At 44.9% G+C, this 67,692-nt stretch overlaps 5 protein-coding genes across 7 annotated transcripts; 2 read left to right on the top strand and 3 right to left on the bottom strand.

Annotated features, from left to right (window-relative positions):
* Positions 1-3,558: 3,558 nt before the first annotated feature.
* On the top strand, positions 3,559-5,923 carry LOC124679220. Of its 3 annotated transcripts, XM_047215016.1 has the most exons (4): positions 3,559-3,816; positions 3,897-4,108; positions 4,371-4,500; positions 5,100-5,602. In XM_047215016.1, exons 2-4 carry the CDS (start codon positions 3,983-3,985, stop codon positions 5,156-5,158), a joined length of 315 nt encoding a protein of 104 aa, XP_047070972.1. In that variant the 5' UTR covers positions 3,559-3,816; positions 3,897-3,982; the 3' UTR covers positions 5,159-5,602. The 3 variants fall into 3 exon arrangements, 1 of the variants encoding a protein (XP_047070972.1); XR_006994863.1 differs by lacking the exons at positions 3,559-3,816; positions 3,897-4,108 and adding an exon at positions 5,810-5,923 and having other exon boundaries at positions 4,381-4,593; positions 5,100-5,236; XR_006994864.1 differs by lacking the exons at positions 3,559-3,816; positions 3,897-4,108 and adding an exon at positions 5,810-5,923 and having other exon boundaries at positions 4,381-4,593; positions 5,100-5,519.
* A 12,146-nt stretch (positions 5,924-18,069) lies between these two features.
* On the bottom strand, positions 18,070-18,695 carry LOC124672814. The gene has a single exon (XM_047208984.1). It carries the CDS (start codon positions 18,693-18,695, stop codon positions 18,237-18,239), a length of 459 nt encoding a protein of 152 aa, XP_047064940.1. The 3' UTR covers positions 18,070-18,236.
* Positions 18,696-30,161: 11,466 nt separating this feature from the next.
* Positions 30,162-30,722, top strand: LOC124672813. Its single transcript, XM_047208983.1, has 2 exons — positions 30,162-30,445; positions 30,551-30,722. The coding sequence occupies exons 1-2, from the start codon at positions 30,162-30,164 to the stop codon at positions 30,720-30,722; spliced, it is 456 nt and encodes a 151-aa protein (XP_047064939.1).
* Positions 30,723-31,187: 465 nt separating this feature from the next.
* Positions 31,188-35,014, bottom strand: LOC124672812. Its single transcript, XM_047208982.1, has 2 exons — positions 34,652-35,014; positions 31,188-31,623 (listed from the first exon to the last, which is right to left on the bottom strand). The coding sequence occupies exons 1-2, from the start codon at positions 35,012-35,014 to the stop codon at positions 31,336-31,338; spliced, it is 651 nt and encodes a 216-aa protein (XP_047064938.1). The 3' UTR covers positions 31,188-31,335.
* A 1,547-nt stretch (positions 35,015-36,561) lies between these two features.
* On the bottom strand, positions 36,562-40,955 carry LOC124674506 (transcription factor MYB124-like). The gene is made up of 12 exons (XM_047210551.1): positions 40,857-40,955; positions 40,428-40,474; positions 40,286-40,342; positions 40,039-40,111; positions 39,372-39,427; positions 39,085-39,264; positions 38,825-39,003; positions 38,586-38,725; positions 38,348-38,490; positions 38,132-38,268; positions 37,161-38,047; positions 36,562-37,047 (listed from the first exon to the last, which is right to left on the bottom strand). The coding sequence occupies exons 1-12, from the start codon at positions 40,953-40,955 to the stop codon at positions 36,943-36,945; spliced, it is 2,103 nt and encodes a 700-aa protein (XP_047066507.1). The 3' UTR covers positions 36,562-36,942.
* Positions 40,956-67,692: the final 26,737 nt, after the last annotated feature.

The raw sequence follows: 67,692 nt of genomic DNA, 5'->3' as shown, positions 1-67,692 counted from the left end.
ACCATATATTCGGACACCTCGTCTGAATCATGGGTGGATCGGCTCTTTGAGCCGATTCACGGGATAACCTCGAGAGCCGATCGAGGCTCGTATTTAACGTTTACGTGTGTGCCCCGCAGGAAACTAAGCGAGGCATCATCCACACCTTCCCGACCAGGTATAGGTCAGGTGGCACGCCCTGTGATAAACATCGGTGCGTGCGACCAGAAGGCTTTGCGGGCCGTCGCTCAGAGGGACTAGGGCCAGCCGCAGCCCTAGTTGTTCCCGGCTCTACGGTGTTGCCCGTCTCTGCCCGCCAGTGGGTTTCTGACGTCAACAGCTGTCAACCAGTAGAATCCTGCCCGGAAAACCTTGGCTGCGATGGCTCGACTACTCGCGTGGTGGCCGCATATTCCTTCGTGCACATCCTTCAGAATTACTCTTCCTTCTTCGGGTGTTACACACCTTTGCAGAATACCTGAAATACTTCGCTTGTACAGTTCTCCTTTGATCACCGTGAAAGCTTTAGACCGTCGAATTACTCGCCTTGCTTCAACTGGATCGTCGGGTATTTCTTTCCTGAGGATGTATGATACATATGCTTGCATCCAAGGAACTCCGTACCATCATCACAAGCTCTTGTTCATCTTCATCCTCCGTGGTTTCGCGAGGGGTGTCGAAGTTTTTTCTTTTTTCTCGCACTTTTTTTGGTTTTGTAGATCTCTCCGATATTTCTTCCCAAAACACTCCCGGCGGGACCGGGAGGCACTCGCGACCCGATGTTTGCGAGGACGTCGGCTTCATCGTTGCTCAATCTATCGATGTGGTTTACTTCGCATCCATCGAATAGCTTCTCGAGTTCATTGTACACCTCCTTGTATGCTACCATGCTATCATTGATCGCATCACATTGGTTCATAACTTGCCGGGTCACCAATTGTGAGTCGCCAAAGATTTTTAGTCGAGTTGCACCGCATGCTTTCGCCATCTTCATCCCGTGTATGAGGGCTTCATATTCTCGCTTCATTGTTAGATGCGTTAGGGAACGTCATCCGAAGGATATACTTCAATTTGTCGCCTTCAGGTGATATAAGTATGACTCCTGCGCCAGCTCCTTCTACTCTCTTGGACCCGTCAAAATTCATGGTCCAGGTTCTCGACAGGTCTGGGGGTCCTGTGTTTTGCAGCTCCATCCACTCTGCAATGAAGTCCGGCAGAACTTGCGACTTGATTGCTTTTCTTTTTTCATACGTGATGTCCCGAGGGGAAAGTTCTATCCCCCAAAGGGAGACACGACCCGTAGCTTCTGGATTGTTCAGTATATTTGACAAAGGAGCCTCATTGACCACTATGATCGGGTGTGCCGAAAAATAGTGGCGCAATTTTCGTGCTGTTGTGAACACTCCGTATGCTAGCTTCTGGTACTGAGGGTACCTTTGTTTTGACGGCGATAAAACTTCGCTGACGAAGTAAACTGGCCTCTGTACTCCGTGGAGTTTTCCTTCTTCTTCTCTTTCGACAACCAGCGCCGTGCTCACCACTTGGGGCGTGGCTGCGATATATAACAGGAGAGGTTCCTTTTCCTTTGGTGCCACCAAGATTGGTGGTGTCGAGATTTTGCGCTTCAAATCTTCGAAAGCTCTGTCGGCTTCTTCGTTCCACTGGAATTTGTCTCCTTGTTTTATCAAAGCGTAGAATGGTAACGCTTTTTCTCCTAGCCTGGCGACGAATCTGCTCAAAGCTGCGACTCGCCCCGTTAGCTGTTGTATCTCTTTCAACTTTGTTGGCTTTCTCATTGTTACAATAGCTTGTATTTTATCGGGATTTGCTTCAATCCCTCTTGCTGAGACTAGAAAACCCAAGAGTTCTCCTGCTGGAACACCAAAGGAACACTTCGTCGGATTCAACTTCAGGCAGAATTTGTTGAGGTTGTCGAACGTTTCCTTGAGGTCCTCTATCAGTGTTGTCCCTTCTTTTGATGTTATGACGACGTCGTCGATATATACTTGCACGTATTTCCCAATCTGTGTCGCCAAGCACTTCTGCATCATCCTCTGATATGTTGCTCCCGCGTTTTTTAGACCAAAGGGCATTGTTCTGTAACAAAACACGCCATAAGGTGTAATGAACGCAGTCTTTACTTCATCTTCTTCTTTCAACCTGATCTGGTTATAACCAGAATACGCGTCCGGGAAGGAAAGACGTTCGCATCCAGCCGTGGAGTCGATAATTTGATCGATCCTCGGGAGGGGGAAGTGATCCTTTGGACAATGTTTGTTGAGACACGTAAAGTCGACGCACATGCGAAGGACCTTAGTGTTTTTCTTTGGCACCATCACGGGATTTGCTACCCATGTGGCTTCTGTGAATATCTCTTTGATAAAACCAGCTTCTTGTAGTCGATTGATTTCTGACAACATAGCTTTGCGGTTTGGTTCTGAAAAACGCCGCAAAGGTTGTTTGATTGGTCTCGCTGATGGATCCAAATTTGGGTGGTGCTCGGCAAGTTCCCTGGGTACTCCTGGCATGTCAGCTGGACACCATGCGAAGATTTTCCAGCTCTCACGGAGGAACTCGACGAGCGCGCTTTCCTATGCGATATCCATGTTGTTTGCAATGGATGTCGTCTTTTTCGGGTCCGTCGGGTGAATCTGCACCTCCTTAGAATTTTTCTCTGTATTGAAAGTTGATTCTTTATTTGGCCTTCCAACGTCTGGCAGTACGTCGTAATCAGTCATACTCTTCGACGCCAAATACTCAGCTTGCATCCCGAAAGTTTCTGATAACCGATGGAAATCCTTGTCGCACTTATCCGCTAAGGCGAAGCTTCCTTTGACTGTGATTGGTCCCTTGGGTCCAGGCAATCTCCACAACAGGTATGTATAGTGTGGTACTGCCATAAATCTAGCATATGCTGGTCGTCCCAACAAAGCGTGGTACTGCGATGGAAAATCTACGACTTCAAACTCCAGTTTCTCGATTCTATAATTTTCTCGGGTTCCAAACTGAACGTCGAGGTTGATCTTCCCCAATGGGTAACTTGGTTTCTCTGGTGTGATGCCGTGGAACCTTGTGTCCGTTGGCTTCAGATTTGCTAAGGATATGTTCATCTTCCTCAATGTATCCGCATACATAAGGTTTAAGCTGCTACCACCATCTATGAATACTCGAGAAACATCAAAGCCCGCAATAACGGCCGGCAGAATAAGTGCCGACTGCCCTGGTCGAGGAACTTGCTGCGGGTGATCCGCTATGGTGAAGCCGATGTCTTGCCCTGACCAATTGAGGTACTCAACTGTTGGTGGAGGCATTTTCTCTGCCATGAACACCTGTCTCGAGATTACTTTTTGAGTTCTGTTGGACGACCTTCCTTTCTGAATCATCGACACCGCTCCGTTTGAGTTAGGATCAACATAAGGTGGTGGTGGAGGTGCTGCCCCTATTCTCACTACAACACAACTGACCCTACAACAACACATAGTTTGCAACGGTGCTCGTATATGTATCTAAGATCCACCTCCCCACGCCCTTCCTTTATCCCGCCGCTCATCGGCGTCCCCATCCCAACTTCCCCGATCCCCACCCTTCCATTAGTCCACCTTAACCCTAGATAGCAGAGTTGCGGCCAGATCGAAAGCGCCGCCACAAATCAAGTCGTGGAATACAGGAATAGCCATCCATCTCCCTTCCTCCCCATCTCCCCCTCGCATCGCCCCTCTTTCTATCATATTGTTGTTGCTTCTTGGAGACCTTACGAGGAGGCGACCATGCGCTGAACGGTGCGGCGTCGCAGGTGTACAGGGCGGAGCATAGAGGACACGGCGGACCAAGGGCTTTGTACGTACAACTTCTCCTTTTCCCGATTCAGATTTCTGTCTCCTTTCCCTACCCTTCACCCGTTCACAATCTTTCTATAGCTTTTTTGCCGCATCGCATATTGTTGGTGCATGGTGACGGGTGAGATCCCGATGGGGATATTGGCTTGGTTCTGGGCAGAGTCAGGATGGTGCTGATTACGGATCTTGTCCTGGCAATGGGGCTGCCAGGGCTATTGGGATTCGGCTTCGTGCTACCGCCAAGGATGTTCCTGACAGCATCGATGCCATCCATCTCACGGACATCCTCACAGGTGCATAATTTTCTGGATCGTTCTATTAGTGTTTTGCTGTTATGCACGGGTGAATACCAAGGGTGACGAAATTATGCAGTCAAGGCAGCAATTCTCACCTCACTCATCCTCTGTTCCAAATGTAGAGTGGATCTGTTTTTCATCTCCACTGTGCTGACTAATTAATTAAGTGATTAGGAACCACACCAAATGATTAGTATGGTTATTATTTTCCACTAATAATCTGTGCATATTTGGGTTAATAACCTATTTTGTTGTGCAGTTTTCAGAATCCAGACATCTATTTCTGAAGTTTGAAAGGAAAAGTAAATGGATTTTACTTCAGCAGATTAGAAGAAATTTGTATGTGAACTTCTACTGGCCGTGCACTTTTATCTTGGATTTTTTGCCAGGTAAAGATATGTGGTGGATGTAAAACTTCACGGCTCTATCTGAAGTTGTTGGTAGAACACAAAATCTAGGTGTGCAATCAACGCTTATCGACGGTATGCCATTAGTGAGAATTGTTATCTAGACCATGTCAGTAATTAAAGTGCCTCATTCTTCCCAAACTGCACCATTATGCGTGGCTTGTAACCTTGGTGAGGATCATCTTGTTAGTTTATTGCATCATGTGCCCTCATGTTGATGACAAACAACAGTTAAGTTATGCAAATGCATGACTAAAAGAGTGATTAATTAGCACAAACAGTGTGTGGTAATTCTCATATTCTACATATTCGTGCTTATCCATGGCCAGCCTGATTTTTTTTTTGAGGGAGGGAGGGAGCCAGCCTGATTATGTAGGTGCATTGCACCTCGTTCTTATTTTTTTTTTCTGCTCTCTCTATTTAGAAAATACACAATGAGAAGTATTTGCGATGCTCATAAATGCCACCCAAAGGTCTATTTGCGTATTGTTCCTAGAAATACATGAATTGAACAGTTCCCCTTTCATTGATCTGTACTTGGGAACATACTTCTAGCATGATGTTAATTTGAGTGATTACAGGTGCAGTTAATCGAATGGGCATTATAGTTATGTTTCCTGCTGATTACCCGCAAGATTGACTAGGAAACGGTGTGAGTGGAACTCCATCTATATCTGGGTTGGATATGATGCTACTGAGGACGACACTTCGCAAAGAGGTAAATATAAACCAATCACTAGTGCTTCATGACATTTTCATTGTGTCAATCTAGTTAAATAAAGGTATCTGACATGTGTTAATTGGATTGTTCATATCTTTAACATGGCTACTTATTTTTTTTATGTATTTAGATCTTTGTGGTAATGACTTGGTACGTAGCTGGGATGGGCTATTTCAGATGCACGGGATGGCACAAATTAACTTGCATGACTTAACTTTGGTATGCTACGTACTTAGGTTTTCGAGGAAATTCCAAGCAGCATGCGGATGTGAACTTTAAGGTCTGATAAAAATAATAAACATTACGCATTTTCCTTCCATTTTACATGTACATACATCATGAAGAGCCTACAAACTGAGTCTTACTATTATTAAAATTGGCGTCTCTATTCAATTTAATCTACATGTAGATTATCGTTGCTTTGCATAGTTAATATATAGATATGTATTTTGACATTTCAGAATGGTGAGTAGTAGAGCAAGTAGGTTGTAGAATTTACTATCTCCTTTCCTACTGATTTTTGTTTTGTTTTGCCGCACAAGTTCTAAACTTGGAACTTTCTTTTTTCAGGTCCAAAACGTCAGCAAGGATTCCTACATTCAGGTTCTACATTAGAAGGCAGAAGATTAGAAGAAATATTTATGTTAGGAGTAGTTAGAATATGATATTCTGATGCAAGATTGTAAGATGTGTACTGATCTTAAGATAATTTTCATGTATGGATATGATGATTTCAATATTAAATACATTTTTTTTATGCAGTGCATTCATAATGTGCAATTCTGTGTGTTTATCATATTTATCATATATAAAATCCTCTTAATATATTTGAGGCGATTAACCCACCCAATCCAGAAATTAATATTTATTTTGAAATTAAATTATTCAGTTCACATATATTACGCACCAACGGATACAATGGTTGCTTGATATCTGTTGCCACTTTGCAACGACTATACCCGTAGGTTACCAACGCACATATATGCGTTGCATTATATCCTAGCAACCCCCAAAATCGCAACGCAAACTTAATCCGTTGGTACGGGAGCTAGCAACGCCTTATATGGGTAATTAGATACGGATCCATGCGTTGCTGTAGGGGGGTTCGTGTTGTAGTGTCTGAGCTGATGCCGATTGTCGTCTGTAATCGCGGGAGGTGGCGGTAGATGAACTTCGCTCCTGGGCTCCCGAGGATTTCTGTGTGCTGCTCGCGCGTGAGCGTTTTCTGCATATCTGAACATTGCTTGAAAATTTCGACAGTCTTTCTGCAGGTGCCCTCGATCGTCTTTTCCCGTTGCTGTCGAGGAAAAAGTGCATCTGGCACGGTCCGTTCAGCATTTCTTCGGGGGACACGAAAGGTCTTGGAAACCTTGGTCCACTATTTTGTCTGTTGCGGGAGTCGTCCCTATTATCACTTCGCTGCTCATTGCTTCTCTGATAATCATCTCTGTTGTTTCCTCCTGTGTTTGCCCGAAATCCTGCCGAAATTTGCCCTGGGGCGTCATAATTCGGATACTGCCGAGGAAATCGTCGCCTTGATTGATAATTTCGACCACGGTCCTCCTCTGGCGACCTGTGTCGTTTATTGTGGACGGCGTCTTCTCCGTCCGCCCATCTATTTGCTATCTCCATCAACGCGGATACTGTTTTTGGATTGGTCCTTCCCAAGTCCTCGACAAAATCTCCGCGCCTAATTCCTGCGACAAACGCATCTATTGCTCTCTCGTCAGATATATTTTCTGCCGAGTTTTTTATGATGTTCCACCTTTGGATATATTTTCTCATTGACTCATCTGGCTTTTGTCGACACGCCCTCAGCTCTTCTAACGACGCAGGTTTTTGCACGTGGACCTGAAGTTCTTGACGAATACGTCCTCGAAACTTTCCCAGCTGTCGATAGATCCTGGCGGAAGTTTTTTGATCCAAGATCGTGCGGCTCCACTTAAGTGCACTTGAATACTTTGCATGGCTGTTGCTCGAGTTCCTCCAGTTAACTTCACCGTCTCGAGGTAATCAATTAGCCAATCCTCTGGATCTTGCAGGCCGTCGAACTTTTTGAAGTGATCAGGCAACTTAAATCCCGACGGGACTCGAGTTTTTCGTACTCTCCTTGTGAAGCACGGCAGGCCGCACATATCCTCGTCGTTAAGCTCCGGGGATTGCCGATGATCCCTTCTGCTTTGCCTCGCTCTATCGACCCTTGCTTGTGCTCCTGTGTCTCTTGCTCCGCTTGGTCCTTCAGGAACCACCGCCGTTGCTGCTGCAGGTCGTGGACTATTTTGCCTTGCTGCTCCTTCGGGAGGCGTTGCTACAAACGCTGTCCCCATAGCTCCAACCCCTGCTAACGCCATATTGTATAATGTTTCCCTTGGATCTCCTGGGGGTGGCCTGGATGCGAGGATGTAAGCTTGTGTCGCCATATACCCAGCTTCCGGTGTCTTAGGGATAATATTTCCTCTTGTATCTATCGACATAAAGGACATGTCGAGGTTTTGAACCAAGTGCTCTCTTTTCGCTTCGGGTATGTGTTGTAACCTTGATCTTCCTCTCGTTCCGAGCCTCCCGTGGCTATCACCCGAAACTCTAGATTGTCCACTTAGATCTGCCCTTCTTCCGCCGGATGCGTAAACCGCCTCCTTTCTCCTTGTTCAACTCAGCTGTCTGTTTTTCTATTTCTCGGGCAGTTCGTGCGAGCCTATATTGATAAGCTTGCAGTTCTTGAGCTGTAGCTGTTGTCGTCATTGGCTCCGAACCATCTAGGGCTTTTGCCGCTCTATCCCAGGCTGCTTGTGGAAGTTGAACTCTGACACGTGGTGTGGGCCCGACATATTTAGTGCCCATACCTCTCCTTAGATCTGAGGGATCGACAAAAAGATTACCCAAATCGTCGAAAGTCTCTGATGTTTCCACTTGATTTTCGATAGCATAAATCTGATGATATTTTGTACTCCGATCTATGTTGGGTTTGGTGACATCACTGTTGAGATTGATGAAGACCTTGCCCACTGTGATAGATTTGTCGATGAAGTCGTAACTGTCGACATCGCTTGAGTCATCGCTTATATATGAGTCCGCAGATGACTCAAACGATGTGTTGCTGAAGATCTTGGCGAGTTTCTCTCTTGCTCTGATGCTGACGTAACGTGTTGCCGAAGTTTCTTCTTCTGACTCGGTTGATGATGCATAGCTTGAAAAATCGGAATCGACCGCCGATGATCCCGACGAGATCGGAATTTCGACACGATACGATCCTTCCTTCTCGACGCGAAAGTGAAACCTTCCGAACGTCATCTCCATGGGTTCCGCCAGATACGCATATGCATCCAAACGGGAGGGTGGGTGAGGAACAAAATCAACAAGACCAGCAGCGATCTGTTTACCTCGATCCATAGTGTTGCTTCCGGTTGATGATGTCGAAGATCTTGAACGTGCCATCGAGATCAGATCCTTACGCCTCTAATTCCCACGGACGGCGCCAATTGACAAGGGATTAACTTGTCAATGCCTATGGATTGTAGGCTAGGGTTTAGTTAGAAGTAGAGGGCAAGTAGATCTCGAAGGTTTCAGCCGAAAAGTGCTCGACGATTATGAAAACTAGGGTTTCCAGACAATGATTCGATGATCTCCTCGTCCCTCGACTCCCCCTTTATATAAGAGGTGGAGCCGAGGGTTTCGTTTCGTACAAGTTACGTAGTCCGGGACGGTTTCTAACTCATCCCGCCGGATTACAAACAACACTTCCTATTACAACTCTACTTTCCTTAATACATCTTGGGCTCTCGAACCTTCTTATTCTTCGGGTAGTGGGCCTTCATTAAACCCCGGGTACTATATTTGGCAGGCCCATTTGGGATGCCTATGTCACATACTGAGAATGATAAATGCTTCAAATAAACTGAAGCACCTAAAGTGTGAGCTCAGTGACAACCTCCTTATCATCATGATCTTGGAGTCCCTCCCTGATGAGTTCGATCAGTTCAAGATCAACTACAATTCCATGAAGGATAAGTGGACACTTGCTGAGATATCCCCTCGGATTGTCCAGGAAGAAGAAAGAATGATGAGGCAGAACAAGGATCAGGCTTTTCATGTTGGCTCCTCAAAGAGAAAGCATGACGGGTCAGGCCCTTCAAAGTCACCAAAGAAAACCTTCAAGAAGGAAATGCCAAAGTTTAAAGGAAAGGAAAAGGAAAAGGATAATGGACAGTCTTCAGAGCCTACTGATAATGTGTGTTTCTTTTGTAAGAAGGAAGACCATTACGAGGAAGGACTGTCATGAATACCTCAAGTGGATGATGAAGAAAGGTACAGATGAAATCACTTTTGTTGATGAAATGTTATATACTGATTTCTCTTGTACATCATGGTGGATTGATTCAGGTGCAACTGCTCACGTTGCTAATTCTATGCAGGGATTAAATTTGATCCAAACCGTAACAAGCGGGGCAAGACGACTTAGAGTTGCAAATGGAGTTGAAGTTGATGTTGAAGCTGTTGGGTCACTCACCTTGGAGCTCCACACCGGATTTCACCTTCATTTAAATAATGTTCTTTATGTACCTACTTTAAGTAGGAATTTGATTTCAGTTTCTTGTCTCGATGATAACATGTTTGAGTGCAAGTTTGGTAACAAACAATTTTTTTTAAATTATTGTAATAAAGATGTTGGCCTCGGTGTCAGACGAGGCAAACTATATATGTTATCTATGAATGATTATGTTTTGCATGTGAGTAATGTTTCAAATGTTGAGAAGAAATGGAAGGGTACTAGCACTTCTTCGAAATTGTGGCACTGTCGTTTAGGCCACATTTCGAGGGGGAGAATGGAAAGACTTATTAAAAATGATGTACTCCTCCCATTAGACTTCTCTGATGCGGACAAATGTGTTGATTGCATCAAAGGTAAATATGCAAAAACAATTAAGAAAGGAGCGGTAAGAGCCACGAGTGTCCTCGAACTCATACATACTGACATATGCGGACCTCTTAATGTTAAGTCTATAGATGGTTTTGATTCGTTCATCACCTTCACAGACGACTTTTCCCGTTATGGGTACATTTACCCTATACGTGATCGATCGGAAGCTATGGACAAATTTAAAGTGTTCAAAGCCGAAGTTGAGAACCAACTGAATGCAAAAATTAAAGTTGTACGATCTGATCGCGGGGGAGAGTATTACGGTAGGCATGCTCCTAATGGGCAAATTCCAGGACCTTTTGCTAAGTTCCTAGCTGAGAATGGAATTGTTGCCCATTATTCAATGCCTGGTGAACCTCAACAAAATGGTGTGGCTGAGCGCCGCAATCGCACGCTTTTGGATATGGTGCGTAGCATGCTCGATCATGCAAGTTTGCCGGTAAGCCTATGGATGGAGGCATTGAAGACGGCTGCACATATTTTAAATCTTGCTCCCACTAAGTCAGCACCGAACACACCTCACGAGATGTGGACGGGAAAGAAACCGAGCTTTAACTATTTACGTGTGTGGGGCTGTCCTGCTGAAGCTAGAATTTTCAATCCACAACTTAAGAAGTTAGACCCAAAAACGGTTAGTTGTTTCTTCGTCGGATACCCGCACAGGGGAAAGGGATATCGTTTCTATTGCCCAGGTCATACCACTAAGTATGTGGAGACCCGGCAAGTGGTATTTTTTGAGGATAATGAAGTTAATGAAATAAGGAAGATCGATCTTGAGGAAAAGCGGGTGTGTGCTCCATCCCCGATTATCCAAAAGGTCGTTCTACCAATGCAGAGGAGAATCACTTCTAATGTTGAGACTGAACCTCACAGTTCTGGTCCTCAACCTGATGGTGATCCTGAAACTAATGATAACGCAGATCCAGAAGGTGAAGAAAATCACCAGTCGGATAATGAAGAAGATCCTCACAATAATAATGCCCCTCCACCACCATCGCCTGTGAGAAGATCACATCGAGAAAGAAGAAAAGCCATCTCAGATGATTATATCACCTACATGAGTGAGGATGTAGATGATATAGGAAAGGTGGAGGATCCAACCTCATACAAGGAGGCCATTAAGAGTTTGAATTCGTCTAAGTGGCAAATCGCCATGGAAGACGAGTTGAAATCTATGAGCTCAAATGATGTTTGGGACCTAGTAGAAGTTCCTAATGACGCCAAAAGAGTAGGCTCCAAATGGATCTACAAAACTAAGTATGACCCCAAAGGGAACATCGAAAGGTTCAAAGTTAGACTTGTGGCAAAAGGTTTCACACAGAGAGAAGGAATCGATTATAATGAGACTTTCTCTCCTGTGTCATCTAAAGATTCTTTTAGGATCGTCATGGCTCTGGTAGCTCATTTCGACCTAGAATTGCATCAAATGGACGTTAAGACGGCATTTCTAAATGGCGACCTTGATGAAGACGTGTACATGACTCAGCCGGAAGGTTTTGTTGTGGAAGGAAAGGAACATTTAGCATGTCGTCTGAAGAAATCCATCTATGGCTTGAAGCAAGCTTCAAGACAAGTGGTACCTCAAGTTCGATAAGATTATTAGAACTTTTGGTTTTACTGAAAATGTTAAGGACAACTGCATTTATGTTAATTTTAAGGGCAGTAGGTTCACAATATTAGTTACGTATGTGGATGACATATTATTGGCCTGCGAGTGATAAGGATATGCTGCACGAGACCAAGAATTTTTCTGTCTTCCAATTTTGATATGAAAGATCTCGGTGAAGCTTCATATGTCCTCGGCATTGAGATTCATCGAGATAGGTCTAAAGGTGTGTTGGGACTATCACAAAAGGCATACTTTGAGCGAGTACTAAAGAAATTCAATATGCATAAGTGCTCTGGCTCACCTGCCCCAGTAGTCAAGGGCGATAAATTTGGGACATTTCAATGTCCGAGGAACCAAATTGAAACTGATCAGATGAAGTTGGTTCCTTATGCTTCAGTTGTCGGAAGCATCATGTATGCACAAGTTTGTACACGCCCTGACTTGGCTTTTGTAACCGGGATGCTTGGCAGATTCCAATCAAATCCAGGACTAGACCACTGGAAGGCCGCAAAGAAAGTCTTGCGTTATATGCAAGAAACAAAAGGGTACATGCTTACGTACTAGAAGGTCTGATAACCTACAAGTTGTTGGTTATTCAGATTCTGATCATGCCGGTTGTGTGGATAGTAAGAAATCCACGTCAGGTTATATATTCACACTTGCCGGAGGAGCTATATCGTGGAAAAGCTCCAAACAAACTATAGTTGCTTCATCTACGATGCAAGCAGAGTTTATAGCATGTTATGAGGCCACTGGGCAGGCTGTATGGCTAAAGAATTTCATTCCCGGACTTAAAGTGGTCGACAGCATTTCAAAACCACTTCTATTGTACTGCGATAATGAACCCGCAGTTTTCTATGCGAATAACAACAAGTCAAGTGATGCTGCCAAACACATTGACATTAAGTATCATGTTGTGATGCATAGGATCCAGGATCAAACAACTAAGGTTAAGCATATAAGTACGACTCGTATGCTTGCGGATCCGCTAACGAAAGGCTTACCACTCAGAATTTTCCGTGAGCATGTTGCCGGCATGGGATTACTGTAAGCCTTATGATTCTGGAATAAAGGGACCATAATAAGAACCACTCCCAATAAGTATTATGTTATCCATTTCAAGATAGGCGGGTATGCCATAAGTGTTGAGGTTCAATAGCATTTCATTGGTTGTTGTAACACCTCACTTTGGTTTATTATTCCTATGGAGAATGGGCAAATGATGTTAAACCTAACGATCAAGGGGAGAATGTTGGTTGACCTGTCAGAGTTTAAGAGACAAAAACGTTCTAGTCAAATAACGTCAGGTTTAAGAGATAAACATTGACAAAAACGTTCTAGTCAAATAACGTTAAGGAGGAGGCCCACGAACCAACGTTCGTGACCACCTCGTTCGCATCTCACGCGCCTCGATCGGGGGCACCAAAACCAACTCGATGGTTTGGTCCCCTGTCGCCTGCGCCATATAAAAGGGGGGGAGCCTGGCTGCTATCGATCACGGTCAGTTTTACGATCAGCTCGCTGCTTTCCCCACAACTCCTAAAGCCCTACCGATCTAGGGAGGCGCAGAACGACGGGAAGACCAGACTGGAACCTCGCCGTGCTGTGCCAGGGCAGTGCAGGTGGCGCCCGGAGGGGATCAGGAGGATCTCCCGATCGTCATCGACCACAAGTTCGTCATCAACACCGCCACACCAAGCCTGCCTCACGCAGGCGTCGATGGGATCGTCAGTGCCCAGTAATGCAACACATCTACTATCTCTGTTATGATCATTAGGTGTTCTAGTGTCTGCTTTTGCGATCTTGTGCTACTCATGCGTTTTTAGACCTAACAGATAGTTGTCCGGGGCATGGGAGGTCACGTGCATGTTTCTACCACTGATTCTCTGCTTTAAGATTTGTGCCACACAGTGTTACCAAGTTTCATTGAGTTTCAACATGTCACAGTCTCGTTCGACATATTGATATGTAATGAGACTGAATGAACCGGTGCATGGGAGGTGCACGGAAGAATCGCTGTGTTCACCTCAAACGTGCGTGTTTCTGTATGGGTGATGGGCTTCTCTTGAATCTTGATTCTTGATGATTCTTTTTTGTGCAAAGCAGCCGTTTACATTGCTGTGCAGATAGTGTATTTGCAATCGGTCACTTGTCTATGTACCCAAATTATTTATGTAACTGAATCTGTTGTCATGATCATGATATTCAAACCCATATTTGGTTACTGATGTATAGTTTATTTCTGATTAATCACATATAAATCGTCTGTGGTGGTTCCTTATCTAATTAATTATGTACCCATCTTTGGGATGTAGCTGTACCAGAATTCAGATCCGGTCTTTTGTATGTCTCTAGGAATACAGAAGTAAAGAAACATATCCAGTTATTTCTTTATGAGTTTATGGTATGTTAGCGGCATTATCTGGCTTTTGGTAGTAGCAGCTAAGGCTACTACTCGGAAGTCGGAACTATGAAAATGCCAACCTTTGATATCTCAACATAGCGGACGAAATCAAGAGCAACCCCGTATGCGGATCAGGAGTCCCATTCATTTTGCATGTCAGACTGTTTCTGTGATCGTCAGCAAAAGAAGAAAGGGACTGTTTCTGTGTTTCCCCGGGAAAGAAGGGAGTCTTTTCTGTGTTGGCCGTCGTCGTCAGAAACGTGTAGTTGAGCCATCATGTGCGTCGTTAGTGTAGAGGTGAGCGTGCGTAGCTAACATGAGTGGAAGTGTGGATGGAGGTGAACCAACGACCTCGTTCGTCTGGTTTCTTAAATAAAAAAACAAGGCAAAATATTAGCCATTTTTATTGATTAAGGCGAAGTTTTTAAGAAGTTTTACAAACCCAAGCTTAACCCCCGGGCCAAGCCAAAAGAAAAACTTACTCTCACGGCATTACAATACTCAACACTTTTGCCCCTGCCAAGCTCCACATTGCCACTTCTTCTTTGATTTTTGCGACAACCATGTTGCGGTGGATGCGCTATTCCGGAAGGCGCGAGTATTCCGTTCCTTCCAAATTTCCCAAGACATCAACATGGCAAGAGATGACATAGCCTTTCTTCATTGTGTATGCTTGTGGATCTCCTCAATCCGCCACTCCTTTACGGGAGCGTCTAATATGCCACATACTTGGATCAACATCATGTAGCCCAAGCCAATTCTTCACAATTGTCCACACGCAGATGGTGAAGCGACATTTGAAAAGAATGTGAGACGCAGATTCTTGTACTTGATTGCAAAGCTTGCATCGCCCACAATTTTGCCACCCTCCTTTCTCAAGCCTATCCGCCGTTATTTTGGATGAACAACCAAGCAAATAGTTTGCATTTCGGGCGAGCCCATGGCCTTCAAACTAAGGATGGCGTGGAAGAATTAGGATGACACAAGAATTGCATGTTGTATGCCGGCTTCGACGAATAGCATCCACTAATGGTGAGCTTTCATGAGATTGAATCTGGGGTATTAGGATTCATTTGCAAGAAGCTTATCAACTCCCAAAGGTTCATGAATTGCACAATGTGCTCAATGGAGAGCTCATCTTGCATTTTGATTTGAGTGACCAAATATTTGTTTTCCAAAACCTCGCTATCGGAGCATTTCCTCCTTTGCGAGCCTTTAGAAATAATGGGAGCAATATTTTTAGGCCACCTTCATCTAACAAGGAGCCTCCAAAAAATGTGCCTTCTTTCCATTCCCAGTGGTCACCTTTGTAGCTGCGGCGAAGATTTCCTTATCTTGCGTGGTGCATGGGTTCCCAAGGCCCACCCAAGGTTTTTTCTCATCATTCCATTCATGCCATAGCCATCTCATTCGAAGTGCGGATACAAAATTTGTGAAGTTGACGATCCCAAGGCCACCAAACCCTTTTGGTTTGCAAACTGTTTCCTAGCTTATTTTGCATTTCCCCTCGGTGACTTTGTCACAAGCCACCCAAAGAAAGGCTCTCCTAATGCTATCAATTTTCATGAGAACCTCCATCGGAATGTTGACCATGGTGATGAAATAGATGGCAATGCTAGTGAGGACAGACTTCACAAGGGTGGCACCTCCGTCCATGGTTACATGTTTCCTAGTCCATGGCACAAGCTTGGTGTACACCTTATCTTCGAGCGATTGGAAGTGAATTCTCTTTAACCTTGCCACCAAAAGCGGAAAGCCAAGGTTCTTCATTGGGAAGTTTGTACGGCTAGCCGGGAAAGATTGTAGAACATGCTTAAGATCAATACCCGCACATCTAATGGCCGCCACTTGGCTTTTTGTGAAATTTGTGACTAGACCGGTGACATCTCCAAATTGCTGCATGGTGGAGGATAGATAGTGGATGTCATGTTTGTTGGGCACACTGAATATGGCGGCATCATCCACATAGAGAGAGGTGTGAATCGTGGGGTCCCTCCCTCTCAACCTATGTAGGTGTCCTTGATCGGTTGCCTTGCAAAAGATGTAATGTACGGGGTCAATGGCTAGAACAAAGAGAAGCGGAGATAGCGGCCCCCCTTGCCTAAGACCTCTTCCATGCTTTATGGGATTCTCCCGCAATGCCATTTAGAAGCACTCTTGAGGATGAGGAGGTTAGAATAGCCGAAATCCAATCCCAATATTTACTTGGGAAGCCCAAGTGTTGTAGCAAGTCCATCAAGTAATCCCATCTAACTGAATCCTAAGAATTGCATGTTGTATGGCGTTCTTGACTTGTGCAACTTCCTCGCCAAATTTCTAACATAAAGGAAATTGTCGTGAAAAATTCTCCTTTTTATGAAGGCGTTTGGGTGGTACAGACAAGCACATGCATGAACGGCGCAAGCCTAATAGCCATCATCTTGGAGATTAGTTTTGCAATGGTGTGTATGAGGCTTATTGGGCGGTAATCCGTGACCTCTTCGACACCTTCTTTCTTCGAAATGAGAGCAATGTTTGCGGAATTTAGCCAATTAATGAAGGTTATTGGTATGCAAGCTTTGAGAATTGGTTGATGACCGCCATTACATTCGTTTTGATTGTGCTCCAACAAGCTTTGAAGAAAGCACCCGTATAGCCATCTAGACCCAAGGCCTTGTCACCAACGGTATTGTCCATCGTCTCTTTAACCTCTTTCTCCGTGAACACCTAACTAAGACTCGAAAGATCACATTGCGAAGATGGAATTGTTGCCCAATAAAAGTTCATGGCGGTGGCGGTGGTGGGGGAGGGGGCTTTAAACGATTTTTTTGAAGTGCCTGTGAATGATAGTCTTCTTTTCGTCATGCTCTGAGCAAGCGGAAATCCTTTTGAAGGAAGATATTCAAGAATAGCTGGAACGGTTTTCCTGCGTAGAATGTGTTTTCTTCGTCTTCGGGCATTGACACCTAGATGGACCATCCAGCAAGGTTTTTTTCTCGGTGACAGCATTTTACCGGAGGTCCCGGAAGAACCTGTTACCGCGAAATCTCGGATATCTGGGAATTTTTTCATTCGACATTATTCAAACAAAATTTGAAATTCAAAAATTTCAAGCAAAAAACGAAGAAATTTTTAGTGTAAATTAGACGTACAACTTCTGTACAATATAACAAATAAATCTTTTGCGACTACATGGAGTTGAACTCACGACCTTTCGGATTCAACAGCACACCACGGCACCACGGCACCACGCCACACCAAAGTTTATGTGTGTTACGTCATACGTCCCCTATTTGACCAAATACTAGAGTTCAAATTCAAATGTAGCTGAAATATTTTGGTTGGTATCAATTATTTTCAGGGGTAACGAGATTATCGGTTTCCGCCTAAATTTCAGAAATTCTGGCCGAGAAAAAAAAAACTGCTGTCCAGCCGGCTGAGTTACAGATACACCTCACCTACCCGGTTGTGCTGGCCTTCCCGGCCGCCGGCTGGTCGGCTGGATAATGCGTTTGTGTAGTGGAAAGTTTTGGCATTTCGTATGTTGCCTTCCGCATTGATCATTGTCTCATCGACACTGAGTTGCGACCTACAGGGTACCGATCAGCAGCTCAGGTTACGCCTCGAGGTAGGTGGCATGTCCGGTCTCAATCCGTCGCCGGAGAGGCGTGCTCAGAAATCCGTCGCGTGCACCCATGAGCGCAGGTGCTGCATTTGTACGGCAACACCAGAAGCGCTAATCTGGTACCAATAGAATCTCCTGCTGGTACCACATACAAAACCAACATGGCTAGCTAGGTGTTCTTGATCGTAAAAAATTAAAGGTTTCTTCAGTCACCAGAGGATATAACTTCATAATAATCTTATTAGTTGATGATTGACTACGCTCTACCGTCTTCAGACCATACATTATCCTGCTTCCGCTTTGATTCCTTGATACATGTAGCTCATCCATGATAGCTTAATTAGCCAGCACTGCAGTAGATGAATTGCTATATGCGGAGTATACATACCATGGTGTACACGTACGAGCATGAAGATAATCACTAGACGAACCGAATTTGCTTTGAAGAAGCTTCATAGTTAGCTAGCGCTTGAGCCCGTGACCGTGGTGCTGAACCTGGTGGTCATCGTCGTCCTCTTCCTCGGAGTAGAACTCGACGATCTCCGACAGGTCATCGGCGGCCGAGCCACCGCCGTCCAGCCACCCGTTGGTGGTCGTGGCCAGCCACAGCAGGTGCTCGAACAGCAGCGCGTCCACGGCCACCGCCACCGCGCCGCCGGGGATCCTCCGCCCCGCGGCAGCCAGAAGCCGGCGCACCGGCTCGGCCTCCAGCACCGATGGCTCCACGTGGAACACGCTCCTCGCCTTCGCCGTCGTCCCGACCTCCACCCTCACGACCGACGCCGCGGCCGCGGAGTGCAGGCGGCGGTACCCGCCCTGTCCGTGGCGAGTGGAGGCGGCGCGGAGGAAGTTGTAGCAGCCGGCGGCGGAAGGCCGCGGCGACGGAGCCTCCTCGCCGGGAAGCGTGACCTGGTGAGGCATGCCGGCAGCCGGCTGGTTTCTTGTCCTGTGGGAAGTGGCCAACCGTAGGTAACCTGGAGCTGGAGGAGGCAAAGTGTTGCTTCGCCGAGCTAGCGATCGGGGGCTGGGCTAGCTGTTGCGTCGCGTCTTGGACTTTTGGCTTCTTTTCGTTCGAGCTCCTTTTATGTTGAGAGAGGGTTTGGAACTAACGGTCGGATAGCTTTCCTATCGAAATGGGTTCGGATCATACGGAAGATGGCTTTTGCGTTTACTTCTGGTTTTCCTATTTCCTCCATAAATTGATATGATCGGCCAACTAAATACCTGCTTGATGATGTGATAGTTTTTCAACAATAAAATATGAATGATTGTGAACCATGTTTTCTGAAAAAAATAAAAGGTCATGCACTATGTCCTATTGCATTTATTTGCTACTACCCCTCAGGTCGCAATTAATTGACGCACCAAAAACATAACGATGTGCATGTGCAAGCCTCCCTCCGCGTCGATTAAATCCGACCGGAGGGAGTATTTCTTAGGCATCTAAGAACTAGTGATTTTTCAGTTGCACATTATAAAATTTAGAGTTGAAAAAACGTTTTCATGCAATTTTAGATTTACATGACTTGTATATCTTTATATCTAAGTTAAAGATTTGCTGATGCGTGATACCTCTAGGAGGACCCGTGCAGCTGTGACCGACATAGCTTTCGGCCCAAATAGAGATGTTGCAGAGTTAACCTGAATCACCAAGTGGAAATGGGACACGTACCAATTCTTAGGACGGGTACGACAATCACTGGTGTGGTCTTCATTGATTGTATATGGCAATGTGGTGTTTAAACCTCGTTTCTTTGTTGAATGTCTTGCTTGGATCTTACTCAAATTTTCCCTCGGGATGAAACCCTTCGTCTGGCCATCGGTGGTTAGTTACAACTGTAACGGCTCTTCCACATCGTCCCTTTTCAGAGAAATTTTCACGTTGTCGGTGTGTTGCCAAGGATTGCGATAGTTGTTCGCGTCCGCTGTTGTGTGCAATTGTTTTTGTTTCATTCTTCATGTTTGAACTAGCTCTTGATCTTATGTAATTGGAGAGGCTTTTTCGCGAAAAGGGGTCATCTTGATATTAGTATTTTTTCCTTCATTAGAAAGTTATGATTTTACTATATTTTTTTTCACTTGAAGCCTGAAAGAAGTTCTTTTTTAGTTGCATATTATCAACCTTACAACTGTACATGTAAAGTATATATCAGGGTCTAAAGTTGCACATTATTTTCATGAGACTCAAACCTATCTACTGTGGGCAATATTACCTAATTATATCGTCCATCACTACTTGGTCTCAATGTGGTAAGTAACGGCTCTAGTATCAAGATCTAACAATAATCTAATGGCGGACAGGTTGCGCATAGCCTAATCACTCACTCGCACGATCCTAAGTATTTTAATCTGAGATGCCGGCGCTAATGTGACTACCACCATATTCTACTTTGAAGAAACGTTGTCGCCTTATCAGTGTTATCACTACAAAACGGATTAGCTCGAATAGAATCGATTGTACTTCACGTGGTTGTTAGGTTTGGCATTTTGGAATAATCACTAGAAAGAATCACCGGAGAAGCTTCTCGGAATGGGAGAAATTAAATCGTACGTAAGAGTCCAAATTAAGTTGTTGTAAAATACCCTTTACGTATACTTCCTTAAAATGGAAAACTCACTTTATTTTACAGACTTTCATCACCGAGATATACCAAATTATAGAGATCGAAAATATACAGCGGTATGGTTTGAACTATTTAGACCAATTTGCTTGATTAATGTGCTCTTCAAAAATTTCACCAAGGTCTTTCTACTCCCTATATCCATAATAAGTGTCCAGCCTATAGTTAAAATTTGGATAATTTAAACACATGCTTGTATCCGCCGTTGCGACTCGCGAAAAGGAGAGAGAAAGCGGATCGGGCTCCCGCGGCGCTCGACTGGGCGTCTCGGGGGCGACCCAGCGCCGCCTGTCCGCTCCTCCACCGGCGTTGACCCGCGCCGCCGCTGCCGCCGGCCCTCGCCGCGGTGGCGGCGGGCCCTGTCCCCAAAGGCGGGTGGGGATCCTCTGGCTGCGGCTCGCGCGGGAGAGACCGGAAGCCGAGGCGGCGGCCTCGGGTGGGTGGAGCTTGGCCGTGATGCAGTCGGCCGCTGCGGCCGCGTGGGCGGCGTGGCGGCTCGTCCCTGGTGGCAGGCGTGCGGGCGCTGGGGCGGCGGCCCCGGGTTTCACGGCGGTGGTGGCTGTGCATCCGGACGGCGTGGCTCTGGTTGGCAGAGGCGACGGCGGGGTTCAGCGGCTGCATGGGTGGACGCCGGGGCGGCGGCCCCGGGATGGGTGGCTGCTGGCGTGGTGGCCGGCGGCGTGGCAGCCGCTGTGGCTGCGAGGGCGGCTGGACCGGGGAGCTCGCGCTGTTGCGGTCGACGGCTCGGCCTTGGACCCCTGTGTTGGCGTTCGTCGAAGCTCCCTCTCTGTGGCGGTTGGCGGCGCCCGCGGAGATCTTCTCGGAGAGCTTGGCCGGCAGTAATGGTGCGACTCGGCTCTTCAGCCCCGCGTGGTGCGGGTGGTGGCAGCAGAGTTCACGGAGCTTCTTGGTTTGGTGGCGGTGGTGGCTTGTGTGCGGCGGTGGCGCCGCTTCTGCACATGAGGTGTGTCTGCGGAGTGCGGGCTGGCAGCGTTTTCGGTCTTCGTCTCGCTGTCCGGCCGCGTGAGGTTGTGGTGGTTCGTTTGCTCCGGGCGAAAGCCTGACCGCGCGGCGTCTGCGGATGTCGCCATCCTTCTTGGGGGCGGTCGTGGAGCTCTATGACCTTCGCTGCCTCGGGTTCACATCTTCGGGTGAAAGCCTAGATCCCGTGGGATCGGACGACGGCGTCGATTCTTCGTCGTTTCCCCTCTTGAGGGCGTCGTCTTGAAGTTGGTGATCCCTTTCGCGCCCTCCGGTGGCCTCGACACACAGGGCATCTGGGTTGGCAGGATGTCAACCGGAGATGCGGGTGTTCCGGGTGGAGGCTTGAGTGGCAACGACGATGGTGGTGTCCAAGGTTTGGTTGCGGCAAGGTCATGTTAGTCGGCTCCATTCCGGCGTGTTCGAATGTCTTCGTGGTGGTCTCTCCTTGCTGTGAAGTCGAAGCCACCCTCGGGCGGTGTACGATGATCCTCGAGGGGCGATCCAGTGAAGGTCCTATTCGGCGCTTGTCTTGCGCATCTCCTCTCTGAGGCTCGTCGTCAGAAGCGGAGTTGTCGGTCTCTCCTCAATGAGCCATCTGTTTGGCATAGGCCGGCTTGAGCTTCTTAGCTTTTGTGGGTAGCCAGGGTGGCTGGGTGTGCCCTTCTTGCGGAGTGTGTGTGGTTATGGGTGTGCTCTGGCACTGTTGTTGTTGGTTTTTGCCCGATTTTCTCCTAAAAACCGGGCACCTTCTTCTTAATGAATGGATGAGGCAAAGCTTTTGCCTCCGTTTCAAAAACAAAATGGATAATTTGAACTATATGCCTGACACTTATCATGGAGGGGGGGGGGGAGTATTAGATTTGACCCAGATATTGATAAAACTATGATGTTTTGCCAAAATGATTTTATTATAGGCAAAAAAATCATGATAAAGAGTTATGTCCATTCATGAATTTTGCATGAATCTAATATTAGAAAGCAACAAGGGGTATTGTTTAAAATTGACTTTAAAACGCATATGATAAAGTTAATTGAGAATTTTTATTCAAAATTTTGGATTTAAGTGGGTCTAATTCCACTTTGTGTGGATAGATGAAACAAGTGATTACATGGTACTTTCTGTGTTAAAGTAAATAGCTTCATGGGTAATAGTTTTGGCACCCATAAGGGAGTTAGACAAGGATATATCCCCAATCCAACTTATGAGAAGTTGGATCGAGTCCTAGCTAATGTTGAATGGGAGCAGAAATTTTTGCTTGTCTCGGTGCGTTCTCTTACGCGCCCGGGGTCGAATCATACGCAGCTTCTCCTTGACTTTGGAGATCCTGCGCTCCTTTGTAATCAAAATAACTTTCATTTGAGCTATCTTGGATGCGCCAAGAAGGCTTTTTTTGATTTAGTACAGACTGAATGGAATGTTGTTCTGTCTGGAAAGAATCATGTCGAAAGATTGCAAAATAAGATGCGCCACTTTCTGGTGCTTATAAGAAGGAAAAAAGAGAGGCTTATCCTCCTTATAGATGAGCTAAATTTGAAAGCGGAAACAATTTCTCTTAATGTTGCCGAGAGGGCAGCAAAGAAATAAGCGGATAGGGATCTTGCAAAACTACAGCGTGATGAGGAGTCTAAGTGGGCTCAAAGTGCTAAAGTTAAGCATATTCAAGAAGGTGAAAATAATACAAAGTATTTCACCTTATTGCAAATGGAAAGCATCGAAAGAAGATCTTTCAGCTAGAGCAAGATGAGGGAACAATTTTAGGTCAAGAGAACCTAAAAGCCTTCATTACCGAATATTATCAGAGGTTATTTCGGGCTCCCAAACATTGTAATTTTATCTGAAGAGAAGATTTCACTCACGATATTCCACAAATATCTGAAGAAGAAAAGGTAATACTGGCATCTCCATTTACGTAAGAGGAGGTGTGGGAGGCTGTTTCTCAAATGGAGCATAATAAAGCACCGGGTCTAGATAGTTTCCTGCGGAGTTTTATTTAAAAAAAATTGGGAAGTTATTAAATTCGACTTGATGGCTTTATTCGCTCAGCTTCAGGATCGAGATTTGCCTCCATTCAAGCTGAACTTTGACGTTATTGCTCTTCTCCCGAAAAAAAGAGGATGCTAGTAGGATTGAGTAATACATGCCCATTTGTTTGGCTTAATGTTAGTTTTAAAGCTTTTATGAAAGTTGGGACTAACTGAGCAAGGGTGGTTGCTCATAAGGTCATTCAGCCTAGGCAATCTGATTTCATTCTAGGGAGAAATATACTCAACGGGTAGTGGTTCTCCATGAAACCATTCATGAAATTCATCGGAAAAATGGAAGGAGTCCTATTTAAAATAGATTTTGAAAAAAGCGTATGGTAAGATTAAATGGTCTTTTCTTCAGCAAGCATTGTGTATGAAGGGTTTTCCGTCAAAGTGGTGCGAATGGGTTGCACGCTTTGTTCAGGGAGGGAGCGTAGAATATAATCAATGATAATATTGGACATTATTTTTAAAAGCTTAAGGGGCTTCGGCATGGGGACCCGTTGTCACCTATTTTGTTCAATATCGTGGCTGATATTTTGGTTGTTCTTATAGCTATAGCTAAGGATGATAGCCATATCAGAGGGTTAGTACCTCACCTTGTGGATGGTGGGATATCGATCCTTCAGTACGCGGGTGACACTGTCTTATTTATGGAACATGACATAGAAAAGTCGTAAATATGAAGTTAATCATTTCTTTCTTCAACCAATTATCCGGTTTAAAGATAAACTATCATAAGAATGGAATATTTTTCTTTGGTAAGGCTAAAGAGGTAGAGGATGATTATTTAACAATATTTGGTTGTGAGGTAGGGTCTTTCACTTTTAAATATCTAGGCATACCCATCCATTATCGGAGGTTACTGAATAAAGAGTGGAACCCAGTTGAGGACCGCTTCAAGAGGAAGTTGGCGTCATGGCTAGGAAAGATGCTTTCCTACAGTAACTATCTTCTCCTGATTAATTATGTTCTAACAAGCATTCCGAGGATGTTCCTTTTATCTTTCTTTGAGATACCAAAAGGGTTACAGAAAAGATTGGATTTCTATAGGTCTCACTTTTTTTTGGCAAATTGCTGACTTAAATAAGAAATATAGATTAACTAAATGGAACATTATTTGTAGACTAAAAGACCAAGGGGGTCTTGGTTCAAGGTACTTGACATAAAGAATAGATGTTTACTTAGCAAATGGTTATTTAAACTTCTCTCTGAAAAAGGCGTGTGGCAGGAGCTGCTTCAAAAAAAGTACATGTGAGGTAAAACGTTCTCACAAGTGCAAGCCAAACCTACCGACTCTCCTTTTTGGAAGGGGTTATGGGGGTTAAAATGATTTATTTAATCAAGGATCTTTTATTTAGGAGACGGTAATAGTACTCAATTTTGGAAAGATGTTTGGCTGGATGATACTCCTCTTTCTGAACAATACCCATCCCTCCATAATATTACTCGATCTAAGAATGTCTTAGTAACAAATGTTATGTCTTATGCACCTCTAAATATAGGATTCACTCGTGCGCTCACAAGTGATAAATGGGAGAGTTTGATTGCTTTAGTCCGTAGACTGATGGAGGTATCTCCTAGCGATGAACCAGATAAGTTCGAATGGCACCTAACCACATCTGGGATTTTTTCAGTGAGGTCCACGTATGCTGATTTCTTGAATGGGCATACAGCTTCTGAAAAAATACATTTGGAGGATAAAGGTACTACTGAAAATTAAGATTTTCATGTGGTTCTTATATAAGAAGGTGTTGTTAATCAAGGATAACCTTGCTAAAAGACGTTGGAATGGATGCAAATATTGTTTGTTTTGTGGATATAAAGAAACAATTGATCATTTGTTTATTTCTTGTCCGTTCTCGCGTCTTGTTTGGAGTGTTGTTCATTTTACTTTTAATATCCCGTCACCTGTGCTAATGTTACTAATTTGTTTGGTAATTGGCTAAATGAGATAGATAAAATACTAAGGCACGCGTTCGAGTAGGGGTATATGTTTTAGTTTGGGCGATCTGGAATTGCCGTAATGATGTTGTTTTTAACAGGGTTGCAAAACCAAATTTCCTGCAGGTTATCCAAAGGGTTGCTTCATCAATACACATGTGGTCTTACCTCCTTCCTGCGGATCACCGGGAACCTTTGGATGTTGGGTGTAATCGTTTGATGAAGGTTGTACGGGCTATCTTCAGCCAGAGTGATTGGCTTCATACTAGACGACTACATGATGCATAGACGAGCTTTGCTACTTTTATTTCGTTGGCTGATTTTTGTATCCACATTATGTAATGTGTGATTTGTAAACCTTGATATTTGATATTCTCTTTGCAATAAAAGAAAGCCGTGTGCATCGTTCTGATGCAGAGGTTGGGGCAATGCTCCCATTTCGAGAGAAAAAAAACTCTCCTCTTTTGTGCAATAAAATTTGTGATGTTATTGCTAGAATGTTCAAAAAGCACAAAATAATAGTTTAATATATTGTTTGGTTCCACATCTTATTCATAATAGGGTGTTCATCTTGCAATATGCAAATGACACGGTAGTTCTTTTTCAAAACAATGTGGACATGGCTATTAGTGTTAAGAGCATGTGTTATATCTTTTTGAAAGCATGGCAGGTTTGAAACTTAACTTTGACCATAGTGGGATCATGATGATTATAGAAGATAGTGTAAAGATGGATTTGTATGCTGATATTTTTAACTATCACATCGGGTGCTGGCCACTGAAATATCTTGGGGCTCCTGTGAGTGGTCTAGACTAAGAATTATAGATTTAAAGTTTATTGAGGATAGAATTTTGAAACATATATATGGGTGGCAAGGAGGATCAATATCTAGATAGGTGATGCTTCTCTGAATGACATTAAGATTTTGATATATTCATGTTCATCTACAGATGCAGAGGCTGGGGCTTACCCATTTCGAAAAAAAAAATCATGTCCAGAATCCTCGTTTCATTTAATGAGTGTTTACTGAAAATTCAAAGAATATTCTTTTGGGAAAATGGACATTTTACTAGGAAATAGAATATGGTAAAATGTAAACTTAATTGTAGACCAAAACAGGCATGGGGATTGGGAATTAAAAATCTGGAAAAATAAATACAAACCTGCACTATGCAGATGGTGGTGGAAACTAGAAAACAATGGAGGTTTGTGGCACGATCTGATTCAAGCAAAATATGTTCATAACAAACTTGTAGTTTTAGTAAATCATAAGAATTTTGACTCTGCTTGTTGGTTTGACATTTTAAAATTTAATAAATTATATATGGACAATGGGAGCATGAGAGTTGGTAATGGAAGTCAAACAAGCTTTTGGTATGATGATTGGTGCACATCACAACCTCTCAAAGATTACTTTTCCAGCTTGTTTGAAATTTGTAATGAGAAAAAAATTGTGGCTAATGCTGCCATTTTGAACTTATATTATATGTAGGGCAATAAGGTCAGTTGAGAAGAACGACAAACCAAATTATGACTCTAGGTGAGGGTGGAGATAAACCTATTTGGAATCTGACAAAATCCGTATTTTTTGTAAAATCTCTATATGAGAATTTGGTGAAGAAAAATTCCAAGCATCTATGGAAGGCTAGAAATCCACATAAAATAAAAATATGGATGTGATTGATTTAGCATAATGACATTGCTACTAAGGATAATATGCAGAAAAGGGATTGACAGGGGAATTTTTAATGTAGACTTTGTGATGAGTTGGAAACAATCCATCGTCTCCTTTTTACTTGCCCTAGAACATATATGTGTGGACTGTAGCGGACAAGTTTAGTGGGGCCTTGAACAGACCTTGCAATTTTAGTCAATACTTTAGATGGATTGCAAAGTTTTCCCATGGAAAAACAAACTTCCATGATGTTGGAGTTGCAGCTTTGCACATGGCTTTATGGAAATTAAGAAATGAAACATGTTTTGAATTCAAAATAATAAAAAGATCATTTGTTATGTGTGTTTGTCTTGTAGGTGCTAGGCGGGGCTCTAGTCCGTTGGTGACGACAGTGATGTTTTAGCAGGATGCTATGACGGCGAAGGTGCTTTCCCTCCATGCTTCTACTTCAAGGAAGAGGACTCTCTAGATTGCTGATCAACAGAGTTCGTCATAGGAAGAGGACCAAGCAGATCAATACAAGTCGTGGTAATTCTTCTGTGTTGGTTCTATTTATATTAGCAGATGGTGGTTCAATAAATCTTCGTTTAGTAGGCTTGTTTGACTTGTAGCCTTGTTTTTTGGTAAAGAACTAGATGGAGCTAGTGTGCTCTAGGGTCGGTGGTGGCCTAAAAGCCTGAGCTGCAAGAAAACTTGTTGTAGCTCGTACACCAAGCTAAGGAAACAAGGTCCAAGTACCCGCCCTATATTTTGTTATCTTAATAGTGAAATCGGACCTTATGCTTCGTAAGGAGGAAAAGTCATTTTATTTTATATATCTTTTACTAATTTTATAGACATATTATAAATAAAATTATAGTCAAATTTGTAATTGTTGAGCAGCGAAAACCAATACATTGTAGGACAGAGGGAGTAATGCAAGTTCGATGAGGTGGACGGTCATCCGATTACTAAGGGTGGGCAAAAAGAGTTTCACCAGTTTCAACTTTGTTAAAAACATCCGTACTAAACTTTAAAAAAAATCGAAAAGAAATGAACTAGCTGGTCGGTTTGAACGGCTTCCGTCGGTAACATTTTTTGCACACCCCTGCCGACCACAGTCCTCCTGGTGTTCCAATGGCCGAGCGCTCGACACAACACGCACTTAGGGCATCTCCAACCGTGCGACCCAAACCACGCCCGCACGTCCGTTTGGGTCGAGCCGGACAAAAACGCGGCCCAGCGCGGGGACGCACCGCAAAACCGGACGGCCGCGGCGTCCGGAACGACGCAAACCCGGCCCAAATCTGGGCTAGGTTTGCGTGGCCGCGGATGGCACGCGGCGTCCGCTCGCGTCCGGGCGCTGGTCGCCTCGTCTCCCTGGGGCCCACCTGTCGGTGACCAGGGAGTCTATTAAATGGGGACTGGACGACTGCCTCTCCATCGGCAGATCCGTCCACTCCAGTCCCCACTCCACTCCCCGCAGCGAAACCGCCGCCATGGCCAAGCGACGGTTCGCTTCCGCCAACGACGACGAGGCGACCAGCAGCCGCCCTCGCCCGCCGGCGCTGCGGGCTGCGGGCTGCGGGAAGAAACCGAGGCGGCCTCCACATCGGAGAGGCCGCCCGCGGCGGTGCGGCATTGCCGCAGCCGCCGCCTCTCCTGCTCGAGCCGAAGCCCGAGTCCTCGGAGGAGGACCCGGACCTCCTCGCCGCGCTGATGATCTCGGCGGCGGAGGAGGAGGCGAAATGGCCGCACCTCCATGCGGCCATTCGCACCTCCGAGATGGAGGAGGCGGCCCGGCGGGAGGTCGAGGAGGCGGAGGGCTGGGAGCTCTACGCCCAGGCCCGCCGGCGCGGCGGGAGGAGGAGGAGGCGGCGCGGCGGGAGGAGGCCGGGCGCCGCGCCGGCGAGGAGCGCCGCGAGGAGCAGCGGCGGCGAGGAGGCCGGGCGCCGCGCTCGGCGGGAGAGGCGCGGCGCCTCGGAGGAGGGCGCCGCTCCGTGCGCCGCCGCGGCCTCGGGTGGCTCCGGACCCCCACTCGGCCCAGGAGGAGGCCATGTGGTCTCGTGGCCGGAGTCCCCGGCGCGGTCGAGCCACAACGGCGCCTCGCCGCCGGGGACGTCGTCCACGACGACGACGTCGCCGACGACGCACACAGGGGCTAGGCGGCGCACCGGCGGCCACCGCGCCGCCGACCAAACCCTAATAGAGGGTTTTCAGTTTATATTTAAAAGCCCATATAGGGGCTTCTTTTGTTAGTTATTTGCCCAAAATAGGGCTATGTAAAAATTTGCCCAAAATAGGGCATATGTTGAATGAAATTTCGTTTAAATTTGCCTCGTTTTTTTGTTTTCGTTTTTCTCCGATTATGCGATGCGTCCGCGCGTTGGGCGCAGCGCGCGACCCAAACGGACACGCGGACGCGGGCCGCTGTCCGCGTGTCCGGGCGGCCACCCAAACGGCTCAAAACGGACGGCCCAGCGCGTCCGTTTGGATCAGCCGGTTGGAGATGCCCTTACATGACTTGATTTGGTGGTTCAAGTTTCATCGTCTATCTAGGAGTCGTGGCAGCCTCACCTGCATCATGCATCATGCTAGTTAACTTAAGATGGCCTCAATTATCCGTACGTGGTGCATAATATTTGCTCTGCATTTGAAACCTGTTAGCCTCATCTTGCTTCGTGCAACCTAAGCCTCGATTGCGTGCAATCAACTCCTCTGCCATTTACTAGTTTATCTATACGGCGCACCTAATTTGTCCAGGATATGGAGTACAACATACCTACTGCTACTGTGCTAGCACAAAGTTCTTGTGAGCACACTCCAATAATACAGTAGATACACAATATTTTTTCATCTTGTGTATTGTATGTGATACTGATTAAACAAGATTACCATGGTACGGCGCGGCTCGTTTGTTTTTGCCACAGCAGCTGCCGACGTGCCGCGACACGTTGCGCCGAGACCGGCCCACGTCGCTCGCCGGTCCAGCGAGCCACCCGACCTCCCGCATCCCCGCACGTGCCGCCCCACGCGTCAGCCCCTGCGAACAAAGCTCCCAGCCTACCACCACCGGTCCGAGCCGATCCATGAGCGGCAGTCTCGCAAACCTCCTACGTACGCACTGCATCGTTTCTCTGCGTCACCAGGTGCAAAAGAATGTGCGGAAAGGCCTGCAAGGTCGGCGGCGCCGCGTCGCCGGCGGGGACGAGCAGCACAGCAACCTCCATCGTTGTTCTCGCGTCGCTGCTCCTCGTGGCCTCGGCCGTCGTGTTCTTGCTGTCGCCGCCGCCGCCACCGGCGGACGCAAGGGGTCTCCCTGAGCCGGTCGAGCTCGCCATCGGCGTCGCCGGCCACGAGGGCTGGCTGGACGCGCTCCGCGCCTGGGCCAAGCTGGCGTGCCTCAGGCTCCGCCCGCTCGAGCCAAGGTATAGAATTACTCAGTTTGTTCCGTGCCTTGTCAGCAGGCGATGTTGTCAAGGTACGAGAAAGAATGTGTAATCTCATGACGTGTGTTGTTTCGTGTGGCGATCAAGGTACGATCTTAGGAGCCCGGTGTCGATGAAGAAGGCGGCCAGGCAGGGCCTGGAGATGGGCAAGGAGGCGGTGGAGCACACCGCGGAGTCGGCGGCGAGGGCAGCCGAGGAGACAATCGGGAGGACCTCCGAGAAGGTCAGGAGGAAGGTCTCATCGTCTCGGCGCTCCGATGAGGAGCTGTGATCGGTGGACGCGAACGCTGAAATTTTGAAAGCATCTGTACCCCTCTGCTCCACTCTCTTTCTTCTTCTTGTACCTGTAGCCTGCATAGCAAAGAGCGGTGTCCTGTAACGTTCTGTTGTAACCTGTACGTGTATCCTGCGATTCTGTCCTGTGTACCACTGTGAATATGAAATGTTAACGAATTGCAGTTGTTGGAACCACTTTCATAGTTGCAATAACAGAGACCTGCATCCAATCTAGCTGAAATGTCAGAGCCCAAGTGATACCAGGAATGGCAATTGTACTATCGAAAAAAGCTTTCCTGAACCAAGAGTACAATAGCGAAGCACTTGTCCAACGCATATAGCAGGTTTAATCAACTTAACCGACGTCAAGCAAGTATTTCGTTTGCCGGCTTACTCAACCATAGCACATAATCTTTCCTCCCAAAGAAAAAAAAAACATAGCATAATCTTCTCACCTAAAGATCAAGAGAGGGAGAGCGGTCCTCCCCTAGGAACAGGTAACTAGAAACAATCTTTCTGGGCAAAACATCTGATGAGCCTATGGACACAGGAGGGATACATAGAATATACATGATCCATGATCCACGCATGTCGAGGATGGGCATCACTCATTCCGGGCAGATATCCTTGAAAACGGGCAGCCTGCGTCGCCCGCTGCGACCATAGAGGACCTCAGCTATGAGGTCGCCTTCTTCCTCTGTTGGCTGTGGGTGAGCAGACGCCGCCTGAGCTGAAGGTGTTGTTGCTCCAGGTGCCGGTGTCGAGAAAAGCTTGGCTCTGTTTGGTAGCATGATGGCACCATCTGGTGATCGGAAGTCAACAGGCGGTGGCCTTGTGGGGCTGAAGAACTGGTGTTTCATGTCGGGAAAACCTGGTGCGCCAGTCAGAGGACCAGCCTGTGCAACATGAAACAGGATAAGTTACTGAGTACAGCCAGGTGTGGATTCAGAAAATAAGAATAAAGGACTATAAAAGAAACATCAAACTAGCTCAAAAAAATGAATTTAGGAACCATCTTACACCACCGTTAATCTAAGTTTTTTGTTGATTTACAGTAAAGCTTAATAAACATGGCAACAATTTGATATGGCAAATCAATTTAAGGATGAAGAAAAGAATAGCATAGGAGGTAACCGGAGATAATGTATCGCATCACGCTAATTAGATACAAAGAAGCATTGACTACTCGCATACTCCAGGTGCTGCAAAAACAAATAACTGGTCTATACATAATTGAGCCTGTAACTGTAACAGAACCATAGGTATCTGCAGCTTAGTGACAGAACTAGATCTAAAAAAAGGTGTTCAAGGCATAGACAACTAAAAAAAAATTGTTAAGCTTAGCAACAGAACTAGATCCAAAACAGGGTCGATATGTCTGGGTGTGCTAGATCAACTTGCTTCCAGCAATATTTAAGTATCTGAAACAAATTGTGTCTTCTCCGCTAGCAAGGGTGAGTAGTTAAGGATATGAGAAAACAACTTTGCACTCAAGGTAATAATTGTATAACATCCTAAATTATGTCTCCACATTTAGAGGAGCAGACAACAAGTATATGATCTAACAACTCATGCATATCCAATGAATCAGAACATTTTCTACCCTAGCAACAGGAGCGAGCTTAAGGAAATAGTAAAAACAATTATGCACTGAAGCTAAGGGTAACTGAACTACTAAAACCTAACCTAGCTTAAATTATATGTAAGAGCAAACAACACTAGAATAAACAATATAGCCATGTATGACAAAGTAATGCACTTTGTAGAATTTGCAGTAGGGGGTAAGTAGTAGCTCAAATGCATTATCAAATATCATGAGATTATAAAAATAAAGTCCACGACATGAACTGGCATACTACAATAGTTGACTGAACTATGACCATACTCTACATATAGTCTGATATGCTGCGTTATGACTTGGGTAAAAAAATTATGGTTTGGTGTGATCTGCTTTCGTTTTGTACACTCAGATTGAGCCGGTTCTTTATCCCTTTGGCGCTGGTTGCTCCTTTGTTTGAAGTTCGGGTCTCATTCTGTCCGCAGCAGTACTTCGTGACTTGTTCAAGATGGCTCTTTGGTGGCTCAGCATTGTGGAGTTTGGGTCCGTGTGCCGTTGTGCAGTTGCCAGCACAGCAGAGGTTGAGCAGTTTAGGGGTGCAGGTTAATTCCTACCTTATGACCAAATCTGCCCTGGTTGCGCTGGGGTCGCTCCAGGACTTGTTGTTATTGTTCAGGCTTGCTAGCAGCTTCCGGCGTTTGTAGTTAATCTAGTGCTTTGGGCGAAAGCCCTGCCTTTCAGGGCCGGTGACGGCGACGCCTGAGGGCGCCGTTTTCCTCTTGTGGCGTCATCGAGGAGTTTCGGCACCTCCCTTGCCTAGGGTCTCATGCTCCGGGTGAAAACCTCAGATTTGGCTAGCCAAATCGGGCGACGACGGTGTCTTGAACGTCGTACCCTCCTTGGAGGCGTCGTCTTGGGAACTTGAGTACGGGCCGTAGTTCTTCCTCGTGGATCACAGCGCTGACCACATGGGAGGTGTCTTGCGATGCAGGTAGCGCGCCGGCCTCTCGAGTGGTATCGCGGTGGCTTGCGCGACGAGGATCTTCCTCGAACAGCGCGAGCATGCCTCTGGATGAGCAGTGGTGGGCTGGCCTCTGTGTTTGTTGGCGGGCTGCTGAAGACTGCACGCTTGCACGTCTGTCGAGGTTGCCGGGAGCTAGCCGCTGCGCCGACAGCGTTCCTTGGATTTGGGTCGAGGCCGGAGCAGCAATGCTCCCAGCTGAGCCGTGGTGGGCTCGCGGGATTCAGGTGGTACGCGTCTTGGCTGCGGCTGGCAGGCTCTTGGTAATTTCGACGATGCACAAGCACTGCGACTTTCATCGGCAAGGGTTCTGTCTTGCGGAGGAGCTCACTCTGCAGCGTCCTGGAGGAGCACTCGACGGATTTCGGCCTTTTTGTCGTAGTCTAGTTTGAGTGTCGGGTGTGTACTGTGGGTGTTCGGCCTTTTCTTAGGCTTGTAATGTAAACTCCTTTTTCTATCAATGAATAGAAACATAAGCTTTGCGTTTTCGTGAAAAAAATCTAGTGCTTTGCCTCTTTCTTTTAAACTTGTTCAAGTTTGTGTAATCAGCACCATTGTATCCTATCCGGATGAGGGCTTTATTAATTTAAAACTGGGAGCTTTGAGACTCCTATCTGAAACCTAACCGAGCTCTAATTTTGTGTTAGAGCAAACAACAGTATTAGAATAAAAAAATAGAGTCATGTATGACAAAGTAATTCAACTTTGTGAAATTTGCAGGAGGGAGAGTAAGTAGCAGCTCAAATGCATTATCAAATATCATGAGATTATATAAATAAAGTCCACAAGAATGAACTGCATACTAGAATAGTGGACTGAACTATGACATGGTCTAAATATAGTCCGATATGTTGCGTTATGACTTAGGATTTTAGGAACATTGATGACAAATGTAAAAGTTTTGATGGTTTGGTGTGATCTGTTTTCGTTCTGTACACTCAGACTGTTAGACAACCTTCAGTCTCAGACATAGTATGACAGTATCATTCAAGAACAAGTTACTTGGCAGCGGCCCAAGTGATTCCAGTATTTATGGACTAATTTGACCTATATAAGGAAAGATTCTGCCCCTATAACATGATCTAGATATGTGATTAAAAAGAGAAAGTATTGGAATCATCTGACCATGACAGTATCGAGATCAACAGCAGAAAATACTACAGGAGTTATGCAACCAAAGAATCAACCTAACCAGTAGGTGACCTAAAGGCTTTTACCACTAGAACAGATCATGAACCATTCTCTCTACCCCATCAGTATGATATATACTTGAGACAATGGTAACGCAAGACTGCAAACAAAGAAGTTACTACTGAAAGTTAGATCTGGGGAGCAGCATAATCACCTGGCGTTTGTGGCCATGGAGGAAGGCCTCAACCCGGAGCGCCTCATGGTCCGGCATGGGGTACACCGGGCGCGGCTGCGCCGGCGGCGAGTAGACGAGGCGGCGGCTGTCCATCTCCGGATTAGCGGAGAAGCGGCGGTAGCGGAGTAGCGAGGCGTCGAAGCCGAGCTCCAGCCCGCCGGACGAGTAGGAGGAGGCGGGGGACCCCGGGTGGCCGGCGGCGACGGCGTCGAAGGCCGGCGTGAGGTACGTCCTGAGCGAGGGCGACGAGAGGCGGCGCTGCCGCCGCCGCGTCGCCGACTCGCCCAGCCACTGGCCGCCCGGGGAGGCGGCGGCGCAGTCGAAGTCGAAGTCGAAGTCCATCGCTCGCGGCGAGATTTGGGGGCGGCGGAGGCGACGGCTCCGGGGAAGGGAAAAATCTGAAATTTTTAAAACTGATGAAAATTAGGGCACCCCACCGAGAGAGTGAGAGGAGAAAATTTCTGGGGCACGCGGCCAAGCACGGCGGGCGGTTTCGAACTCGTGATTGGCAGGCAGGAGGAATCCGATGGAAAATTCAAATTTTAAATTCTAAAATAAGGAATAAAATTCGAGAAATTAAAAGATGGAACCAAAAGCGGCGGAAATCGACAGGAAATCGCGTGGTTTAAGCCGGGTAGCACGAGGGGGAGCAGCTCAGCTCCTGCCTCCTGAGTCCTGACCTCCAGAACCAAGAACAGCCGAGGACGAACAGGCGGATCAGGATCTAGGAGATACCAAACGAATCAGCACGAAATAAGTTCAGAAATCGATCAAATCCCGGACTCCGTCGCGATCTGTCGTATCGATCCGATTTAGAAATCCGAAAAAATAAACCTCCAGAAAAGTAGCTCGATTAAAATCCCCAAAAAATCACAGCAAAGTTCAAACTCCAACACAGATGAAAGACTCGGTAGGCGATTTCACCTTGGAATCCTGCGGAAAGTGAAGACGACGGCTGTCCCGCTCGGCCGCAAGCTGGGTCACGCTCCCATTGGGTGCTCGGGGCGGCCGGGCGGGAAGTGAAGACGAACTGGGAGGATACGAACCAAAGGGGAGAAGGGGGCGACGGGCCAGGTTAAGTACACGTGGCCATAGGATTCCCGTAGTTTGGGCTTGGCAGTATGTGACGGGGATCCAGTACACTCGATGCCTGGGCTTGGGCTGCTTTGACCTAAATCAATGTTTGACTTTATTTTCTCTTATTATTTCACTATTTTTTCTGATATTGCTCTATATTTTCTACACGAAAAAAGGTTGATTCTAAATTTAAAAAATGAGTAAATTAATTTTGGCCACAATTTTGGCGACAAAATCAGGAGCCGAGAAGGTTCCTCCTCAGAAAGGATGTCTTAGCTTTGTTTAAACTTGGATGTATCCGGACCCAATTTAGTATATATAGAGATACATCTAAATTTTGATAAAGTTGAGATAACTTTTTATGGAAGGACCGAGTATACAATTTCCCAGGAAGTGTGATATAAGAAAAAAAAAATATGTTTTTCTTTCTCAAACGACTTTCAAGTTCATGTCAAAGAAAACATATAATCTGGCCTCATAAGCACAACTTACCTTTAGGTCCTGTTTGTTATACCAAGATTGTCCTTGCCAAGATTAAGAGTTTTACCTGCGAAACCCTCAAATATAAGTTCTTCCTAGAATCAGATCGGATTGGAGATAGCTACCGGGTCACATAGCTGTTTCAATAGCTACCACTTCATCTTCAGTAAAAAAAAAAATGAGTTTCTAAATGAGAAAAGGAAAAAAAATAAAAGGAAACATCAAGTACCCAACCTAATGATTATCACAACAAACAGAAGTACACAACCTGATGAAGACGCATACTATTCATTCAACCACATATATGTTCCGCAAGAAAGATAGCCATTACATCACACCACAAACCAAGCCAATATATTCCGCACCGGACATAAAAGGTTACAGGGAGTTAATTACACAAAGAATACCTTATTCTATATTTTGAATACAAGCTGTAACTCTCAGGGCACATCACCCCTTCTTTCAATTCTGTATGCTACTACAACACCGCCTCCAATGCGATATGTACAACCAACAACAAACCAAACTACCGAGACCTCGTACAAACAACTGGACGAGCTAGGTACACTTGATGCAAATAGGAGTAGCAAGAACTACCCTAGTTAAAAATTAGATCTAGGGGAGCCAAGGTATACATGCTGAGGAGCATGGCAAGGCTTGGTTTTGAACCTAAAATGCAAAATTTATTTGCATAAAAGATATATATACCCCTCTCAAAGGCTATTAAGAAGAGCCCTTTTGCAAGAAGGCTGTTGAGAAGTTTCTGGCTTCGACCCAGGTGAGGCCAACCCAAGCACCGACAGTAGAAAATTCTTCTCCTGGAAAGTTCAAGAAAATACATACGTGAGTAACTTTACCAAGTATTTACTTCAGGTATGATTTTGTGTGCAAAATATTGATAGCAATCACAAGATAGAAGTCAAATGCTTACACTGGCAGTAATTTTTGGAGTTGGCACGTTCTCTGTGTATGGATGGAAAGTTGGGACTGTATGAGCAGGAGAGGTGAATTCCATGCATGGGTGTGTGTTGCTATCTTTCGGAACCTCGCTACAGTTCTCCGAAGCTTGTTTTCTCACACATGCTTTACCTTTGATAGCCCTGTGAGCAGGGGAATTAAATTCAACACACTGAAGCCTGCTATCTTGGGCAACCTTCTCTTGTATTTCTGCATCAGCATTAGCTTGCAAATCTGTATGAGCGGGAGAGGTATATTCTGTACATTGAAGACTGTCGTCTTGAGCATCCTCACTCAAGTTTACAGATGCTTGTATTTCTGGATCTATTTTAGCTGGCAAAAGTGTATGAGCAGGAGACATGTACTCCGTACACAGAGGTAATCTACTTTCAGCAGCCTCACTCGAGTTTACAGATGCTGGTTCTGGTTCTGTTTTAGCTGGCAAAAGTGTATGAGCAGGAGACCTGTATTCAATACATTGAAGCAAGCTACCTTCGGCAGCCTCACTCAAGTTTACGGATACTGGTTTTTCTGCATCTGCTTCAGCATGCATAACTGTATCAGCAGGAGACATGTATTCCATACAATGAGGCAAGCTACCTTCGGCAGCCTCGCTCAAGTTTACGGATACTGGTTTTTCTGCATCTGCTTCAGCATGCAAAACTGTATGAGCAGGAGAAATGTATTCCATGAACTGAGACCAGCTACCTTCGGCAGCCTCACACAAGTCTACGGATGCTGGTATTTCCGCATCTGCTTTAGCTTGCAAAGCTGTCTGCTCAGGAGAACTGTATTCCATGCAATGAAGCCCCCCATCTCCCGCAGCTTCATCTGAGTTTACATAAGCTAGAATTTCTGCACCTGTTTTAGCTTCAGAAGTCAATAATCTTCTGTGATGTGGATGAAACTGCATGTAACTAAGTTCAGATTAAGAGCATAGGTTACCTGGGGAAGGTTCCATACAACTAGACAGTGTGATTCCACAGAGAATATTATCTTCTGTGCCCTGATCTACCGGATCTACTGAGCAATCATCCATTATATGATCAGGAGCCATTTCTGATGTTACTCCATTCTGCTCCCTGATTATTAGAATGATGGTGGATCAACAGCTGAGGCAATAGATTTAACCAAAAGGATGACATATTATTCATTATTTACCTGGACATCTGTTCATCTTCCTCTTCATTCTCATAGGGATCTACAATTAAATCATCGAGGTCCTCTAGGAGTGAAGCTGTTCCAGACATGCTGCTTTCTGACATGTCATTGTCATCTTTCTTAACCAAATGATGCTGTAATTTCTGAAAGGTCAAGCATAAAACAGTTTATTATAAATACTAAAATACTATAGATCTATAGTATGAAACTTCTGGCCATCAAGTTGGCGATGCCATACCTGCCAGGCTTCATCCATGCTTTGGCTCGTGTTTTCAGTTTTTACTTTTGTTGCTAGGGAAGAAAGCAAATCAGCTTGCTGAAGTAATGTAGCAAACTTTGGATCATTCTTGTTCAAGAAATTACCCTCATGCTTCACACCTGAAATTGTGCACATGGAGCAAGTTCAAACATTGACACAGCACCTGAATCACATTAAATCAGTATCTAGGATAGTAGGCTCACAACTCTGCTCCTCACCATATAATTGCTTTGCTGAGGTCCTAGTAACAGAATTTTGGGTTTCCACAATATTCACACTTTGATTGGGTGGACAAAGGTCAGCAAGGGGTTGCCGAGAATCTTGTCCTATGCTCTTCTCTTGCCCAAATGACTTCGTATTTGGTGCTATGTTCTCCTTGAAATCAAGTTTGAAAGACCTGGTTGCAGAAAAGAACAGGTAAATATGTGTAAGTTGATTCGCATTATTAACCAATAGCTTCTGCTGGTACTGTGTGTACCTCATGTTCTTAATAGGTGGCGAGGAGCTAGGTGCACCATGTGTGAGGCCACCAGTCTGTGTCAGTACCCTCTTTGCATTTGCATTGGAACATACTGCAGTATTTTCCTCGAACAGGTCATCATTATTGGCCCGCCTTTTGCATAATGTGGAAAACCTATTCTTCACTGCATTATCAGTCCTATTAGAGGCAAACGAAAAATTCACATGTCAGATATCTTGTTTCACATATCCAACATTGATTACTCTTTTCACCTTACAGCATATAACCATTTGCAAGACACTCACCTCCCGGAGACAACCTTTGCTATTTCAGTCCATTTGTTACCAAGAACCTTTTGAGTCTGCATGTTGACAAGTCCAAGATTATCATTTGGCACTACAAGAGTTCTACAGCAATAACAAACACTAATAACAGGTGGTTTCCTAATTTCTCTTATGCACCATTGCAAATGTGTCAGAACATAACTAGCGGCCTAATCAAAGGGAATGGTTATTCTATTATAGCTTTTGAGCAATGTATGATCCCTTCTAGTTGTTCGCATCAATAACAATCATATGTCCTACAATTCAAAAAACAAATCCATCATCAGCACTCATGTGTAGCTCCATGGACACACAACTATTTGCCTGTGCAGGTGTTAGTGTTCACCAAGGAAGCTAGATAAAGTGTGGTGTCTCATGGCCCAAGAAGCTCAAACAGCTGCTGCTAAATAAGCAACCAAGAGAAAAACTCTAGTATTTGTAAAGCTTCTTTTCTTCCTTTCTTGCAACCCTGTTTCTCTGAATTATGATCTCTTGACCAATATTCTATCTAGTCTAGGTCCTGAAACTCAATTTCCCTCTCTAATCCCTCCTACTCCAAGAGATGAACTTTGGCCCCAAAATATTGTAACTGTTTGATGAAGCAGTGGCACCAAGCAAGTAAAATGGTAGAAACACATCAAGTTCTCACCTCGCATAAAAGCTTGTCTTCTTCACGAGACCACCCGCCTTTCTTGCACTCAGTGTTCAAATAATTGTACCATCTGCAGCAACAGCAGGGCAAAAAAAAAACACTGGAATTAGCTCTGCTCACGATACCAAGCCAACGCTTCTGCATGTCATAAAAGATACAATTGGACAAATACTACAAACGTCATAAAACCAAACAATTTAGAACCAAAGATCCCCTTTTTTTTCCAGCAGAGAGAGGTGCATACCTCCTCCTGCACTGTCTAGCAGTCTTATCCTTGAATTGTGTCGCTATAACTGTCCAGCTACAAGAGGGAAAGAAAGAACAGGACGAGGTTAATTTTAGAAGGCGTTATTGCAAGTGAGGATAGCGAAAAAAGAAATCCGTACTTGTCAGTTCCAAGGTGCGCGATTTGAGCACGAAGCACGTCATCCTCCTACAGGGAAAAAGTCAGAAGCGTCAGAAAGATATTCAACCATTTGAGCAGAATCGCAGAGGCACACACTCGAAAACCATGTAAAAGTAGTCAAAAATAAGAAAACAAACAATAAAATAAGTTTTCGGGCTCGGAATTGCAAGCACAAGATTAGGATAAGGCAAAAAAAAATCAGAATTTGCCAAAACGCGGATTATGCCCAAACATGTAAGAAAAAACTGCCTCTTTTTCGCCAAACGGAAAAGGGGAACGAATTGCTACAGGAACGAAGGAAGTCCCCGAATCCAATCCAGCGAAATCGAGCAGGGGGAAAGCACCGACGCGGCACAAGTTTACGCAGCCGCGAGGCGCCCAGGGAACAACAGCACGGTATGGCACGCACCTCGGCGCTCCAGCTCACGATGTGGCGGTCCTTCTTGGCCGCCGACGAGGCGGCGTCGGCGGCGGCGGAGGAGGAGGTCAGATCGGGGCCGGTCGCCATGGGCCCAGATCCCGCATGTTCCGCGCAGGGATCCGGCGGTGCGGGGAGCTCGGCCGGGGGACGGGCTGGAGCCGGACCGGACAGGGTAGGGTTTGGAGTTTTGGGCGCGACTGCGCGAGCGAGCGAATTTTTGAACTGGAGGTCCGGAGAAGAAGACAGCGAGGAGGAGGGGAGAGTGGTGTGGGTGAAGATGGGAATTTTTGGTCTGTGGGGAGTGGAGCAAAGGTGGGTTTTTTAAGGATGGGCCATGGCGTGAAAGGGAAGTGTTGTTTGGGACGACGACCCCTCCTCCTCTACTACTGTGTGAGTGTGAAACTTTGCCCCAAAAGCACGTGCTGGTGCTGGGATTAATAAGGGTACAACTGTGCAAGAAGACCAATTGTACTACTGGCATCTAGTATCTCCTTGTGGCTACCATCACACTGCATATCTACTGCTAAAAATGGATTAAGTATTCACTTAGAAAATCACTAAATCTTATTTTGATTTCAACTTTTTGAACCAAAGTTTTGAAAATGAAATTTTCGATTATGCCACCTTTAGGCCCGCTTCAACTCACGCATATTGATGCATTGATCGAGATTCTGTGTGTACACATATATCGTAGACATAAAACTTGACTTATCATCTAGTGACTTAGTTCCTTGCCATGGTTACACCGACCTAAAGAACAAGGATGCGGAGCAGGTGCGCTATAGATATACACTCACAGGGCGGCATCCGCTTGTGTAGGTTAGAGGCGTACAAATTCTCTTGGGTACTATATGTAGTTTTCGTCAGGGTTTTTTCTAACTCTTAAACTTGTTTAAGATATGGCTTCTCACCTTTGGAAAAGAAAATCCAAATAGGTGCATGGTAAAGCATTAGGTCAAGGAGGCGTCTAATGAGTGCCACATAGCATTAGTCCTTGGCTAGCGTACAGTTAGTTTTCGGTTCTCTGGTGTGCTCTAAAGAACAAGGTATGCATACAAGTAAAAGAAAATTGAACTTTTGACGTAGAAAAGTTCAGTTTTAATCTTTGAAAGAAGTCTACATGACCCACTCAGGTTTGACGTTTGGGATTGAGAACCCCCTCAGCTTTAATCTTTGAAAGAAATCTTTTTTTTTTTTGAACAGGGTCGGTCCCGAAGGACCCAGAAGCTCGATTAACTAAAAGCGGTGGAGTTACAACTTACATCACAGACCACAAGAAAATCGTAAATTACAACAAAGTCTTCACATTTTGCACTAGGGACCCTAGATCTAAAACTGAGTGTGCAATCAGGTCCAGCTCCATCTCCACCGCATCGCTGCATCACTTCACAGCCAAGAACGCCATCGCCGGGGACATTACCACTTGGGACGGAGCTCCGGGAACCTACTGTGATGGAGCTATGAGGCCTCCGCTTTGGCACGACAGCCTGGAGGTAGAAGAATACCTGCAACCACCGGTCGGAAGAAATCGTCGCCGGTGACAGAGGGTGGAGGGGTCGCCCTTCGACCATCAGAGACAGCAGCCAAGACGGAGCTGTTGTGGATGCCCTCCCAAACGAAGCTTCATAGTTTCCCTGGCGCTGACCCGCCGTCGAGCAGCCAAGGATTGCAAACTGACTTCCCTCAACGTCACCATGACGAGAGGGGAGAAGTTTGAATCTTTGACCAACGAAGGTGAGCCCGCACATCAAACGAACCTGGACCTTATTGAAGGAGTTCCTGAGCTCCCTCATCACCTCCATCTGCTCCCACCATGGGAGAATCGCTGGAAAGCAGAGAAGAACCAAACAGAGCCAGGATTGGTCCGAGAAATCCAGCTCCAAACTCCAGATGCAGACTTTATTTGGAGAGATGCATGACCTCCTCTTCCCCACCTGCACCTTGGCTCGCCACCAAGTAGATACAGTGAAGAAAAAGAGATCCATGGCGTGGCAGATCTGGTCGCCTGGATCTACCAACCTACTCTCAGACTCCATATAGGTAAACTCTGGAAAGAAACTACACCTAAAACTACTACCGGCACCATCCCTTCGGCATCTCCGCGCGAATACGCCGGCAAGAGAAGCTCCGGTCCGGCCCGGGGAGCAAGAGGAAGAGACCAGAAAGAGAGAGCTTCGAGAGAGACCCGGGGGAAAGAAAGAAAGTATCCCTCCTCTCTTTCTTAATCTTTTAGCTCACTACTTCGAACTTTCAAGTCAAAGATCAGTCATGAGCAGTGGATTTTGACTTAAATTCAACAATTCGAACCTCAACTTTCTACTGTAAAGTTTGAAATACCAACTCACGGGCTTTTGGGTATGTAAATCAGAAACTTGATTTAGTAAAATCATTCAGAGGAAACAATGATTGTAAACAATATTGAGCAGAAGCAAAGATTGTAAACGTAATATTTTGTTAAAAAAACATATCAAGAAGCAAACAGCTTTTTTCCTCATCCGTTTGTAGGAATGTTCCAACAAATTGAGTTTATACTCTTTTAACCAAACACTGCTATGGTTTTATGCTTGGCTTTGATTCAACTCGCGGTAAAGCAGCCAACCGATCATATGGACTATGCTTATGTCTAGGTTTATTTTCCATGAAACAAGTTTACTTTAGGACTCTTATGGAGCGACTGTTAGGAATAATTATTCGCCAATCAACCTTCATAATCGTCCGTTGTGAATCTTTTTATTTCCTTCGTATTTTCATAAATATCAAGGATCAGATCAGATGGTTTTTAGTGCCGCCGGGGTAATTGTTTTCTTTGTCGTCTAAGAAATATGCACATTTCCACTCTAAAGCAACATATCATCCCATTCCACATATATTGTACTAGCTAAATGCCCGTGCGTTGCTACGGCACAAAGAAAAATCAAATATAATATTTGCTAATTTGTAGCCGATGTTGTGAATGTCAAGTCTTTTCACAACATTGGTATCGTGTTCGAGTCATGGGCTGATGAAGTGAATAATAAAGTGATATGTAGATACTTCAACATGTGTTCATGTCCAATTTTTTACGTTCGGTTCCTTTTGTGATTCTACTCTACTCGAGACCACTCTATTGTTGAACAATCTGCTAAATATTGATCATCTCCATTGAACTTCGTAATGTCTTGCACTATGATGTGACAAAAAGAAACATGCACTTTGTAATTTCTTTGGATGATTTTACCTATCGAAGAAACCTAATGAGAAGAATATAAATAATGAAAGCTAGCAAAATAATACAAGAGAACAAAGGCATCTGCTCTCATATATGAATAAATAACACTGAAAAAGTTAAGTTTTTTTAGGCAAATCAACAAATAATGCGCACTCATTATTATGTATGCAAGTATTTTTAAATTTTCCCGTGTTTATCTGCCCATGAATTTAGATTCACAAGGGAAGTTCAAAAAGATTAATTAACAATCAGAATTTGCTTAGGTTGTTCTTGGTTCAGCAAGCAAACTACCATGATCCCCTTGACGGTGTAATCTCAGCAATTCCAGTTTGCGTTCCAATATGCACTTCAGCTGCACTTGTCCTGGCCATAGTCGTATGACGCATCTATGCTTCATCTGATCTCCATTGCTCGAAATGGCTGTGCGGCATCGCAAGTGCAGCTGTCGTACAGACGGTTCACCGGCCGTGCGCTCGCGACGTCGGGGTAGAAGTCAGGCAGGTGTGGGCGGGCTACGTGCTCCGAGTCGCACCTCATCGTGAGTGTTCACCGTGAGTGGTAGACTCGGGAATAGTAGTCACATAGATCGTCTCCAGGACAGCCGACTGCATGCAGCGGCGACGGCAGCGGCTGAGCGCGGCACATGGCGGGGCGACGGAACACGGGGCTCGCGACAGCGATTACTTGAGTGGAAGTTGGCTTCGGGGAGGCACGCTGCCATTGAGTAGTTGATCAAACGGACGATCCAATTCACGGCGTACCCGTATTTTTGTAGGTATGAAAGGATTGATCCGCCGAGACGATGATGGCCACCTCCCGCGCGGGGCAGACGGGAAGGTCGGAGTACATCGGGGAGTGGGCCACGGTGAGGCTTTAGTACATTGGGCTCGTCCGCGTGCACGCGCTTGACCTCTAGAAGGCTAATCAGGTTGTACGTCGGGAGCCGGCCGGCGGTATGGAGGTTTCGCCGATGCCCTCATCATGGAGCTTCATTGTTATCTCGATGGGTCAATCGGAGCGAGCCTCGGAGTACATGGATTCGATCTGGACTTGTAGGCTGGACCGGGCTCCTACCCAACAATTGGTCTCCTGTTGACATACGTGTGGTTTGTTAGCGCGATTGAGATTATGTAACCGATTTTTGTTTAGATCTATCGAAACCAAGGCAGCAGGGACGAAGCAAACCTGTGTACGAAGCGATCTTAGGCAGGGTTTTTTTTTGACGTACGCACGATTTTTCCACGTACGACCACCACCGATTGCAATTTAATAGGTAAGATTTTTTTCGGAGCTGTCTAACACAAGATGAGTATAGTTAGCTTTTGCATATATACTCTCTCCGCTCAATTAAAATTATCTTAACTTTATCTAAAATTTAGATGTATCTAGTTACTATTAAGTGTCTTGATACATCTAAAATTAGATAAAATTATGACATGTTTCATGGGACGGGTACTACTTTTCCATTTCTCTCCCATTTGCTTTCCTTTTTTTTAAAACGGTGAGCAATGCTCATAACTTGCATCATACAATGCATGCTCCGTGCCATGCGTGTACGCATGTATGAGCCATCGGTGAGTTCGTGTGACTCTGTTTATGGTGCCACGCTCCTGCTACGTTGTACTAAAAGGTTTGCACACATTCGTTTCAGATAACGAAGGTTTGTGCATGCAAGGTGATGGCAAAGGCACAGGTATCTTGTGAAATCGGTTCATCGTTGCCAGTTGCCACCACAAAAAAATATCAACTTCTAGATTGCTATCTTCAAATTAAATATGAGCAGCTAGCTTATTTTAAAAAAAAATAGGCTGTTGCAACAGTGCAGTTAATCAAGTTTTACTATTCTCAAAAAAAATTAAGTTTTACTTAATCAACTCGATCAGGTCACCTGTCTCTGATAAGCATGCAACTGCGTGTTCATAAACCCTGCATAGCTCCTCAAATAGTCAACTGTGCGATTCGGCAGATATGGCTGTTCCTCTGTTGTTTGTGGAACGAGTACTTAGGAGTATGTTAGCCTACCAAAGGAGGAGTTAGTGAAAGTTAAATAAAGGTTGACGGTGCGCACATTAGCCGTGCTCAGCCACTTTTAAAAAATATAATTAGAAAATTGAATGGATTGTGTGTAAAGCAAGCAGTGATCGTGGTTAAGTAATAAGAGTAATTGCTAGGATTTGAAACAGCATTACATATAGTCAGACGTTCGGCAACCTACTGGGTAGTGAAAGTCTTGTTTGTCCGCTGGTGTGTGTGATGGTGATCGCTTAGCCAATCTTAATCAGCGATTTCAAACGAGGAATACAATGGCTACAAAGAAAACCCGACTCAGATATTTTTTTTACTTGGTGCCACCACTCGTGTAGATCACGAGCCGGAATATTTTCGGGCATTGCAATTGCTTGAGAAAGCTAGGTACCGGCATCGCCCTTGGAGCAAGTAATACTCTTTTCGATCCAAATTAATTGAATATTTAGATAAGGACATATTTGTTGACGAATATATTTGTGTCTAGACAAAACTTAGTTAATTAATATGAATCTGAGGGAGTAATTGTTTCAAAATCAGCGACCAACATAGTCCTATAAAAATTCCAAAAGAAAAACTCCTATACAAATGTCCTACATGTCCTATGTATGCATCTTTGTTTCGATTGGTGACTAGTAACTCCACACTTGAACACGGGGAGGCTCATTATCTTCTTCCATTTCTCGCTCATTAGCATCCACTCAGAGTCGCTAAGTTTGCCCCAGCTCCTGCCCATCTCTCCTCCGGTGGCCTCGCCAACTGAAGTTGGAGGAGAAGAGGAGGTTGGCCTCCTCCCGCAATATAGTACCATCAATAGGGTTACTTGTAGTTTAGTGTTTGCCCTTGTGGATTTCGGCGTTATGCCGCTCTCTCAAAGCCTCTCCATATCGCGAGTGAGCTACGGTGAGGAGTCGATGGCGACCTCCTTTGTTTCTTCCTCCATGGTGGATGTCGCAGAAGGAGTGCAAATCCAGCATAGGCTTCTTCAACAAGATCAACGAAGCTTTTTTTGTTAGTGATTTTGCCTGATCTATTCGTCGTGGTGGCAGAAGGGGTGGGAGGCAGTGAGGCGCCATGATCTGGAGTTCCTTGGCTTGTCCGTGAAGTTGTTGTTCTTAAAATTTTCATCCATTGCGGTGATGTCTTGCCGCTATGATATTTTGCCGATGAGGCGGCCACTCCATGCTTTGGTGCCATCCTTGCATCTCATCTCTTTCGTACTCCATGTCGGCGTGTCACCTAGGAGGATCTTCAACTTTGGCGTGGAGTCACACTCCTGCCTTGACTCAAGTGGTGTAGCCCTCAACGACAAGGTGTGTGGTCGTGCTTTGTGGTCCTAACACAAGAACAAAATAGAAGTGTTACATTACAATCTATATTTTTGCCAAGGTCCTTTTTGTCAAAATGACAACCATGTTGTAATTTCTAAAAATCCTCGGATCCTCGTTGTAACTTGTATATCCACTGCTTAAGCAGCTTCCAAATCCTTCGACATTCTTCCATATTAAAAAATGTGAACCATGTTGTAATTACTAATTATCTCAAGGCCCTATTTGTAACTTGTATGCCTACCACTCCATGCTTTGGTGCCATCCTTGCACCTCATCTCTTTCGTCCTCCCCATGGGCGTGCCACATGGGAGGATCTTCAACTTTGGCACCGCGTCACACTCTTGACTTGCATTATAGGCGGAGCTAGCTAGAGACATGGGTGTAGAAATATACACCCATTATTTTTGGGAGACAATTAAAGTCTACGTAAATCTAATATAAATTTGTACTAAAACATAGCTCAAACCCTGAGTTAGCCCTATAATTAATTAGTAAAACTATGATCCCTGTCTATGTACACCCAAACCAATTTTCTTACCTCCGCCCCTGGCTTGCATGACTCAGGTGGCGTAGTCCTAAATGATGAGGTGGGTGGTCATGCTTTGAGCTCCTAGCACAAGAACAATTCACAAGGATTACATTGCAACCTATATTTTCTTTGCAAGGTTCTTTTCGTAAAAGTGACAACCATGTTGTAATTTCTAGCAATCCTAGGATCCTCGTTGTAACTTGTATGCCCACCGCTTAAGCAGCTTTCAAATCCTTCAGCACTCTTCCATATTAAAAATGGTGAACCATGTTGTAGTTACTAATTATCTCTAGGCCATATTTGTAACCTGTATGCCTACCGCTCAAATCGGCTTCTGGATCCTTTGGAACCCTTCCCAATTTAAAGAAAAGTACTCCAATAACTCTATGCCTGCACTTATACTAGCTAGTATATCTATTTAAAATAAGTGTCGCAACTTTATCTATATAAAGATAGATCTATAACTAAAATAAATCTAGATATATCCATATTTACACAAAATCTCCACACTTATTTTAAAACAGAGTGAGCATACAAGATTATCGGAAGTAAAGAACACTTGTAACAAAAATATCTTTTCCATTGTATTCGTTCCTCTTTAAACCTATTTGAGAAAGAGAGGGAGAGCAAAGAGAACCCATCAAGTAAATAAAGTAGCTCGTCGGAAAGCTACACTATGGGTGTGTTTGGTAGCCCGGTTCACCTGGGAATTACTTTCTCATGTGGGCACTGCCCATATCATACTAGCTAGGCTCAGATTTTGTGTATGTTTGGTAGATCGTAGGTGTCAAAACATGCTGAACCCAGAGTGTGTTTGGTAGGTTCTGTCTAGTCCCAGAATGTGAAATTGCAGAGAGGCCCAACTTTCTTACATCAAAGTCCTTAAACAGAAAAGGCAAAAGCAATCGGGTCCTCAACTGTCTCTACCACGCCATGGATGTCTGGCCGTGCGGGGGAGAAGCTCGTCGGTGGCACTAGGTGGTGGAGCTGGGGGTTAGGAGGGCTCTTGTCGGCAGATAACGGCGCCCGCCACCGGAGGAGGCGCGCCAGGACGTCCGCCGGCAGAGGAGAACTGACAGGGCGCCCGGATGCGAGGAACGCAGGGTGCCCGCCGGTAGAGGACGTGCTACGCGGCGGTGGCGGTGGGTGTTCTCGTCGGCGGTGGCGGGCCGTAGGACGCCGATGCGAGCTCCTCGTTGGCGGAGGACCGCCGGAGCGGGAGGAGGGCCGGCCTGTGATTCTCGTCGGCGGGGGCGGGCCGGAGCTGGAGGAGGGCCGACGTGAGCTCCTCATCGACGGAGCGCCGGCATGCGAGCTCCTCGTCGGTGGAGGAGAGCTGGAGCGAGAGGAGGGCGTCGGGACGGTCACAGGGAGGAGGAGGCGGCGGTAGCGCTCCAGGAGGTGGACGGGAGCGAGAGCGAGATTGGGGGGAATGAGGAGGCGGGGTGGGCGGAGGGGCGGAGAGGACGCGTGCGGGCCCATGCTACAGTCTTTTGCGGGGACGAGTTCAGACTGGCCGACCTGCGAACGTCTATTTGAGCTTCTCACCCTGGCCTGGCTGAGAGGCAATTTTTGTGCGAGTTGGGCAGTGCCGAGACGAACCGAGCCGGGCTAACAATTCACCTAGATTGGGATGGGAATATCTGAGCTCACCCAGTCTACCAAACACACCCTATACAGCTAGGAAAGCCCCCGGTGGTGGTGGCCATGGCAAAATTACAATCGCGGATAGGCTAATGTCACTTTGGTGCTCACAGTATATCCCGGAGCAAAGTGCAGCGTGCGTGCGTGCACCCGACGTGATGGCTAGCGTGGTGACCGAACTCGGCGTCACACGCACACGGCCACCTACACTACTACAATCCGGTAACTTTTGAACGCAGCCACCGTCCTTTTCCTGTTCAAAGCTGCCGCCATTTCTGACGCTGGGACTGGCCGTGGCAGTGGGATTCAGTGGCGAGTGCATTTTCCTGGGGCCCTGCTACGGCTGTCAGATCCTGTCAGTGCCGAAAGTGTCCAATCGAGGGAGTAGCATCCTATGCAAGTGCAACGACCCGGTCAATCGCTAGTCATCTCATCACCTCGGTTGCAGCACTAATCCTGACTCCATGACATGATGGCATTGGGTTCGTACAAGGTTGTCTCGCGTGTGGAATATTATCATCGTTTTTTTTAGATAAGGGCATCTTCAGCGTTACGACGATAAACGGACTTAAAGGCGATCGTTTGTATCCATATACCTAAATATGGCATGTAACCCTATCGTTCGACGCAAACTCATCGGTTTATCCGTTGGAACGCAAATGCGACCCAAATTTACGTCGCAAATGTGTAGACGTAGACCCAACGTGTGACTGCTCCTTTCTACCACGAGCCCGCCTAGCAGCGACCCCGTCCGCTTTGTCCTCTCCGTGGCGCTGCAGTACTTGCTGGGCGGACTCGCTTCCACCATCTACACACTGGCGCTCAGCGAACAGGTTCTCTGAGCTTGTGCGGTGATCCAGCATACCACTGCATGTCGTAATATGCAAGTCGTTGACATAATATCAATGAAACACATTTTCACTGGTATTACATCCCTTAGAGTGGTACAACAGAAACATTGTAGGTCCAAGGCATGTCTAGCATTACATGCAAAGTCTTTACAATATATCAACACAACCTCGTACATTACAATGAATTAAAACTGCAAATAAACTCCAGAAGACTAACTCGTAAGCTAGACCTAGTATTAGCTCTACCTATATAGCTACTTGGCTTGCTAAAGAAATAATAGTTGAACTCTAGCTATTTCGGTGCTAGGGTTAGGGGACTGGTTCCTGTCTATTGTTGTCTGCTGGTCTAGATTTCCACCATGGAGTATGTAGTAGTTGACTTCGTTGACCCCTCGATCTGGTTCCCACCCCAAGTAGTGGTTGATTTCTCCATCTTCGAGCTTCATGGTAACTTCTCTTTCGATGCCTCCGGATCTAAACAGGGGGTTCAAGAGAGAACGGGTGAGTACGAGCGTACTCAACAAGTTCAATCATATGAATATAGGTGTATCATGCACTAGCTACAGCCATAGACCAGGAATTCGTAGGCAGATGCAAGTTCTCGTAATTATTTCTTCAAAAGGTTGATTTTATTCTGAAAAACTATTTTCGTTAGCCTTCACGGGGTGTCTAGAACTTCATGGAGTTTCTTTCATGCAGTGTTTGTAGTTCCAAACCCAGAATATGGAGTGACAAGCCATAATTTGATACACTCTACAGATGTATGTTGCTTTTCCCATAAGAGAACGTACCATTGTTGCCAACCGGGCGATCTTTCCCGCCCACACTTCTTTGGCGTGAGGCCTAGCATAAGGTGGAGTGATTCTCTTATCACATCCTTTCCCGCCCATCCTTCTCCGTAACCCCGTATACCCACCCTTTTGTAAACCCCTGGCAGGAGTGAATCTCTTATCACATCCATCCCAGTTTGTTACAATCCATCATAGACCACCAGTACCATGGGAACTCTACGGGGTCCCACCCTTCGCATGGTACGGCACGTCCATTGATATGCGAGAGGAAAAATGTACAGTTGACTTCTCCGTTCCACTATAGGTCTTATGGTTAACACGAGATTTACGGCGCAAGAATCACTTGATGAAATTTGTTATTAATCCTATGTAAATACATAACCCAGTTGCAATGGAACCTCCACCCAGTTGCAATTAATCCTATGTGAATACATAATTCATAATTTAAAAAGTAATATTTTTATTTTAAATGCATGAGTGATAAGTATAGTACTTTGACTGGAAGAGTATGTAGTCAAAAGCTTCGGTATGGAATAACTCCAAATTTTAAAACAACATCATGATGGCAACAACTCTGTGTAAACCAACTCGTTGGGACTCCAAGTGCAGAGTGTTGTTGTTGGAGATAGTGCTCTAGAGACAAATAATAATGGGTATTTATTATATGTCAAATGTTCATATAATTAGTTTCGTGCCATGATATAACTATATTAACTGGAAACATTAATACAAGTGTGGTATTGTTAACAAAGGGTCCCTAGTAAGAACACAAGTGCATAACTAGTTCATTGAGGTCAATTGTTGATTGAGTTTTTCCCAATCATGGACACATGTCATTGACAATGAGATCATATCGATTGGATGAATGTGATGATGTACATACCCATAACATAAGGACACAATCAAGTCACATCGAGTTCAATGTACAATGTTTATTTAAGTGCGTAGTGACTTAATCCTTAGACCGTGACATCATATCTAATCATTGTCTCTCGAGGTTGCCTTGGCTACATGAACCTTTATACCGTAACAGGGTGATCATAAATGTGAGGTTAGTTATACCAATGGGATAGTTGAGGCATATGGATCAAGTGCGAGATTTGTTCGTCCATATGGCAGAAAGATACATATAGGGCCCACTTGGTGAGATTACATCCATGAAAGTTGTGCAGCGTATGACTAGGTCATGTGGATGGAATCACACACGAACGAGTTGAAATAGCCTTGTCGGTAACGAGACAGAACTAGGTATTCAGATACCGATGATCATGTCTCGGACGAGCGTCGATATCGAATGAACAAAAGGAATAAGACTCGATGCAATGGCTCAAACGACGATCATATCTTCGTGGGATGCATAGAGATCACACTGTAATTGAAAGTTCAGAGATGGTAAACCTAGAGGGGGGTGAATAAGTTTCTACAAATTTTAATTCTTTCTTTGCAATATTAGGCTTTGGGGAATATAAAGGTGAGCCTAATGCAAACTAAGTGATGCACCCTATATGATGATACAAGTAACTCAAGCACGAAGGCTCTCACAGGCAGTTATATCACAAGTAAGGAGTTCGGTTTAGAGATAACCGATAGCACGCGGAGACGAGGGTTTATTCCCGTGTTCCCTTCCTTTGCAAGAAGGTACGTCACGTTTGGAGGGGTGGAGGTCCCACGAAGGATTCCCCAACGCCACGAAGGCTCACCCTATTCTCCGGAGCCTATCCCACGAAGGAATAGCTCACTCACTTGTGGTAGACTTTGAGGCAGCCTCCAAACCTTCACAATCTTGTCAGGAACAAATCCACAGCCCGGATGCTTCCGGACCTCTCTTGTCCACCTAGGGTTTCCAAGGAACCTTAGAGAGCAAGTCTCTTGATGAATACACGGGGGAACAAGATTTTTCTTGGTGGAATGGTAGATCAAGGCCTCCTCTATCTTTTCCCTGGAGGGATTTGAGTTTGGGTGGAGGAGGAGGGAGATCTGAAGGATTTGGATCTCAACAATGGAGTATGAGAGAGAGAGAGAGAAATGTCTTGAGATTTTGCACTGGTTTCCTTACCCCTTCAAGCTGGAAGAAGGGGCTTATATAGGCGTCCCAGAAAAGTAGCCGTTTCTAGCCGTTTTCCACTTCAGACTCGAGCCACCCGGTAGCTGACCCGGTAGTACCGGGCCATGTACCGGACTCCCGGGTAGCAGCACCCGGTGGACCGGGCTGGCTGCCGGGTTCCCTTCGCTTCGGCTTCTTCGGTCAGTCCGGTAGCAGCACCCGGTGTACCGGGCTGGCTACCGACATTTCCGGTAGCAGCACCCGGTGTACCGGGCTGGCTGCCGAAATCTCCTTGCTTCGGCTTCTCCTCTCAGTCCGGTAGCAGCACCCGGTGTACCGGGTTGGCTACCGGAATTTTCGGTAGCAGCACCCGGTGTAACAGGCTGACTACCGACTTTTCCTGGAGCTTCAAAATGACTTCGTCTTCTCGGCACTTCTTCCTCTCAGCATTTTTGGTGTGTAGATTATGTGTATGTGTGGCTTTAGCGAGCACTTCTTTAGATACAAACGGTCAACACACCATCACTAGTTGAGAGCAACAATTGGGGGGTCTCTCTTCACCTCGCATCCTTGTGTCCGACTACAAGACCTTTCTTTGCCGCCTTGCATTCCCATATGTGGACTAAAACATGTGTACATACTCATAGATACTATTAGTCCACACATTAGCACCGGTGTCATTGTCAACCAAAATAATGGTTAAGGGTAAAATACCCTTACAATCTCCCCCTTTTTGGTTAACGATGACAAACCGAGCTAGAGTCATACAAAAGATATTATGATGGAGTTAAACACTTGTTTCTATGTAGGATATTAGGCAAGCTCCCATAATGTATGCACTTGGAGAATTTGCATTTGAATACAAGGTGCAACAATATAGCATATGAGAAGCTCCACCAATATCTTATAAACAAGCATGGTATGGACAAAGATAAAGCTAGGATATCTATGATATAGAGATATAGCATAACGTAGATAGCATAGATAGATATCCAAGATACATAGCATAAAACATACATGTCCATCACACAAATTTAAAGCATAAATTGTTCCAAATGAAAAGTAGCAAATAGTAGCACAAGCCAAGAAGAACCAAATGAAATAGTCAAGGCTTGTGCATGCGGGAAACCCCGGAAAACCCGGCAAGGAACCGTGAACCTACTAAGACTCTACTCACTTCTCCCCCTTTGGCATCGGAACACCAAAAAGATAGACGGAGTGAGATGGATACTAGCGCATCCCAAATGAAAAACAGCTGCGCCTGATACGTCTCAAACGTATCTATAATTTCTTATGTTCCATGCTACTTTTATGACAATGCTCGCATGTTTTATACACACTTTATGTCATTATTATGCATTTTCTGGCACTAATCTATTGACGAGATGCCGAAGAGCCAGTTGTTGTTTTCTGCTGTTTTTGGTTTCAGAAATCCTACAAAGGAAATATTCTCGGAATTGGACGAAATCAACGCCCAGGGTCTTATTTTTCCACGAAGCTTCCAGAAGACCGAAAAGGATACGAAGTGGGGCGTCGAGGCGCCGCCACCATAGGGTCGCGCGGCCAGAGGGGGGCCCGCGCCGCCCTATGGTGTGGGCCCCTCGTCAGCCCTCCGACTCTGCCCTTCCGCCTACTTAAAGCCTTCGTCGCGAAAACCCCTGTACCGAGAGTCACGATACGGAAAACCTTCCAGAGACGCCGCCGCCGCCAATCCCATCTCGGGGGATTCAGGAGATCGCCTCCGGCACCCTGCCGGAGAGGGGAATCATCTCCCGGAGGACTCTTCATCACCATGATCGCCTCCGGACTGATGCGTGAGTAGTTCACCCCTAGACTATGGGTCCATAGCAGTAGCTAGAAGGTTGTCTTCTCCTCATTGTGCTATCATGTTAGATCTTGTGAGCTGCCTATCATGATCAAGATCATCTATTTGTAATGCTACATGTTGTGTTTGTTGGGATCCGATGAATATGGAATACTATGTCAAGTTGATTATCAATCTATCATATATGTGTTGTTTATGTTCTTGCATGCTCTCCGTTGCTAGTAGAGGCTCTGGCCAAGTTGATACTTGTAACTCCAAGAGGGAGTATTTATGCTCGATAGTGGGTTCATGCCTCCATTGAATGCAGGACGGTGACGAGAAAGTTCTAAGGTTGTGGATGTGCTGTTGCCACTAGGGATAAAACATCAATGCTTTGTCTAATGATATTTGTGTTGATTACATTACGCATCATACTTAATGTAATTGTCTGTTGTTTGCAACTTAATACTGGAAGGGGTGCGGATGCTAACCCGAAGGTGGACTTTTTAGGCATAGATGCATGCTGGATAGCGGTCTATGTACTTTGTCGTAATGCTCTGATTAAATCTCATAGTAGTCATCGTGATATGTATGTGCATTGTTATGCCCTCTCTATTTGTCAATTGCCCAACCGTAATTTGTTCACCCAACATGCCATTTATCTTATGGGAGAGACACCACTAGTGAACTCGTGCACCCAGTCCATTCTTTTACATCTGAAATACAATCTATCGCAATACTTGTTCTCTACTTGTTCTTCGCATACAAACATCATCTTCCACACTATACATTTAATTCTTTGTTTACGAGCAAGCCGGTGAGATTGACAACCTCACTGTTACGTTGGGGCAAAGTACTTTGATTGTGTTGTGCAGGTTCCACGTTGGCGCCGGAATCCCTGGTGTTGCGCCGCACTACACTCCGTCACCAACAACCTTCACGTGTTCCTTGACTCCTACTGGTTCGATAACCTTGGTTTCTTACTGAGGGAAACTTGCTGCTGTACGCATCATACCTTCCTCTTGGGGTTCCCAACGGACGTGTGTTAACTACACGCAGCAAAGATATTTTCTGGCGCCGTTGCCGGGGAGATCAAGACACGCTGCAAGGGGAGTCTCTCACATCCAATCTCTTTACTTTGTTTTTGTCTTGCTTTATTTTATTTACTGCTTTGTTTGTTCTCTATATCAAAAATACAAAAAAATTAGTTACTTGCATTTACTTTACTTACTTGTCTTGTTTGCTTTCCTATATCAAAAACACAAAAAAATTAGTTACTTGTATTTACTTTATTCTGTTATCATGACTAGTTCTGTAGCTGTTACTCTATCACCTGAGGAATCGATCTTTACTTTTAAACAAGGGGGTGAGGAGAGTTTTAAAGAAGCTTGGTCTAGAATTTTTGATTCTTATAATAAAACTGAACCTAAAATGACTCTAAGTTTGCTTCTTAGTAACTTTTATTTTGGGCTTATTCTTCGCTATAGATATGCCTTAGATGCTGTAGTGGGAGGAGATTTCCTTCACTGTGATGGGGATCAAGCTTTTAATGCCATAAAAAAATTGGTTACATCATCTAGCTCCGCTAATAATTTTGATTCATCTCTTGTTAGTATTTATAATAGATTAAACACTCTGGAGACAAATATATCTTGCTTAAAAGAAGGGTATAGTTGGATTCGTGAGCATTTTGATTATGTCCCAGTAAACTCTGAACCTTCAATGTGGGACCCTACTATTAAAGTTGCTATAGATGGTAAAAAAAATTATGCCCGGTGTGATATTATGTGTGAGTTCTGCCTTATGCCTGAAAGTATTTATGAATCTTTGACACTCTGGGGACTTACTGAAGGTGGAGAAGGAATAACTCTTACTGATAACTCTGTTATAATTCCTAAAGGAATAGCTGAAGGAGTGTTCACAACCCTTCTTGGAAGAACGGTATCCACTGATTATCTCGTTATTGAATGTGTAGGGACAGGACAAATCACACTTGGAAGATCCCTGCTGAAACTCTTGGGAGTAACCATAGATGTGGGGAAAGGCACTCTAAATTCCTCTATACCCGGATGCGGTCACATATTCCCTAAACCAAAGAGTAACAACAAGAGTAAGAAGGGTAGGCGCAAAGCCCTTGGTAAGAATGCTTCATCTCTTGATAACACTTGATTCACACTTTCTGCGCCTAGCTGAAAGGCGTTAAAGAAAAGCGCTTATGGGAGACAACCCATTATTTTACTTCTGCACTTTTGTTTTATATTTCAGTCTTGGAAGTTGTTACTACTGTAGCAACCTCTCCTTATCTTTATTTTATCGCATTGTTGTGCCAAGTAAAGTCTTTGATAGTAGGGTTGATACTAGATTTGGATTACTGCGCAGAAACAGATTTCTTACTGTCACGAAATTGAGCAGCCCCGTCTGTAGGTAACTCAGAAAATTCTGCCAATTTACGTGCGTGATCCTCAGATATGTACGCAACTTTCATTCCATTTGAGATTTTTCATCTGAGCAAGTTAAGTGCCCCAGAAAAATTCGTCTTTACGGACTATTCTGTTTTGACAGATTCTGCCTTTTATTTCGCATTGCCTGTTTTGCTATGTTTGATGGATTTCTTTGTTCCATTAACTTTCAGTAGCTTTGTGCAATGTCCAGAAGTGTTAAGAATGATTATGTCACCTCTTAATATATGAATTTTCAATTATGCACTAACCCTCTAATGAGTTTGTTTTGAGTTTGGTGTGGGGGAAGTTTTCAAGGATCAAGAGAGGAGGATGATACAATATGATCAAGAAGAGTGAAAAGTCTAAGCTTGGGGATGCCCCCGTGGTTCATCCCTGCATATTTCAAGAAGACTCAAGCATCTAAGCTTGGGGATGCCCAAGGCATCCCCTTCTTCATCGACAACTTATCAGGTCGCCTCTAGTGAAACTATATTTTTATTCAGTCACATCTTATGTGCTTTACTTGGAGCGTCTGTTTGCTTTTATTTTTGTTTTTATTTGAATAAACTCGGATCCTAGCATTCTTTGTATGGGAGAAAGACACGCTCCGCTGTTGCATATGAACACATGTGTTCTTAGTGTTACTTTTAATGTTCATGGCGAAGGTTGAAACTGCTTCGTTCATTGTTATATGGTTGGAAACAGAAAATGCTTCATGGTGGTAATTGATATAATGTCTTGAATAATTTGATACTTGGCAATTGTTGTGTTCATATAGATCATGTTTAACCTCTTGCATCATTTACTTTGCACCTATTAATGAAGAACTACATAGAGCTTGTTAAAATTTGGTTTGCATGATTGGTCTCTCTAAGTCTAGATATTTTCTGGTTAAGGTGTTTGAACAACAAGGAAGACAGTGTAGAGTCTTATAATGTTTGCAATATGTTCTTATGTAAGTTTTGCTGTACCGGTTTATACTCGAGTTTGCTTCAAACAACCTTGCTAGCCTAAGCCTTGTACTGAGAGGGAATACTTCTTGTGCATCCAAAATCCTTGAGCCAAAAACTATGCCATTTGTGTCCACCATACCTATCTACTACATGGTATTTCTCTGCCATTCCAAAGTAAATTACTTGAGTGCTACCTTTAAAATTCTATTCTTTGTCTTTGCAATATATAGCTCATGCGAAAATAGCCTTTAAAACTATTGTGGTATTGAATATGTTGCTATGTATCTTATTTCTTATAAGTTGCTTGTTGAGCGGTAACCATGTTTCTGGGGACGCCATCAACTATTTCACCTTTGTTGAATATCATGTGAGTTGCTATGCATGTTCGTCTTGTCTGAAGTAAGGGCGATTTTCATGATCAAATGGTTTGAGTATGCATATTGTTAGAGAAGAACATTGGGCCGCCAACTAAAACCATGAATCATGGTGGAAGTTTCAGTTTAGACACAAATCCTCAATCTCTTATGAGAATATTATCTGTTGTTGAATGCTTAAGCATTAAAAGAGGAGTCCATTATCTGTTTTCTATGTTGTCCCGGTATGGGTGTCTAAGTTGAGAATAATCAAAAGCGAGAAATCCAATGCGAACTTTCTCCTTAGACCCTTGTACGAGCGACATAGAGGTACCCCTTTGTGACACTTGGTTGAAACATATGTATGCAATGATAATCCATGTTAATCCAAGCTAATTAGGACAAGGTGCGGGCACTATTGGTATTCTATGCATGAGGCTTGCAACTTATAAGATGTATTATGCATAACACATATGAATTATTACTACCGTTGACAAAATTGTTTCTATGTTTTCAAAATCAAAGCTCTAGCACAAAAATAGTAATCCATGCTTCCCTCTGCGAAGGCCATTCTTCTGCTTTATGTTGAGTCAGTTTACCTTCTTCTTTCTATCCTAGAAGCAAACACTTGTGTCAACTGTGTGCATTAATTCTTACATGTTTACTTGTTGCACTTGTTATATTGCTTTATGTTGACAACTATCCATGAGATAAACACGTTGAAGTTGAAAGCAACCGCTGAAACTTATATCTTCCTTTGTGTTGCTTCAAAGCTTTCTACTAAGAATTTATTGCTTTATGAGTTAACTCTTATGCAAGTCTTATTGATGCTTGTCTTGAAAGTACTATTCATGAAAAGTCTTTGCTATATGATTCGGTTGTTTAATCATTGTCTTTACCATTGCTTCGAATCACTGCATTCATCTCATATGCTTTACAATAGTATTGATCAAGATTATGATAGCATGTCACTTCAGAAATTATCATTGTTATCGTTTACCTACTCGAGGGCGAGTAGGAACTAAGCTTGGGGATGCTTGATACGTCTCAAACGTATCTATAATTTCTTATGTTCCATGCTACTTTTATGACAATACTCACATGTTTTATACACACTTTATGTCATTATTATGCATTTTCCGGCACTAACCTATTGACGAGATGCCGAAGAGCCGATTCTTTGTTTTCTGCTGTTTTTGGTTTCAGAAATCCTACAAAGAAATATTCTCGGAATTGGACGAAATCAACGCCCAGGGTCTTATTTTTCCACGAAGCTTCCAGAAGACCGAAAGGGATACGAAGTGGGGCGACGAGGCGCCGCCACCATAGGGCCGCGCGGCCAGAGGGGGGCCCGCGCCGCCCTATGGTGTGGGCCCCTCGTCAGCCCTCCGACTCCGCCCTTCCGCCTACTTAAAGCCTTCGTCGCGAAAACCCCTGTACCGAGAGTCACGATACGGAAAACCTTCCAGAGACGCCGCCGCCGCCAATCCCATCTCGAGGGATTCAGGAGATCGCCTCCGGCACCCTGCCGGAGAGGGGAATCATCTCCCGGAGGACTCTTCATCACCATGATCGCCTCCGGACTGATGCGTGAGTAGTTCACCCCTGGACTATGGGTCCATAGCAGTAGCTAGATGGTTGTCTTCTCCTCATTGTGCTATCATGTTAGATCTTGTGAGCTGCCTATCATGATCAAGATCATCTATTTGTAATGCTACATGTTGTGTTTGTTGGGATCCGATGAATATGGAATACTATGTCAAGTTGATTATCAATCTATCATATATGTGTTGTTTATGTTCTTGCATGCTCTCCGTTGCTAGTAGAGGCTGCGGCCAAGTTGATACTTGTAACTCCAAGAGGGAGTATTTATGCTCGATAGTGGGTTCATGCCTCCATTGAATGCAGGACGATGACGAGAAAGTTCTAAGGTTGTGGATGTCTTGTTGCCACTCGGGATAAAACATCAATGCTTTGTCTAAGGATATTTGTGTTGATTACATTACGCACCATACTTAATGCAATTGTCTGTTGTTTGCAACTTAATGCTGGAAGGGGTGCGGATGCTAACCCGAAGGTGGACTTTTTAGGCATAGATGCATCTTTGGATAGCGGTCTATGTATTTTGTCGTAATGCCCCGATTAAATCTCATAGTAGTCATCGTGATATGTATGTTCATTGTTATGCCCTCTCTATTTGTCAATTGCCCAAGCTGTAATTTGTTCACCCAACATGCCATTTATCTTATGGGAGAGACACCACTAGTGAACTGTGGACCCCGGTCCATTCTTTTACATCCGAAATACAATCTACTTGCAATACTTGTTCTCTCTTGTTCTTCGCATACAAACATCATCTTCCACACTATACATTTAATCCTTTGTTTACGGCAAGCCGGTGAGATTGACAACCTCAGCGTTACGTTGGGGCAAAGTACTTTGATTGTGTTGTGCAGGTTCCACGTTGGCGCCGGAATCCCTGGTGTTGCGCCGCACTACACTCCGTCACCAACAACCTTCACGTGTTCCTTGACTCCTACTGGTTCGATAACCTTGGTTTCTTACTGAGGGAAAACTTGTTGCTGTACGCATCATACCTTCCTCTTGGGGTTCCCAACGGACGTGTGTTAACTACACGCAGCAGCGCCTGTGGCCAAGACAGAGACTAGGACTCCTCAGACGTTTCCTCCTCTTCTTCTTGAATGTCAGCTCCACTATATCCGGCAAACATGGCATCATCAAGAGGTGTCATACGATAGTTGAAGTGAGCAAAAGGGGCCATCTCAGGTGGATCCTCTGGCAACTCAAGTCCAAGAGCACGGAAGTCCTCTCTAATAAGATCATGGTTGCTTTGAGCCAACCGAAGATCCTTGGAGTTCACATCATAGGAGTGCTTGCACATCTGAAAGAGAGACTTGAAGAACTTGGCAGCCCCCTTCTTGGGCTGCACAGAGCTGGAGCTAGAGGCCATCGAGGGGTCATGACGGTGCTTGTTGGCTGGCCCCGAGGAACCTGCAGCAGGGCACATATATGGAGGCTCAGGAGTGTCACCGCGAAGTGGTAAGTCAAGAAGTGCATGCCGCTCACGACGCCCGGCCAACGCAGAGGCATGAGCGGCCTTATAAAGAAAACACATGACATAGGGAGCATAATTGGGTAACATCCTTTTCTCCACAGCCCGCTTCATCTCATTGTAGATGTAATCAGGCACATCAATCTTCTGCTGATTGTTTGGATGAGTGTAGAACATAAGATTCTTGGCATATCGACGGCAAGCCTGAAAGTCACCTGCCTTGCTGACAATAGTGCACCGGTAAATCTTGGCCATGGTGATGTAGAAGTAGTACATGGCAGTGATCTGAGGAATAGGAGGGACTGGAGCAGCTGATGGATAGCAGAAAGCCAGAGAGGAATCAGACATAGATCCTTCACTATGGATGCGAAAGCCACCACACAGATTTCCAGTGTATCCAAGGGCATTCTGAAACTGGTCATAGGAGATAGTGCACTGAGCTGTACCCGCCATAAAAGTAATGTGCCTCTGAGGTGTGGAATGGAAGAAGGTTGTGCAAAAGAACTGGCTAACTAGATCTGGCGTGTAGTCTCGCTCAAGAGTGACAAGCGGCCACAGATTCATCTTCTTCAAGGCCATGTCAACATACTTGAAGTCATCATGCTTATACATATTATGAAATTCAACATTGATGTCTGGGCTTCACATCAGGTTCTGGCACAGCAGGCTCATAAAACTGTTCCCACATGGAAAATTGGGCTCTTGTCCAAAAGCGCTTATCTTCGGTGAATGGTTATTCCTCATTAACATATGGGTTGTCCTGCCGCAGGTTGGTCCAAATCTTCAGATCACATGTCTTCAGATCATTACTGGGAACATAGTTTGGATCATGATGCTCAACTTCTTGAGCAAACTCTGCATATGCATCTTCCTCGAAACCATGTCTAGATGATGAGCCCTTCTTTCTCTTTGCCTTCCTCTTGGTGCGGACAACACCACGACTTCCACCTGTCTCATCCATGGGACCTTTGCCCCTAATAGTTTCCGGAGGAACAAAGTCCGAGTCACTTCCCCCATCACATGTGAATAAGAGAGCATAGAGGAGCAGCAAGGATAAGTGTACATGCCCGAAAAAATGGAGGTCAAGGTGAAGAAATTTTTGCAAAAGTGAAGTTTTGGAGGTAACAGGGACGACTCGATACACCGGACCAGATACCGGGTTACCCGGTAGCAGCACCCGGTGTACCGGGTCAGGTATCGGGCAGCTCGGCAGGTAATACGGTGTACCGGGTCCCCTACCAGAAAATTCGAGGAAAAATCCCCAATTTGTTTCTCCCTTGTTTGCTCCAAAAATTTCTCAAGAACTTTTGCAAAACTAACTTATGATGAAGTGAGAGTCATGAATAGACGTGGTTGACTCTCTAATGGCATAAGTTCTAACCCTAAATCCTCAAGTTCATATGTTGGGTAACAAGAGGAAGAACACTTGAGGAGGGGGATGAAGACAAGATGAGTTTACCCGAAGACATGATCTCCTTGTCCTAACTCGGCGGAGAAGATCTTCTAATGGAGGAAGCTTTGGTCGGTGGAAATCCAAAGTCCTCCCAAATGGCTTGACCAATCTTGAATCCCTTCGGTGGAGATGCTCCAAATGATGAGAGGAGCAAGTGGAGTGGATGGATCTGGAGTTCCAAGGGTTGAATCAACCACTTGTAGGTGGGGAAGGTGTGGCAATGGTGGAGAGATGAGATGGGGAAGAAGGGGGATCCAAAGGGCATCCCTAACTTCCCAGGGTGGATAAGTACCCTTGTCCCGCACGAACCCGGTACACAGCCCGGTAGTAACGGACCACCTACCGACCTGGTCGGTACCCAGCCCGGTGGGCCGGCCTGACTACCGGCAATTCCGGTAGCAGCACCCGGTGTACCGGGTCAAATACCGAAACTATGGAATGACCTTGTTTTGATGAATTTTCAACATGGGCATGCACATACATAGATGAAGAATAGAGTAGGTTTGACTAGAGGGGTTTTAGATTCTATACACGCTCATTAGTCAAAAAGAGAGAATCAAATAGCAACAATGAGCATGGTTTCGAATTGAGCATAAACCAAAGAGATAAGATATGTCACTTAAGATCAAATGGCCTCAAAGGATGAGTAGGCTAAGATGCATAAGAGGCAAAATAAAAGAGCGGGGGATTTCTCCCCCTTATGTGAAAGTGCAAATGTCATGAGACCTCGAAGAGACATGCTTGGGTCCATATTTTGACATGGTTCTCTTAATGTTGTTGATGCGTGCAGTTAACACACGTCCGTTGGGAACCCCAAGAGGAAGGTGTAATGCGTACAGTAGAAAGTTTTCCCTCAGTAAGAAACCAAGGTTTATCGAACCAGTAGGAGTCAAGGATCACGTGAAGGTCGTTGGTGACGGAGTGTAGTGCGGCGCAACACCAGGGATTCCGGTGCCAACGTGGAACCTGCACAACACAATCAAAGTACTTTGCCCCAACGTAACAGTGAGGTTGTCAATCTCACCGGCTTGCTCTAAACAAAGGATTAGATGTATAGTGTGGAAGATGATGTTTGTTTGCGAAGAACGATAAAGAAAAATTGCGGTAGATTGTATTTCGGATGTAAAGAATGGACCGGGGTCCACGGTTCACTAGTGGTGTCTCTCCCATAAGATAAATAGCATGTTGGGTGAACAAATTACGGTTGGGCAATTGACAAATAAAGAAGGCATAACAATGCACATACATATATCATGATGAGTACTATGAGATTTAATCGGGGCATTACGACAAAGTACATAGACCGCTATCCGGCATGCATCTATGCCTAAAAAGTCCACTTTCGAGGTTATCATCCGAACCCCTTCCGGTATTAAGTTGCAAGCAACGAGACAATTGCATTAAGTATGGTGCGTAATGTAATCAACACAAATATCCTTAGACAAAGCATCGATGTTTTATCCCTAGTGGCAACGACACATCCACAACCTTAGAATTTTACGTCACTTGTCCCAGATTTAATGGAGGCATGAACCCACTATCGAGCATAAATACTCCCTTTTGGAGTTACAAGTATCAACTTGGCCGAGCCTCTACTAGCAACGGAGAGCATGCAAGAACATAAACAACACATATGATAGATTGATAATCAACTTGACATAGTATTCAATATTCATCGGATCCCAACAAACACAACATGTAGGATTACAAATAGACGATCTTGATCATGATAGGCAGCTCACAAGATCTAACATGATAGCACAATGAGGAGAAGACGACCATCTAGCTACTGCTATGAACCCATAGTCTAGGGGTGAACTACTCACACATCGATCCGGAGGCGATCATGGCGATGAAGAGCCCTCCGGGAGATGATTCCCCTCTCCGGCAGGGTGCCGGGGGCGATCTCCTGAATCCCCCGAGATGGGATTGGCGGCGGCGTCACAGTAAGGTTTTCCGTATCGTGGCTCTCGGTGCAGAGGGTTTCGCGACGAAGGCTTTAAGTAGGCGGAAGGGCGGAGTCGGAGGAGTCACGGGGGCCCCACATGCTAGGGCCGCGCGGGCCCCCCTTAGGCCGCGCCACCCTAGTGTGGCGGCGCCCCGTGGCCCCACTTCGTTTCTCCTTCGATCTTCTGGAAGCTTCGTGGAAAAATAAGCCCCTGGGCGTTGATTTTGTCCAATTCCGAGAATATTTCCTTTGTAGGATTTCTGAAACCAAAAACAGCAGAAAACAGCAACTGGCTCTTCGGCATCTCGTCAATAGGTTAGTGCCGGAAAATGCATAATAATGACATATAATGTGTATAAAACATGTGAGTATCATCATAAAAGTAGCATGGAACATAAGAAATTATAGATACGTTTGAGACGTATCAAGCATCCCCAAGCTTAGTTCCTACTCGCCCTCGAGTAGGTAAACGATAACAATGATAATTTCTGAAGTGACATGCTATCATAATCTTGATCAATACTATTGTAAAGCATATGAAGTGAGTGAAGTGATTCGAAGCAATGGTAAAGACAATGATTAAACAACTGAATCATATAGCAAAGACTTTTCATGAATAGTACTTTCAAGACAAGCATCGATAAGACTTGCATAAGAGTTAACTCATAAGGCAATAAATTCTTAGTAGAGAGTTTTGAAGCAACACAAAGGAAGATTTAAGTTTCAGCAGTTGCTTTCAACTTCAACATGTATATCTCATGGATAATTGTCAACACAAAGTAATATGATGAATGCAAATAAGCAAATATGTAGGAATCAATGCACACGAGTTAACACAAGTGTTTGCTTCTAAGATAGAAAGAAGTAGGTAAACTGACTCAACATAAAGTAAAAGAATGGCCCTTCGCGAGAGGAAGCAGGGATTAAATCATGTGCTAGAGCTTTTCAAGTTTTGAAATAATATAGAGAGAATAAAAGTAAAGTTTTGAGAGGTGTTTGTTGTTGTCAACGAATGGTAGTGGGTACTCTAACTACCTTATCAACCAGACTTTCAAGAGCGGCTCCCATGAAGGACGTTATTTCTACCACCATGGTAGATCACCCCTCTTCTCTTTTGTTTACACATGCATTTTATTATTTATGGATGACACTCCTCCCCACCTTTCCTTTCTCAAGCCATGGCTAACCGAATCCTCGGGTGCCTTCCAACAATCTCATACCATGGAGGAGTGTCTATATTTTTTTTTTCTTTTTCTTTTTGCGAAATTAAGTTGCTCACTGATTGATCAGGGCAAAGCATGTGAAGAGAATTATTAATGCAAGTTAATTAATCGGGGCTGGGAACCCCATTGCCAGCTCTTTTTGCAAAATTATTGGATAAGCGGATGAGCCACTAGTCCATTGGTGAAAGTCTGTCCGAAGTAAATGACAAGATCGAAAGATAAAACACCACATACTTCCTCATGAACTATAAAACATTGACACAAATAAGAGGTAATAACTTTTGAATTGTTTAAAGGTAGCACATGAAGTATTTACTTGGAATGGCATACCATATAGTAGGTAGGTATGGTGGACACAAATGGCATAGGTGTTGGCTCAAGGTTTTGGATGCACGAGAAGTATTCCCTCTCAGTACAAGGCTTTGGCTAGCAAGGTTGTTTGAAGCAAACACAAGTATGAACCGGTACAGCAAAACTTACATAAGAACATATTGCAAGCATTATAAGACTCTACACTGTCTTCCTTGTTGTTCAAACACCTTCACCAGAAAATATCTAGACCTTAGAGAGACCAATCATGCAAACTAAATTTCAACAAGCTCTATGTAGCTCTTCATTAATAGGTGCAAGGTACATGATGCAAGAGCTTAAACATGATCTATATGAGCACAACAATTGCCAAGTATCAAATTATTCAAGACATTATACCAATTACCACATGCGGCATTTTCCGTTTCCAACCATATATCAATGAACGAAGTAGTTCAACCTTCGCAATGAACATTAAGAATAAAGCTAAGAACATATGTGTTCATACGAAACAGCGGAGCGTGTCTCTCTCCCAAACAAAGAATGCTAGGATCCGATTTTATTCAAACAAAAACAAAAATAAAAGCAAACGGACGCTCCAAGTAAAGCACATAAGATGTGATCGAATAAAAATATAGTTTCACTAGAGGTGACCTGATAAGTTGTCGATGAAGAAGGGGATGCCTTGGGCATCCCCAAGCTTAGATGCTTGAGTCTTCTCAAAATATGCAGGGATGAACCACGGGGGCATCCCCAAGCTTAGACTTTCACTCTTCTTGATCATATTGTATCATCCTCCTCTCTTGACCCTTGAAAACTTCCTCCATACCAAACTCGAAACAAA

This window comes from Lolium rigidum, chromosome 7 (genome assembly GCF_022539505.1).
Source record: "Lolium rigidum isolate FL_2022 chromosome 7, APGP_CSIRO_Lrig_0.1, whole genome shotgun sequence".
Lineage (NCBI taxonomy): Eukaryota > Viridiplantae > Streptophyta > Magnoliopsida > Poales > Poaceae > Lolium > Lolium rigidum.
This window is presented reverse-complemented; position numbering and strand designations above follow the sequence as displayed.

Excerpts from the sequence above, each read along its gene's own strand:
- LOC124679220 (XM_047215016.1), top strand. The coding sequence starts at position 3,983 with ATGGTGCTGATTACGGATCTTGTCCTGGCAATGGGGCTGCCAGGGCTA. Across the intron at positions 4,109-4,370 it reads TCTCACGGACATCCTCACAG|TTTTCAGAATCCAGACATCT; the intron begins GTGCATAATTTT and ends TTTGTTGTGCAG. Across the intron at positions 4,501-5,099 it reads TATCTTGGATTTTTTGCCAG|GTGCAGTTAATCGAATGGGC; the intron begins GTAAAGATATGT and ends GAGTGATTACAG.
- LOC124672814 (XM_047208984.1), bottom strand. The coding sequence starts at position 18,695 with ATGCCTCACCAGGTCACGCTTCCCGGCGAGGAGGCTCCGTCGCCGCGG.
- LOC124672813 (XM_047208983.1), top strand. The coding sequence starts at position 30,162 with ATGTGCGGAAAGGCCTGCAAGGTCGGCGGCGCCGCGTCGCCGGCGGGG. Across the intron at positions 30,446-30,550 it reads CCAAGGTATAGAATTACTCA|GAGCCCGGTGTCGATGAAGA; the intron begins GTTTGTTCCGTG and ends GTACGATCTTAG.
- LOC124672812 (XM_047208982.1), bottom strand. The coding sequence starts at position 35,014 with ATGGACTTCGACTTCGACTTCGACTGCGCCGCCGCCTCCCCGGGCGGC. Across the intron at positions 31,624-34,651 it reads TCCATGGCCACAAACGCCAG|GCTGGTCCTCTGACTGGCGC; the intron begins GTGATTATGCTG and ends CATGTTGCACAG.
- LOC124674506 (XM_047210551.1), bottom strand. The coding sequence starts at position 40,955 with ATGGCGACCGGCCCCGATCTGACCTCCTCCTCCGCCGCCGCCGACGCC. Across the intron at positions 40,343-40,427 it reads GCGCACCTTGGAACTGACAA|CTGGACAGTTATAGCGACAC; the intron begins GTACGGATTTCT and ends TCCCTCTTGTAG. Across the intron at positions 37,048-37,160 it reads CTCCAAAAATTACTGCCAGT|GAGAAGAATTTTCTACTGTC; the intron begins GTAAGCATTTGA and ends TGAACTTTCCAG.